The sequence below is a fragment of the Natrix helvetica genome, assembly GCF_964273705.1.
Source record: "Natrix helvetica genome assembly, chromosome: 1".
NCBI classification, from domain to species: Eukaryota; Metazoa; Chordata; class Lepidosauria; order Squamata; family Natricidae; genus Natrix; species Natrix helvetica.
In genome coordinates this window covers 349,731,991-349,804,079 of record NC_138548.1, presented here as the reverse complement: position 1 = coordinate 349,804,079, position 72,089 = coordinate 349,731,991, and the positions used below count along the sequence as shown (strand labels likewise).

At 45.2% G+C, this 72,089-nt stretch overlaps 2 protein-coding genes and 1 long non-coding RNA gene across 3 annotated transcripts in view; 2 read left to right on the top strand and 1 right to left on the bottom strand.

Annotated features, from left to right (window-relative positions):
* The window catches only part of LST1 (leukocyte specific transcript 1), a 16,307-nt gene extending 16,153 nt beyond the window's left edge, over positions 1-154 (top strand). The window contains exon 5 of the mRNA XM_081934886.1: positions 1-154. This exon is cut by the window's left edge and continues 2,555 nt beyond it. The gene's annotated coding sequence lies outside the window, so the exon portion shown is untranslated.
* Positions 155-1,924: 1,770 nt separating this feature from the next.
* On the top strand, positions 1,925-3,667 carry LOC309384199. Its single transcript, XR_014173977.1, has 3 exons — positions 1,925-2,396; positions 2,676-2,751; positions 2,924-3,667. It is a non-coding gene; the product is annotated as an uncharacterized lncRNA (long non-coding RNA).
* A 14,939-nt stretch (positions 3,668-18,606) lies between these two features.
* On the bottom strand, positions 18,607-69,936 carry LOC309402001 (regulator of G-protein signaling 3-like; the record flags this gene model as incomplete). Its single annotated transcript, XM_081971439.1, has 8 exons — positions 18,607-19,429; positions 22,210-22,376; positions 27,236-27,297; positions 31,309-31,374; positions 34,613-34,698; positions 44,393-44,809; positions 61,077-61,343; positions 69,775-69,936. The coding sequence occupies 8 exons, from the start codon at positions 69,934-69,936 to the stop codon at positions 19,238-19,240; spliced, it is 1,419 nt and encodes a 472-aa protein (XP_081827565.1). The 3' UTR covers positions 18,607-19,237.
* Positions 69,937-72,089: the final 2,153 nt, after the last annotated feature.

Below are 72,089 nucleotides of genomic sequence, written 5' to 3'. Positions count from 1 at the left end.
CAGGGAGCAGTGGGGGGGGGGGCGAGTGACGTCGCCTCTTCGCCGGACGGCCCTGGGAGGTTTTAGATTAAAGGAGAAGCGTGGCTGAAGGCTGGAGGCACGGATCCCACCTGGTGCTCTTTGTTTACTTTGAAAGAAAGCTACAGATGTGCGTGAGTTGGTGTGCTCTGGCTTTTGAAATGGAAATTAGAGGGGGGAGGTTCCTCTATTACCTCCCCCCCTCGGAATAAGGGGCATTTAAAGGGACTCTCTCGGAGAGAGAGAATAATGACTGATTAGTTACTTGGACAGTGAATGAGAATGGCTTTTTACAATTGCCAGAAATGATTCTAAAGCTGACCTTCACCTTTAAAAAACAGGGAAAGAAAAACTTTTTGTGACTTCTCTCCCTGCGGAAGGGAGGGCCAAGATGGCGCCCGCCCTCCTCCCTTTGTCTACATATGAATGAAACTTATCCTTTGAAACTGCTCCCAAAGAGAAAGTAAAGAAAAGTGGATTGTTTGCTGTACTCTCTCAAAGGGAAGCTGGGACCTCTTTCTGTCCCTCTTCTGAGCTTTGATTATTGGAATCACTTCTTGGATTATCTCTCTATTGGAATTGTGGGTTTTCCCGCTTTTATTTGCCTTTTGAGGCCAGCTCCACTGTGGAATCCCCGGACACCATTTTCTCTGGAAAGGATTTGCATCTCTGAACCTAACCAATGGCTGCAAGAAAACCACCAACTGGCAAGGCGCACTCAGCGCCATCATCTGCTGCCCCCAGCCCCACAACGCAACAGTCTAAGATCACCTCATTGTTGCAGAAAGGAGGGGCTGGAGAGGACACAAAGGAACTATCTGTTACGGAAATGTTTAAAGAACTTATGAAGGGGCAGAATGAAATGAGGAAAGAAATGGCAGAGGTCAAAGAAGAGCTCAGAGACGTTAAAGAACATATTGCTGGGAATAAGCAAAGAATTATGGTGTTGGAGGAGAGAGCGGCGGAGATGGGGGAGGAGCTTAAAACAAAACGCAAGGGAAACGCAGATGTAGAAAATTGTCTGACAAAAATAGAATTTGAAAGAATGTCCTTTTTTCTTAGATTCCAGAACCTGCCAGAGGAAGAAAACAAAGATCTTAAAGAGATTATGAGCACAATTTTAGCAGATTATATTAAGGGAGATAAGAAACAATTATGGTGGGATATGGATCTAGCATATAGAATAAACTCAGCATATGCCAGAAGCCACAACGTTCCCAGAGAGGTACATGTTAAATTTGTCAGGAGATCCACAAGGGATGAGGTGCTTGCAACCCAAAGGGAGAGACCATTGAAATACAAAGAGGAACAGGTCACCATTCTTAAACAGATCCCCAAAAAAATAAGAGAGAGAAGGAGGAAATATTCCCCCTTATCAAAAAAAATTATACAACATGGGGGTCTGGTTTAAGTGGTTGTTACCAGAGAGGATGATGGTCTTCTGGGAGGGAAATAGGATCAGAATTAATACAATTCAAGAGACGGAAGCCTTTATTAAAAAGAATCTTCCCCCCCCCCCAGAGGAGGAATTTAGTGGGAGTAGGGAAAAGGACAGCAAGACGCAAGATAGGTAGGGGGGGCGCTGAGACCCCTCCGGGGGCAGGGAAGAAGAAGCAATATCGAAAAGGCTTAGATCACAAAAATGAATGTATTTGGATAATTGTAATTGTAATTGTTGATACTACAAAAAGTAACAGAGAAAAAATAGTAGAGTACATGTTTGATAATATTGGTTAAATTTGTTCTGATGCTTTCTTTTATATTTTATTTTTAAGATTGTTAAATCTGTGAGTATCTTGGGGGGATTTTCGCCACCAGTGTGGAAGCTGCAAAAAATTTTCTGTACACCCTTTTACCCTTCCCTATATATTTTAAAACCAATAAAAATTTTGCAATAAAAAAAACTCATCTAGTTTAGACTTCTTTCTATGGTTTCTGGTTTCCTGGTTCCTACAGTGACCAACTTAATGCTTTAGAAAGCTTCACAAACAAGACATGGAAGCAGTATTGAGAAATATGCAGTCAGCCTCTAATCTTAAAATATTAGATAGTCCATTGCAGTTCATAGGTGTGGATAGCATTATCTTTCTAAATTTGCCCAAGCGCCTTTCTAAAACCATTGAAATGGAAAACTGCTGTTCCAGCCTTCTGACCTTTGATATCAAAATGTTGACCTGGTAAAGGCCTGTATCACAGGAAACATCACTGATAAGATGATTGTGGAATTTTCGAACAAAGATTGAAAAGTAAACTTGACTGCTTATGAGTAAGGTGGATCTTAATTTATGGAATCAGGGGGAAAGGATTTTCACTCAAGTAGTAGAATAGTTTGGACCAGTTTTACTTCCAATTTCCCCCTAAACATTGATAAAATTAAAGTAAGTAAAGTAAAGTAAAGTAAACTTTTATTTATAAACCGCACCCTTTCCTAAACAGGACTCGGGGCGGTGTACAGACATATTAAAAACCATATAGATACAAAATATAAATGTGCATAAATATATAAACATATAAACGGAGGAGGTAGAATGTGCTGTACCAAATTTAAATTAAAATACAAATATAATTAAGATTTCCCTTAAAAATTACACAGTAAGATGTTTGCCAGGAGGTTAAAGATGGGACTATACATCAGTCAAGCCAGCTAATTGGAACAGGAGATGACTTCTATCATCTACCAAAGGTTAAGTTTATTAAAGTGCCAATAAAATGTGCTTGGAATACCATTTCCAGGTAAAAATGTTTTAAAACTATCCACCCTCCAATAGATACCTCTGAAAAACAGTAAAAAAAGAAGTAACCTGAAATCTTTCTAAAGGTCCAAAGTGCCTTATTCCTTGGGGACTAGGACTTTTTGGCTCCTACCCTTGGCTGTGCCTCTTTCTCCCCCAGGGTTCCTTCTCAGGGGATTCACCTCTAGCTTTTCTCCTTGGCTGACATGCCCCCACCTATTCACCCTGGACAATGGGCCACAGCCCCTCTGTCCCACATGCTTCAGTGCGGCCCATTCACCGAAGCAGGGTTCATCCTGGGTTTTGCACCTCCCGGGATAGTTAGCTGCCAACCAATCAGCTAGCTGCCAATGCCGGCAGCCAGAAGCCAGAGTGCCATCAATCGCAGTGGTGGTAGGATTTGTGGGAGGGGACTGCAGCCAAATGGCTTTAAGTGGGGGAAGTGTCAGCTAAGGAGAAAAGCTAGAGGCGAATCCCCCCCCCCTCGAGGAGGAACCCTGGTGGAGAAGAAGGCGCAGCCAAGGGTAGAAGCCAAAAAGTCCCATTCCGATTTCTTGAAGGTTTTCCTAAGAAGGTATGTATTTATAAAAATTGGAGTGACGGTTAAACAGAGCTGATGGGAACCACTGTAACCTACACCCATGTTTACACTGGAAGAGGTTGTACTGCAATTCAACAGGCAAGCTGTCCTTAATGGTATCAAATGGTATCTTCTTAGAAAAAAGTAAAATATAAGTTTTGATGAAAAGAAAGAAGTGCAAAACTCATTATTTACGCATCTCTGTAGCAAAGAGTTAAAAAAAAGATTTCTGTTGTTAGTCGCGAAGTTGTGTCTGACTCATCGCAACCCCATGGACAACGTTCCTCCAGGCCTTCCTGACCTCTACCATCCTCTGGAATCCATTTAAGCTCAGGCCAACTGCTTTGGTGACATCATCCATCCACCTCATTCTCTGTCGTCCCCTTCTTCTCTTGCCCTCCATCTTTCCCAGCATTAGGCTCTTCTCCAGTGAGTCCTTTCTTCTCATTAGGTGGCCAAAGTATTTGAGTTTCCTCTTCAGGATCTGGCCTTCTAAAGAGCAGTCAGGGTTGATCGTCACTTTTAAACCTTTAAAAAATATCAAAAATGATTACAACACTATTCAAAGCAACTTACCAGCAGCAACAAAGGAAGTGAAAACTTTCATTGGTTTTAGAAAGTTATTCTCCCATTTCTTCCTCAAACAGCGAAGACAATGAAAAAATAGGAAATGGTCACAGTTCCTCTTGTGTTTCTCTGTACGGTTTTAAAATGCAGAAGAAGAAGAAAATCGGCATTTCCCCCTCATTGTGTCCTTCCTACCTACCTCCTCTCTTACACAGACAGGCATGGTTGCGTTGCACACACATGTGTTCTGAAGATAAAGCCAGGTCTTCTTCACCAGCTGCTCCACACAAGCCTGCAGCAATAGGAGGCTGAAACAGTTTCCCCAAAGGTGCTTTTTAAAGAGGCATCTGGGCTTCCTTTGTTTTTCCTTGAAGATGTTTCACTTCTCATCCAGGATGCTTCTTCAGTTGAACTGAACTCTAATGGAAAGAACTGAAGAAGTTGCTTAGATGAGAAGCGAAACGTCTTCAAGGAAAAATAAAAGAAGTCCATTTGCCTCTTGAAAAAAGTACCTTTGGGACAACCATGACCTGGGTGACTAAGAATCTCCATAGATATTTAGTGGCTTAATCCACAATGTCCACATATTAGCTATGGATACTTGGAAGATGCAGTTCATATACCGGTAATTCTTTGAGCTGACCTTCTCTTTGCGTCTAGGGATCGTGGTCACACATTGTGCTGAGTCATGACTTTTTAAAATTCTACCCTTTGTTTAATTTTTGTTCATAAAATTTATGGGCTGCCAATCTTACCTCAAGGTAACCTCTGGCAGCTTACAATCATCATGATAAAGATCAGTGGGTGAAATTTGCATATTAAAATCTAAATCATGATTCACAAACATAGGAGAGCTAGGTTCACACAACAGGCTAAGCCAAGATCAAGGGAAGCCATACTCCTTTGTGTGCATTGATCATCTCAAGAAGAATGCAGAGTATGCCATCTGATGCTACCTACCGGTAGGTAGTTGAACTGCAACAGACATGGAGCCCAGGTGTGATGGAGCTTGAAAATATCAATTGAGCATCAAATTGCATAATTGTCTGGAGGAACAGTTATTGTATGTATGTATGTATGTATGTATGTATGTATGTATGTATGTATGTATGTATGTATGCATGCATGTGTCAGGCCTGCAGCCATCTTTTCTTTTGGATCTTTGGCCTGCCACACTTTCTATTATTCTATTATGCATTTTCTATTGTGGGAAAATGGGAGCGGGAATTGTACAGAGTTAGATGCTATGTAGCCATAACAAAATTCTTTCTCGAAAGCCAAGGTCATCCTTCGTCTTTGCACCTCTGCACCTGACCGGAACTGGATGGGTGGAATTGCCAGCATGGCAGTGGGAGATTGGACCATGTGGTGGACTTGTGGATATGGGGGCAAGATCTTGAACTTTCAACTGGGTGGGGAAAACCGGGAAGCTTTCAGATTCGGGTTTTCCCAGATGTGCCAAAGTGGCTCTCTTAACAAATTGGAACTTTGAGCAATACTTTGCCTCGGACTCTGATTTACTTTTGGATGCTATTTGGAACACTGATAGTATGTATGTATTGTCGGGAATTGCATAGCCGGTGTCCAAATGAAGGCAGAGACGTTGACAGGAAATTATAGTTTTATATAAATAAATATATATTTACATCGATATATACAAGCAATTTCATTGTATTTAAGTACAATGACAATAAAGATTATACTTATACAGTAAACTATAAGGCAAACAGGAGCATCAAGAGGTAATTCACAGGGCAGACAGGGCAGACAGGAAAAAAAAAGGGAAATTCCCCTCCACGCCCATAGCAACCAATCGCAGCGCAAGGTTGCCTCACGCACCAGCCAGGGCTTTCGAACCAATCAACCACAACTCAGTGTTCTGGCTCACTGCCAAACCCCACTGCTCCAGCTGCTAAATTCAAATATCTTAACATATATTGACTAAAATTTGAGTCATCAGTGGTCATGATCAATCAGGAGGCGCTGCAATCCTTTCATTACCAAAAGCTGCACCCTAAGAGTGCAGCAAAGGGGATAGACGCACACCTCCGTCATGTCCAGTTTTATTGCGAGGTTAAAAAATAAATATGCCATCGATTGCTATTCAGTCTATGCAAACTTTTCATTGAGCTGCGGACATAAGAAGGCCCTCCTTTTGGCACAGAATGGTGCTCAGATCAGATCGCCTGGGATAGAAAATAGTTTGGTTTGTCCAGCTCTTAAAAATAAGGGAAGGGGAAAAAAAAACCCCTCTGTCAGGTTCAAAGTAATGCATCCATCACAAATTGGACTCTGAGGCATTCCGTTCTCTCAAAGAACAAACTCATGTAGATACACCATATTGGCACTAACTGGTGAAAAGCCAGTTCTAAAATTCCTGGTCTTTTCACCCCAATGTAAGTTTCAGTTTTCCCAAGTTCCCAAAACAAACGGTCACATTGTTCTATCAGGATGGGAGCTGGTTGCTTGGCAACATCTCTCTTCCTCCCCTCTCTGTCAGCCAGATATTGGAATGTGATTGACTCATCAGTCAGGAATGATGTTTTGACTGAAGGCTTCATCCCCCTTCAGCTCCAAACTGTGTCAAACAGTGAATTCATGTCAGAATGCCCAAGGATACAAACAATCCCACACCCCAATCAAATTCACACTTGACACCCTGCTCTACAATTATTCTCTCTTAGGAAGTTCAGTTGCACTGAAAGAACATGGGTGTCAGGCCTGCAGCCATGTTCCTTTTGGATCCTTGGCCTGCCACACTTCTATTATTCTACTATGCTGTTTCATAGTGGGGAATTGGGAGGGGGATAGTACAGAGCAGAATGTTGTGTATCCAAAATAAAATTCCTTTCTCGAAAGCCACGGTCATCCTTTGTCTTGGCACCTCTGCACCTGACTGGAACTGGATGGGTGGAACTGCCAGCATGGCAGTGGGAGATTTGACCATGTGATGGACTTGTGGATATGGGGACAAGATCTTGAACTTTCAACTAGGTGGGGAAAACTGGGAAGCTTTCAGATTCAGGTTTTCCCAGATGTGCCAACAGGCTCTCTTAACAAATTGGAACTTTGAGCAATACTTTGCCTTGGACTCTGATTTAATTTGGGATGCTATTTGGAACCCTGACAACGGGAGCTTAAGAGCAAACAACATGTTACAGGCAGTTCTCAACGTACGGCCACAATTGAGCCCACAATTTACAGTAGATGTTAAGATAAATTTGTTTGCCCCATTTTACAACTTTTCTTGCTACCGTTGTTAAGTGAATCACTGATGTTGTTAAATTAGTAACAGGGTTGTTCAGTGACTCTGGCATCCCCACAGACTTTGCTTGTCAGGCGGTTGCAAATGGGATCACATGACCCCAGGACAGGTCGTAAATGTGAGTCAGTTGCCAAGCATCTGTCAATCACGTGACCATGGGGATGCTGCAACGGCCGTAAGTGTGAAAAATGGTCATGCCCCCTTTTTTTTAGTGCCATTGTAACTTTGAATGGTTACTAAATGAACCGTTGTAAGTTGAGGACTACCTGTACTGTATACAGGAACTGAAAACCACAGCCGCTGGAGCAATGTCTGAATAGTTTTGTTGCTGTCCATGGTCCTGGAGGATCTCCCAATATCTCAATTTCTTATGATCCTTTGTGTATCTATGACAGAAGGAACCAGCTGTTCCAGAAGGGCAGAATTAACTTCTTCAAAGAGTATTTGAAAGTTTTTTTAATGCAGGTATGCTCATTTCTAACAACCGTAACTTTGATGTGACACTTTCTCAGGTCTTTATATGGACCTGCATGTATAATATATAACTCTCAGGAAATAAACAAACTCTGCTTAATTTCCACACAAAGGCCATGTTCCCGCAATAGGAGTCTCAACTTGAATCAAGCCAGAGTGATTAGTATAGGTTTCCATGCATTGTATGATTCCAGAAAATGCATTTAATTAGATAAACCTTAATGAACCATAGAACTATATAGAGCAGTGTTTCTCAACCTTGGCAACTTGAAGAAGTCCGGACTTCAACTCCCAGAATTCCCCAGCCAGCGGGGGAATTCTGGGAATTGAAGTCCGGACATCTTCAGGTTGCCAAGGTTGAGAAACACTGATATAGAGGAAAGCTGTCAAATAACATAGAGTGAAATACAAAAACAAATACAGTAGCAAAGTTACTGTCCAAATAGGCTATTAGGAACATCATGCCAACATGAGTGAGTAGGATGGATTAATAAACATGTTGTTGTTGTTGTTGTTGTTGTTGTTGTTGTTGTTAGTTGCAAAGTCACGTCCGACCCATGGCGATCCCATGGACAACGTTCCTCCAGGCCTCCCTGTCCTCTACCATCCTCTGGAGTCCATTTAAGCTCACGCCGACTGCTTCGGTGACTCCATCCAGCCACCTCATTCTCTGCTGTTCCCTTCTAATAGACATATTTCATCCTGCACATTTTTAATTGAGGGTTTCCATTTGGAGAAGGAAGATTTGCGATAAGATGATTTTTTTTAAAAGAGAAAGTGTTCTTTTCTTTTTCTTTTAACCTTACTCTGATGCCAAATAGTTCTCCAAAATTGTAGACTCCAGAACTCCATAGAGATTCTGCCCACCCCAGATTCCCACTCTATTATTTTCTTTGTAAGACTATTCTTGCCCTGTGTAAGTTTTAATCAGCTTGGGGTAAAAGACCTTTTGCAATTATGACTATGAGTTCAGCAGACTTTGAGAGATATAATAAGCCAAGCAAGGAAGTTAGAACTTACTCAAAGAAAGGAAAACACTAAAACATTTGCATCCAAAAATGACTATCATTATGCAAATTATACATTTTTGATGCCAAAAGTAGAGGGAGAAACGTCTCTACTCAAAAAATAAAATAAAATAACTGTAATTGTTTAAATTATATACATATTTAAAGCTGACTAATCAAAACCATTTGGACTCAGCGAGAAGTTTGTAGACATTTCTATCGGCTATGAAATAACTAGGTTTGTATTAATTTATGGGAATGGGGAAAGGGTTATATCCCTGGATGAAGTTGACTGCATTAGACCCCAGGGAATCTCCAATGCTGTTATGCCCATCATTTCAAGATCTATGAAGGACACTCTTGAATTGATAGAAATCTCCATCCTTTAGCCAGTAGCTGTTTTCATAGTTACTGCTAAATAATTGTTTTGCTTAGTTTGTTGGGCAAGTTATATTGAGTCTCACAGACAGCTCAATTGCTATCCTAAGCTCTATTGTGGCACGGCTTGGTACGACATCTGGAAAAGGACCACGGTCAAGCCGAAGGGCTACAATTATGATGCGTGATTACAGCTTTGAGTTTGATTAGCTCACCTTAATCACAGTCCACGGTGCCATTCAAATCTAAACTAAGGGTTACTTTATAATTCTTAAGCTTCCAGGAAAGTGACATGGGATACAAGAATAGCTGCAATGTGGTGCTGCTTCTCCACCACCACCATCTCCCTTGCCCATACTTTGTTCTTTGTCCCAAGGAGTATATGAAATACACAAAAGATATTTACCCTTCTCACTGAACATCATGGGCTTCTGTTTTTGTGTGGAAGGAAGGAAGGAAGGAAGGAAGGAAGGAAGGAAGGAAGGGAGGGAGGGAGGAACGAAGGAACGAAGGAAGGCAGCCAACCAGCCGGAAGCACTGCAAATGTTGCTGAGATATTTCCCAAAGAGAAGGGAATTGATCCATATATATATATGGGTCAAGATTCCATGTTGAATACTCTTTAGCATTAGGATCCCCCAACACACTCACGAACCAGTTGTGGCTTATTGGACTGGTTTCCCTGATACCCAACAATAGGACTAGCAATATATAGCAATATTGATATTTAGAATAGAATACAGCTGGAAGGGACCTTGGAGGTCTTCTAGTCCAGTCCCGTACTCTAGCAGGAAAACCTATACCATTTCAGACAAGTGGCTATCCAGTCTCTTCTTTAAAACCTCCCACGATTTCTGAAGGCAAGCTGTTCCACTGGTTAATTGTCCTCACTAAGTTTCTCCTTAATTCCAGGTTGCTTCTCTCCTTGATTAGTTTCCAACCATATTTAGCAATAGCAATAGCACCTAGCCTTATACACCACTTCACAGTGCTTTACAGCCTTCTCTAAGCAGTTTACAGAAATCAGCCTTTTGCCCCCCACAATCCAGGTCCTCATTTTACTGACTTTGAAAGGATGGAAGACTGAGTCAACCTTGAGCTGGTGAGAATCAAACTCCTGGCAGTGGGCAGACTTAGCCTGCAATACTGCATTTTAAACACTGCGCCACCATGGCTCTAAATCATATCAAACTTTATTTATTGATTCTCATCTGCAGAAAAAACCTAGCCAAAACTAATATTGCACTGAGATGAACTTAAGCCACAGTTTTGAACAACATGTGTGAATCAAAGGTTTGCCCCCGTTTCATAGTAGAAACTATCCAGCTCCCCACACAGAGCAACTCTCTTGTTTATGATTTATGGGTGATGCATGTTCAAACTAACACAGCTTGGGATGTTGTGTGAATGCAGCCAGCATGGTGCGATATAAACGCTGAAACTGAAAGAACCAAGTTCAGATATCTCCTTATACAGGTAGTCCTCAACTTACGACCACAATTGAGCCAAGGTTTATGTCACTAAGTGAGAAATTTGTTAAGTGAATTTTGCCCCATTTTGCGATTTTTTTCCTTGCCGCATTTGTTAAGCGAATCACTGCAGTTGTTAAATTAGTAACACGGTTGTTAAGTGAATCAGATTTCCCCATTGACTTGGCTTGTTAGAAGGTCACAACAAAGGAGATCACATGACCCCGAGACACTGCAACCGTCATAAATGTGAGTCAGTTGTTTAGCATCTGAATGTAAACCCCGTGACCATGGGAATGCTGCAGTGGTCAAAAGCAGAGGTGGGTTGCATACAGTTCGGCCCGGTTCGGCCTAACTGGTAGTAGAATTCAGGCCTGGGTCACAGAACCAGCAGCAACCCAGGCCTGCCACACTCCCGAACCAGTTTCCTCGCAGCCGCTGGGCCGCCGCCATTTTGGTTTTTAGTGACTCCGTGTGTGCAGTTCATTTGACCCACCCCTGGTCAAAAGTATGAAAAATGGTTGTGTGGCTGTTGTAAGTTCGAATGGTCACCAAGTCAACCGTTTGCATGGGTCACACTTAGCCTAAACGGAGTTGCAAGTGGTCCTCACTTAATGGCAATTGGGACTGGCAACTTGATCCCTGGAACATCTTCCGATGACAGTGGACTTCCAACCTCACTTCTGCTGCAGTCCTTAAGTGAGATTTCACAGGAGAGCAACTTGTGATCTGCTGCTGGCTTTTCCATTGTCTCGGCTTGTTGGAAGCCAGCTGTGAAATCTCACAAATGACAGTCACGTGACCACAGGGTGCTTGCGATTGTTGCGAAGGGCCTGAATCTGGAGCACACGACTGTAGAGAGACTGCCGTGGTTATTAAGTGGAAGGACAGGTCAGAAAGGTACTTTTATAACTTCAAACGGTCGCTAAACAGGGCAATAGCCGAGCGAGGATCACCTCTAATGTTGGCTTTAAGTGAAGTGCCAGTTAAAGGAATGTCAAGATTGGGATCTATAATCTCCTAGTTGGGTCAGTGGAAACATCTGATCTGCAATCAAAAATTGGGGGAGAAGGTTTCTATATAACCCAGCATATCGTTTTTTAAAAAAATAAATTCTCCCAAGTGTGCAGGCTAAATTGTTCCTTGAGTGATTTCCCTCTAGTCACTTGTTTAGTTTTTTTGCTGCAGGCCCTGGCATCACATCCCAATATGCAAGTAGGCCTCCATTTATGACTAAAAGTGAGTCGGCAATTTGGCCGTATGTCATGACAGTCATAAAGCAGATCAGCATGTAACCCGACTCGATATTACCATCTTTTTGTTCTGACTTAGGCTTCTCCAGCAGCAAAACAGTTTGGACCAAACTGTTACTTCCAATTTCCTCCTAAACATTGATGAGATTAAAGGGATGTCTTCTATCATCTACCAAAGGTTGAGTTTATTAAAGTGACAATAAAATGTGCTTAGAATACTATTTCCAGGTAAAAAATGTTATAAAACAGTCCACCATAGATGCTTCTGAAAACAGTAGAAAAGAGGTAACCGGAAATCTTGCTAAAGCTCCAAAGTGCCTATTCCTTGGGGTCTAGGACTTTTCGACTCCTACCCTTGGCCGCAAGAAGACAAAGTTCTCGTCCCGATAAATCCCTTTTATTTAACTTACAGTGAATTCCTCTCCTGCAAACACCCCTCCCCTTTTGCTCCTCTTTTATTCCCTATGGGAGGGGCCATTCATCTTCCACCTGTGGCCTTACTCCCAAGTTGACCCTTGTTCCTTAGCTGTTCTCTTCATCTGGCAACTGTGCATGCACACACTGGGAACAGGCTCCAGCTGTTCGTCTGCCTCGCTGAGCTCCAACTCCGAAGGCAGTTGGTAACTGGCCCTGGCCCCATCTCTACCTCTGATGCAGAGCCTTCCCCAGACTCCAGGACTGGCCAATGTTCCTCCCCAACCTCCTCACTGTCTGAATCCGCTGCCAGTTCTGCTGACGAGCCACAGCACTTTTGTCAGGGTTCAATGCCAGAGTTCCCGAGCCAACATGACTGGAGGAGGAATTCTGGGAGTTGAAGTCCACAAGTCTTAAAGCTGTCAAGTTTGAACACCCCTGGGGTCTTTTTTTCTAAAGGGTTAGGGGTGCAAGGGTCCTGTAACTTGACAGCTTTAAGACTTGCATGCTTCAAATGCCAGAGTTTCTGAGCCAACATTTTGGTTGCTAAGCAAGAGCGTTGTTAAGTGAGTTTCACCACATTTTACAAGTTGGCCATGCCCACCCTGTCACATGACTGCCAAGCCACTCCCACCAGGTCACATGGCTGGCAAGCCACTCCCACAAAGCAGGCCATGACTACAAAAGAGGTTTTAAAAATTTTTGAAACCCACCACTGACTTTTGTGCAGCAGTCATTAAGTGAATGGGGGCAGTTGTTAAACAAATATTGGGGTTGTTAAGTGAACAGCAAAAACATCATAAATCAGTCACGTGACCACATTTTGAGCACTCGGCAACCAGCAGCTATTTGCAGCTTCCTGTGGGCCAATTGCCAAGGGCCCAAAATGTGGTCACATGACTGCAGGATTTGAGGGGAGATGTGATTGAAGTTTCAAATCCAAGTTGTCCTATTGGGGGGCATCCATCATAACCTCAAACAGTCACTAAATGATTGGTCGTAAGTCGAGGATCATCTGTATGTCCATTTAAAAACAAATGCCTCCACATTTAATTGTACAGGTAACTGCTGTGAAATGAAACACTCAGTGAAGTAACCTGTGAGCAGAAATGCTGAGGAATTATCCTAGCTAAACATGTAGATAGCAACATCACTTAGCCATAACACTTAGGACATATATACCACTTCATAGTACTTTACAGCCCTAGGTGGTTTACAGAGTCAGCATATGGCCCCCAAGAATCTGGATCTTCATTTTACCAACCTCGGAAAAATGGAAGGCTCAGTCAACCTTGAGCCGGTCAGAATCAAACTGCCGGCAGTGGGCAGAATTAGATGCAGTGCTGCATTCTAACAACAGTGAATGGACACATCAAGCTGCACGTCCAAGCACATATATAATTCACCCTACAGGACAGTGGTGGGATTCAATTTTTTTTACTAACGGTTCTGTGGGCGTGGGTTGGTGGGGGTGGCATGGCTTGATGGGCGTGACAGGGGAAGGTTATTGCAAAATCTCCATTCCCTCCCGATCATCTGGGACTCGGGAGGCAGAGAATAGATGGGGGCAGGGCCAGTCAAAGGTGGTATTTACCGGTTCTCCAAACTACTCAAAATTTCCGCTACCGGTTCTCCAGAACTAGTCAGAACCTGCTGAATAACACCTCTGGTCCAAGCACAAACATAATTTACTCTACAGGAAGAAACCATTGGTCAACCATCACCTGATTGGTGGGAGAGTTACTGATGCCAAATCTGCAATAGTCAATTATAACAGAATTCTCTTATCATCATTATCTCTGCTTGGCTTGTTGCCGTTGCGGCTTCTGGAGATTTTTTAAGACGGAGGCAGTGTTAAAAAAAATATTTCAACACATAGACATAAGTCTCCAATCTGTGCCACAACAAAATCCAACAGCCCCTGGGAATGACTGGGGCTGTTGCTCCATGTATCTGTCAGGCAGGCTGGTGATAGGCCACATGGTGTCATCTGTGATAGCAAGCAAAATAAGAGGACACTCTATCACCCCCTACTGGTTTTCTGAGTAATGACACTCCCATTGAAGTGTAGCAACTTTAACAAGTACAGCAGCAAGTGACATTTTTCAAAGCCTACCACTCTGGCAAAAAGATAAACCTTAGCAGAGTTTACTTTTGTAACTGAGTTCATTGCAAACCTGGGTGTAGACCATGTAGGACCGTACGCAAACATAGATTGGGCTGGAACAGCCCTTATTCCGCTGGATCATGAGGTGGCACTGGAAAACCAGGCCTTTCTTGCAGTGACGTGCGGTGAGGTTTATGACTGGTGAGGCACTGACACAGTGCTGGGTTTCAAATATTTTTAGACTTGTGGACTTCAACTCCCAGAATTCCACAGCCAGGCATGCTCAGTTCCAATTTAAAGCGACAGCATTTGTTTTTCTCCTTTGCTCCTTCTTTCTTTTTCTTTTTCTTCTCCTTCCCCTCTTTCCTCCCTCTCTCCCTTCCTCCCCCTCTCTCAAACACACACACACACACACACACACACACACACACACAGAAGTTGGATTGGACTATCTCTCCTACCCCTTCCCTCTCTCACTCACTCTCAAACAAACCCCCACATACACAAAAGTTGGATTGGATATCTTTTCCAGTGGCTTGAAAGCAGCTCCTCTGCCATCCCCACTCCATTCCCCTGCTGCCTTTCCCAAACACCTCCACCATTGCAAATGCAGCCTGCTGTCTGGGTGGGAAATGCCTGGAACACAATAAAGCCCACCCACCATCTCCTGCTGGCAGGCTGGGGTGAGAGGAGAGGCAGAGAAGCCGGAGGGGAGCCGAGCCGAGCCTTCCAAAAGAAAGAGGCTGGGGGGAAGTGTGTGTACTACAGCATGGCTCTTTGCCTGGCTTCCTGCCTCCTCCTGTGGTCTCCTCAGTGCTCACTTGTGCTCTCCCTCCCCAAGTGTAGTTTGATTGCAGGTGGAGCCACGTTGCCTTTTCAAACTTGTAATCAGTGAAGCTGGGCTAGATTTTTATATAGTTTTATCCAGCTGTGTGTGTGAGAGAGAGAAATGAATGGGGGCCTGGGGAGGAAGTCACTACACTTGGGGAGGGAGAGCACCAGTGAGGTTAAGCAGAGTCATCCACGGTGAGGCAGCAACTAGCTCAGCTTTTTCCTTTTACTTTTTTTTTTTCATGATGAGAGTGGTGAGGCTGTGCCTCACTTGCCTCACCTGACTGCACGTCACTGCTTTCTTGTGGTGTCCAATGATTATTTAAGAGGCCGCAGCTTCATCTAGCTTCCTGACTGATGTACCCCACATGGTGTTTTCCCTCCAGCCATCTCTGAGCTCGTTTGATTAAACTAGCAACTTGGACTTAAAGCCAAAGTGAATATTACCATTGAGTTGGAGGATATTTTTAAAGGTCTGTAATGGTGCCTGAGACACACAGTGGCTCAGCGGCTAAGACGCTGAGCTTGTCGATCAAAAAGGTCAGCAGTTAGGCGGTTCGAATCCCTAGCGCCACCTAACGGAGTGAGCTCCTGTGATTTGTCCCAGGTTCTGCCAACCTAGCCATTCGAAAGCATGTAAAAAATGCAAGTAGAAAAATAGGAATCACATTTGGTGGAAAAGTAATAGCATTCCGTGCACCTTCGGCATTTAGTCATGCCAGCCACATGACCATGGAGACGTCTTTGGACAACATTGGCTCTTCGGCTTTGAAACAGAGATGAGCACCGCCCCCTAGAGTCGGGAATGACTAACACACATGCGCGAGGGGAATCTTTACCTTTAATGGTGCATGAGGAAGACCTTGGGAGATGGGTTGGGAGGAAGAGATGCTGCCTAGATAATGGGTCAGATAAGAGAGGGCATAACCAGCCACTTCATAATGGACAGAGAAAGAGGCTTAGAAGGGGCCCTCCTAAGGAGAGGGTGGGAAATGTGTATTTTCAGATTTGCCAGATTTTGTTAACGTAGCTTTGTAATAAATAGCTCATCCTGTTGTTTCTAGTATGGCCTTTCTGGGGAGGCTGACGAAGTCATTTAATCCAATTCTCTACCAATGGAAGAGGTTCATCATTGCTTGCTTATCCTGCTCTAGCTTGCTCAGTAGATTACTAAATTTAGACGACCTACTAAATTTGGCCCACCCCAGACTCTAACCTTCTTGCCAATTACTGTGCCTGAGCACAGTGGGTGGGAACGGAATCCAGTTAAAAAAAATAAATTTAGTCCTCAGCAGTTCCGCCACATTAGATGCTACTGGAAGGCAGGACTTTTGGAGAAGATTCAGCGGTTGCTGCAGTATGAAGAGAGACGCAAATGTTTTCTTCTGCTTAGCTAAAATGGCGGAACACTAGTCATTTTTATCGCACAGGCAAAAACGAGGCATGAATTGTGAACCAGCAAGTGTAGCTCATCTTGGAAAGAGAAGAAGATGGCCTGACTTGAGGAACCTCAAAAAAGGGAATAACAATCTGTTGGAGTATTCATGACTGGGAGAGACACGGTAACAAGGTCAGCCAATGAATAGGCATAGCAACTAAGTCAGCCAATGGGAGCTTAAAACAGATCTGAGTCTGTGCTGAGAATCGAAACTGAAACTACTCTGTCTGCTCTGAACTCTGAAATGATACTAACCGTATTCTCCTGCTTGTGTTCTGCTTGTCACTTCTCCCACGCTGAAAGAATCTACTATTGGCATGGTACATTTATTCATCTGTTATTATATGTATGTACAGAAGTTAATGAATCCAGCTGAATCAGTCATCTGTGTGTGCTTTCTGGGTTTGATTTTTCTGCAACAAACTCTGACACAACCTTCGATCTTCTTTAAGATAGGTTAAGCTCACATACTGGAAGGCTTCCATCCTTTTTCTTCCGTTTGGTGCTTTTTGAGGCCCAAATGCATACAAAAAGACTGACCACGGAGTCCCTAGACCAGTGAACCTTTTCGGCATCGAGTGCCCGAACTGGAATGTGTGCATGTGTGCCAGAGCACTGGAAACGGGAAGACCAGCCGGCTGGTGTGCATGGACATGCCGTCTGGCCTGTCTTCTGGTTTCTGGAGAGCACATGCGTGCCGCCCGGCTGGTCTTTGACACGCAGGAGTGCCGGAAATCCGAAGACCAGTTGGCTTTCTTCCAGTGAAGACCAGCTGGACGGCACGCATATGTGTGCCAGAAACCAGAAGAGCAGCTGGTGATGGAGCGCGTGCCCACAGAGAGGGGGCTCTGTGTGCCACCTCTGACACGCGTCCCATAGGTTCGCCATTGCGGCCTTAGTCCACTGTGAGAGGTTGTGTAAAGGCTGGGGAAGCAGTGGAAGATTTCAACGGGGGAGTCAGTTGAAACCTTATCTCATCATCGGGAACTCAACCCAGGTGAGGAAAAGTGTGTGTGTGTGGGGGGGGAAGCATCTTCAGAGAGACTGATAATAAACGAGGGCGGAAAATTCCTAAAGTTCTGTATTTAACGCCAAACAACAAAGAATTTTTTTTTAATTTTTTGGTCTTGCCCAGCTATGGGAGACTTGACAGCTACAGAGTCGTGCTTCCAGCTTCTATTCACCTGAAAATCTGAAAAGAATCACGAATTGCACTCCTAGGACATGTCCTGCCGTTCCTTCTCGAAGAACGGTTGGTTGTCAATGAAAGGCACCCCACCAAATTCCACATGGGCACAGTATGAACTTGGGGAGGGAACGGAGGCACGGTTTCCTTAGGAAGATGTTACCGGCAATGTGCGAAAAGCTGGCATTGCATAGAATGCCGAGGAAATCTACAGCATGCGGGTGCCCAGCTCCATTTGTGCGAGCCGTGTGCACGCACACTTGCCGCTCACTTAAATGGAGTGCAAATGTGTTGGCTCTTTTGACAGCCCAGGTACAAACCCCTCAAAGTCAGGGGTGGGCTTCAAAAATTTCAGCAACGTCTTCTCTGCCCGGTTGCTGGGTGGGCGTGGCCATGGTGGGCGTGGCCTAGTTGGCCTCCTGCACCATGGCATGGGCGGGGTGGGGGCATTTTCGCCTCCCCCGGGCTTTAGAGGCCTTCTGGGAGACCTGTTTTTCCCCTTCCCTGAATTTCCGCGCGGGCCCTGCGCTTACCTCGCGGGCCCTGCGCTTACCTCGCGGGTCGCGTGGAACTCCTGGGAGGGGAGGGGAGAGGTGGGGGTGGGATTTGGAGGTTCTCCGAACTGGCCATAATGTTAGCTACGGGTTCTCCTGAACCCGGGTGAACCTGTAGAAGCCCAACCCTGCTCACAGCCCATTAGTGGGCTGCGGCCTACAGTTTGGGGACCTTGCCCTAGGCCAGGGGTGTCCAAACTTGGGAACTTTAAGACTTGTGGACTTGTGGACTTCAACTCCCAGAATTCCCCAGCCAGCCATGCTGGCTGGGGAATTCTGGGAGTTGAAGTCCACAAGTCTTAAAATTCCCAAGTTTGGACACCCCTGCCCTAGGCCGTCTATAAAATGCCTAATTTCACACATTGAGGGTAACAAACACACGGAGGTCCCCACTTCAATCCCAAATTATTTCTATAACAATGGGGTGTGGAAAACACTCCTCTCTAAGACCTTGGAGAAATTCTGCCCGTCAGAGGAGACCGAGCTGACTTATAAATACACGAGGCAACCAACCATTTCATTTTCCAACTATGCCAGCAGCAGGGCAGGCCTCGCCCAGCTTTTTAGGCCCTGACAAACAGTTCCTTTTGTTTGCTTTGAACGGAACAGGCACAATTCCGCCTGTCCTTCTAGAATTCTAATATTTTTACTGAAGTGTCCCCCCCCCAAAAAAAAGCCACTTGTACTAGCACTGATGATGTTACCTAGTTTGGATAATGAAAGGTCTGAAAGAAAACAAGCTCAAGAGAGGACCAAGGGCCCCTTGAAGCCACTTGTCCATGCCACATGAGCAAGAGTCCATTGTCTCTTTTATCCACCATAATGTTTATGAATGGGGCACGTTCGCCGTCTCAGTGGAGTAGGACAAAGGGCACTCCATCTGTCCCAAACGTCCTCGGCTTGTCCGTATCCTGAACAGCACAGCCGTCTCCAGGGGTCTCCTTTGCTAGGGGGGGGGGGCAGTTTACAAAGGGCCGTTCGGCTGCTCTTTATCAGGCTGTACCAGATCTTGATAGACGAAAGAACGAAGGAATCGGGGATAAGAATCTTTCTCCATCAGCCCGAAGATCCTCTTCTGGGCTTGGTCAAAGCAAGACCGGGTGGGGAGCAAAATGTTCCGATTGGTGACATCTCTGGTCTGGGAATCAAGATTCACCTGCAATTAAATGCACACCATTATCCACACGATACGAAAGTGGCGGCAACTGTGATTTGTTTAAACACGAATGAAAGGTATTTGCAGGAGCAGGGGAAAAAAAAATCCCCTCAGGGGCTGGAAACTAAGATGTTCTGAGTTCAAAACTTAATACAATAATACAATAATACAATAGTAGAGTTGGAAGGGAGCTTGGAGGTCTTCTAGTCCAACCCCCTGCCTAGGCAGGAAACCCTATACCGTTCCAGACAAATGGCTATCCAACGTCTTCTTAAAGACTTCCAGTGTTGGGGCATTCACAACTTCTGGAGGCATTTTCTGTTCCACTGATTAATTGTTCTCCCTGTCAGGAAGTTTCTCCTCAGTTCTAAGTTGCTTCTCTCCTTGATTAGTTTCCACCCATTGCTTCTTGTTCTACCCTCAGGTGCCTTGGAGAATAGTTTGACTTAGAAACCTACAGATAGAGATCAATCAATGCTGATCTAGAACAAGTGTTGACTCAGATAGCATGCTAGTGGATCTCCCTCCCTTTAATTGCGTCTGGCTGAAGAAATTCAATTTTATTTTATTTTTTTAATTTCATTTTATTAATTCTACTCTACTCTACTCATTTTATTTTATTTTATTATTAATTCTCTTCTATTCTAATCTACTCTACTCATTTTACTTCATTTTATTTTATCTAATTATTAATTCTATTCTATTCTACTGTACTATTTATTTTATTTTTTATTATTTTATTATTTTATTTAGAATAGAATAGAATAGAATAGAATAGAATGGAATAGCAGAGTTGGAAGGGACCTTGGAGGTCTTCTAGTCCAACCCCCCTGCCTAGGCAGGAAACCCAACACCACTTCAGATAAATGGATATCCAACATCTTCTTAAAGACTTATATTAAAGATTTATTTTATTATTTTATTTTTATTATTTTATCATTTTATTATTTTCCACAATTCTAAACCTTAAAAATATACAACATTTTTGTTGGAAACCACTGTTTACCTCCAGTTTCTGCCCAAAAACAAAAAACAAAAAAAAAAGCCTCAGTGTGAAAAACGGGTTCGCTTAATGACCACAACATTCGCTTAACGACTGTGGTGTTTGTTTCAGGATTGCCAAGTTCCCTTAATGACCACTGTAAAAAAAAGGTTGTCAAATGAGGCGCGATCATGTGGTGTGACCTCACTTATCAACTGCCTTGACTTAGGACCAAAATGGAAGTCATAAGCCCGAGAAAAGCAGTTAGATGTCCTGCCACTTTCAGTGACGTATAGCCCTAAGATTAGCTGAGCTGGAGGAGGAGCAGGTGCAATGACAGGGCTTTGTATTGGCCTCCACAACCCCGTCTGAGTATTAACGTCATTCTTTGACTTCCTCTTTGCTAATCTCTTGAAAACAACAGTAGAGCCCAGGGACTCTCAGTATGATTCAGAAAAACAACTGGGGAAATGCATTCACCTCCTCCATCATACCTGTCAGCCTTTCAAGTAATGCACCCATAGAAAATAGAACTTTGAGGCAGGCAAGTTCCTCAAAGAACAGTTTATCGGAAACATCATATTGGCACAACTGGTGAAAGCCGATTCTGAGTTTTCCTGAGGCTTTCACCCGATTAAGAGTAAAAGTTTCCCCCAAGTCATGGGTCACGCTGTCCAATCTGGGTGCTGGCTGGTTGCTTGGTGACCTGCTCCTCCTCTGACAAGCCATCTGTCAGAATGTCCTTGGTTCCCACAGGAAAACTTTATTGTTCAGGCTACAGAACTCCAGCTAATTATTTCCCCTCTCCCACCGTTGTCTGGCAACCTTGAAGCCTCCAAGCTGGCTTCAGCCAGGTTCACATCAGGGTTGACAATACCACTGTAAAGCACATAATAGTTTTGAATCTTTCATCTCCCTTCCTATCTAGCTTTCCAAAGGACGCACACGGATCTTGATAAAGCACTACAAAAAAGCAAGGTCAATAAGATCGGCCACCAGCATGCCTATATGAGATTTTTTCTGTGTGGCTTGGTACAGACACATCTGTTTGTCTGGATTAGTACAAAAAAACTTGGCAAGAAAGGAATAAGAACAAAGACCTGTTCAAATGATGAAATACAAAGATTTGAGATGCCTATATACGCGGCAATACTTATGCAGGCATGCAGAGAAGAGCAACAAAGATGATTCGTGGAGGCTAAAACATATGAAGAAAGTTGCAGGAACTGGGTATGTCTAGTCATTGGATAGCCATTTGTCTGGAACGGTATAGGGTTTCCTGCCTAGGCAGGGGGTTGGACTAGAAGACCTCCAAGGTCCCTTCCAACTCTACTATTGTATTGTATTGTATTGTATAGTCTAGTGATAAGAAGGACCAGGGGAGACATGATAGCAGTCTTCAATATGTAAGGGGCTGCCACAGAGAAGACAGAGACAACCTATTTTCCAAGGCACCAGAAGCAAGACGAAGAAGCAATGGATGGGAACTAACTAAGGAGAGAAGCAACCTAGAACTCAGGTTCTAGGTTTGCCTTCAGAAGTCATGTGTGCTCCATCACTGAAGGCTTTTAAGAAGAGACTGGACAGCCACTTCTCTGGAATGGGATAGGGACTCCTGCTTGAGCAGGGGGTTGGACTAGAAGACCTCCAAGGTCCCTTTCAATTCTGTTGTTCTGTTATGAACTCTGTTGCAACATAAATGCAAAACATGGAATAATGGTTTTCTCTAACAAATACAAATCCATCCCATTTCACAAATGAGTCTACAAACTCAAAGGAAACTTTAATATTCCCCTACCTCTTTTGGAGCTTGGATGGTGATATATTGGTCAAAAATCTTTTTTGCACTCTCCTGGAGCTTGACACACCCTCGGAGTTTACGATAATCTTCACAGGCCATCCAGAAGTCCAGGTTCTCTTCGCTGAATTCTGATTTCAAGAAAGCATGGAAGGCAGCTCGACCATCTATAATGCGGAGATGAACAGACCAAGGCAATCCATTAAAATCTTCCCCTCCTTTTTTTTTTTTTTTTACATAAAATAGTTAGAAATTCTATTAATTCCACTTTAAATAAATTCTGCATTTTACCACATGGATTTCCCCCCTGCCCCTACTTCAGGTTACCAAGTGATAGTGGATGTTTTATGATAAGATAAGATGTTGGTGGTAATGGTTGGAAACTAATCAAGGAGAGAAGCAACTTAGAACTGAGGAGAAACTTCCTGACAGTTAGAACAATTAATCAGTGGAACAGAAGTTGCTTCCAGAAGTTGTGAATGCCCCAACACTGGAAGTCTTTAAGAAGATGTTGGATAGCCATTTGTCTGAAATGGTGTAGGGTTTCCTGCCTAAGCAGGGGGTTGGACTAGAAGACCTCCAAGGTCCCTTCCAACTCTGTTATTCTATTCTATTCTATTCTATTCTATTCTATTCTATTCTATTCTATTCTATTCTATTCTATTCTATTCTATTCTATTCTATTCTATTCTAATCTAATCTAATCTAATCTAATCTAATCTAATCTAATCTAATCTAATCCAATCTAGGTAGTCCTTAATTTACCAGTTTGTTTAGTGATGGTTCAAAGTTACAATGGAACTGAAAAAAAGTGACTTATGACCGTTTTTCATGCTTACAACCCTTGCGACATTCCCATGGTCATGTGATTCAGATCATGGCAACCGACTCATATTTATGATGGTTGCAGTGTCATCCCCTTCTGCGACCTTCTGACAAGTAAAGCCAATGGGGAAGCCAAATTCACTTAACAACCGCGTTACTGGCTTAACAACTGCAGCAATTCACTTAACAACTGTGGCAAGAAAGGTCGTAAAATGGGGCAAAACTCGCTTAATAACTCTCTCACTTGCCAACAAAAAGTTTGGCCGCAATTGTTGTTGTAAGTCGAGGACTACCTGAAGACTTTTTTTTTAAAAAAAAAATATCCCTCTTGCCATGAAGACACAAAACTTTTATGAAGTGAGTGGAGACATTCCGGAAGCATCAAATCCACACGAAATCCCCCTCTGAATTTTGGGAAGCTTAGTACAGTGCAGTCTAGGGATAGGCATAAGGTAAAGGTAAAGTTTCCCCTTGCACATATGTGCTAGTCATTTCTGATTCTAGGGGGCGGTGCTCATTTCCGTTTCAAAGCCGAAGAGCCAGCGCTGTCCAAAGACATCTCCGTGGTCATGTGGCTGGTATGACTAAATGCCGAAAGCGCACGGAATGCTGTTACCTTCCCACCAAAGGTCGTTTCTATTTTTTTAAATTGCATTTTTAATGTGCTTTTGAACTGCTAGGTTGGCAGAAGCTGGGACAAGTAACGGGAGCTCCCTCCATTATGCCGTGCTAGGGATTCGAACCGCTGAACTGTCGACCTTTCTGATCGGCAAGCTCAGCATCTTAGCCACTGAGCCACCACATCCCTAGGGATAGGAATAGCAGATTGCTATCTAAATACCTGATTCCCTGTAGTTGTTGAAAATTATGCATTAGTCTGTGGATAATGAGTGCTTAAAAATCTGATCTGCAGATGCTGCCTTTGAATAGCTATTTAACACAGAGAGAATGATATTTAATAATGATCCTCTTTATATAGATTTTTATGCTCTATTTTTTCCGGTAATGGTTATGATTCTTTGGTTTGAGAATACTTGTGCGGTTGGGGGCTTTATATTATAACACTAAACCACCAGAAGGAAAAAATAAAATAAAATAAGAACATGCGTATGAGGATAGCTATTAGCTATAACAGCTTTTGTTAACCTGACTCCCGCTAGTCCTCGACTTAGGACCATAATTGAGCCCAACATTTCTGTTGCTTATCGGGACAGCTGTTAAAGTGAATTTTGCCCCGTTGTATGGCTCTCCTTGCTACGGTTGTTAAGTGAACTGATGGAGCTGTTAAGTGAATAACATGGTTGTTAAGTGAATCTGGCTTCACTTGTTGACGTTGCAGAAGGTCGCAAAAGGAGATCACGTGACCGGAGGGGGGGAGGACACTGCAACTGTTGTAAATAGGATGAGTCAGTTGCCAAGGGTCCGATGGTTGTAAAAAGGCGGGGGGGGGGGGAAGGTCATGAGATGCTTTTTTCCGGTGTTGTTGTAACTTTGAACGGTCACTGAATGAACTGTTGCAAGTCAAGGACAGCATGTAGTTGTGTTTGACTACAATGATCTCCAAATCACTGTGGGATGGGAACGATGGGAGGTATAGTTCAATTCAGAGAAGGAAGGTTTTCTTCTAGCTCTGCTATGTATTAATGCCAACGAGGGAGCATTCTCAGCGATTCCTAGATCGTAGCCAAAACGTGTCCCGTTCAAGAAAGTCATAACAGTGTATTATATGATCCAGAGCCATAAATGAATAGAATAGAGTAACAGAGTTGGAAGGGAACTTGGAGGTCTTCTAATCCAACCCTCTGCTTAGGCAGGAAACCCTATATGTGATGGCTAACCCTTTTCTCCTTTTTCGCCCACACCCATAACTCAATGCTTCCCGCCCCCCTGTGCATGTGTGCACGACACCCCATGTTCCCCTACCGCTGTGTATGCACGTGACACCCCCTGCGCTCCCCCACGCATGCGTGCAACAATTTCCTCCCCCCGGGCCCTGTTTTGGGCCTAGCAGGCCTCCCTGAAGCCTCCTGGGATCAAAAACAGGGCATAGGGGGTGCACCGCATGCCCTGTGCTCCATCCCACCCCCTGCGCATGCACATGTGACCCAGTGGTGGGATTCAAATAATTTAAGAACCGGTTCTCTGCCCTAATGACCAGCTGGGAAGGCACAGTTCAGTGGTCATGTGACCATCTGGGCGTGACCAACTCAATGTCACTCATGTCAATGGGCGCTTCACCTTAGCTGTTACAACGTAATAAGGGTTAAGCAGAGAGGCAGTTTTTGTAAGCAGGACAATAAAGATTAGGTTAGAAACAACACCGGAATGTTTCCTTCCTGCCTTCCTTATAGGATTAGCCCTGTAAAGTGGGAAAAAACAAAGTAAGATTTCTTCCAACAACCGGTTCTCCAAACTGCTTAGAAAGTTAACAACCGGTTCTCCCAAATAGGTGTGAACTGGCTGAATTCCACCACTGATGTGACCGTCCCCCCACGCATGCGCGCACATCTCCCGCATGCACGGCAGAGACCCGAAAATCAGCTGGCTGGGAGACATGTGCTGTGGAGCGGAGCTGGGCAACTGCTTGCATGCTGGCAGAGAGGACTCCATGTGCCACCTGTGGCACATGGCCATAGGTCCGCCATCATGGCCCTGTACCAGCCTTCCAAAAGAAAGAGGCTGGGGGAAAGTGTGTGTGCTACAGCATGGCTCTTTGCCTGGCTTCCGTGGATGACTCTGCTTAACTGTTAAAAAAAGCCTCTAAAAAGCGCCCTCTACTATGAGGCAGGAGAACTGCCTGCCTCACTCATGTCAGGATTTTTTAGGCTTTTAACCCTTGCTTAACTCTGCTCGAATGATCATAAAACGCTTAAAGTCAGACTACAGGAGGCATGCAGTTCTCTTGCCTCATAGTAGAGGGCGCTTTTTTAGAGGCTTTTTTAAACAGTTAAGCAGAGTCATCCACGGTAAGGCAGCAACTAGCTCAGCTTTTTCCTTTTACATTTTTTTTCTTTTCATGATGAGAGCAGTGAGGCTGTGCCTCACCTGACTGCACGTCACTGCGCGATACCATTTCAGACAAATGGCTTTCTAGTCTCTTCTTAAAAACTTCCAGTGTTGGAGTATTCACAACTTCTGGAGACAAGTTGTTCTGCTGGTTAATTGTTCTCACTGTCAGGAAACAATTAAATGATTTCATTCCCCACTTCCAGGCCCACCATGATGATCTGCAGATCCCTGAGAATTAAAGCTCACATCACATCTGGACCTGAAAACAAATACTGTATTTTTCGGAGTATAAGACACACCATAGCATAAGACGCACCAAGATTTTGAAGAGGTAAATTAAAAAATACATTTTTTTTTGCACTCTGCAAATCTCCCAAAAACAGGCCCGTTTTTTGTCAAAAAAAAAAAACAAAACAAAAAAAGGGCAGGCATAGTCTTTAGGCGGCTTGTAGAGTGCACCTGGGGGTTTGGTGGGGGGGGCAAAAACAAGCAAAAAACAGCCCGTTTTTCATTCATTTTTGCCCTCCCCAGCCCCCAGGAGCACTCTGGAAGGCTCTTAAAGGCTATGCACGGCCATTTTTGCAAAGGGGGCAGGGTTTCGGGAGGCCAAAAATGCTGTATTCAGTGTATAAGAGGGAAAAAAGTGCGTCTCATACTCCGAAAAACACGGTAATTTCTAAAGCGACGTTATCAATTGGCCATCAGTCCTGTTCCTAGGAATACGGAAGTCTCTGAACCTTGATCTAAAGAAGATGCCAGGTGGATAATATCCTGTCAAATAATCCAGTTCATCAGAATTCAGCCACTCCACTCTGCTCTGCTGTATGCTGGACTGTTCCTTCTACTAATTTGGACTCCTCTCCATGTCCCACAGGATTTCTGGGAAAGCTGGATTCTGAGGAAAACAGGATTAAACTCATTTGGCAAGGGCCCGGCAATTGTTATGAGCATGCCTGCTATTTACATATTTGCCTACGCTCTCTACCAGTTGGAATTCTGGGAATCAGTGTTAATGTTATTATTAGGAAGCGGGCTGCGCTGGTGTCAAGAATCCATCTGAAATAAACAAAGCTTCTCGGGACGGCTAACCCTCTCATTTTCAAACACCAGCCTGTGAAAAAGACACCGGGAAATCTATAAAAAAACTGTGGGTCAAACAATCCCTTCCAAAGGTCCACTTGTGTAAACTTACATGGGTGTAGTAGCAGTTTTTCCAAAGATTCTGCCCATTCTTGGGCTTCCTCGGGAGTTGGCCTGAAAAGAGAATAAACATGAGTGACTGGAAAACAGATGTGACGAGATGAGAGATCTCTGCGCAAAGAACGTTAGCAAGAGTTATCCTACTGCAGGCAGTCCTCAAGTTCATTTAGGGACCGTTCAAAGTGACGTCATTGCCAGAAAAAGTGACTTGTGACCATTTTTCACACTTACGGCCGTGATCAAACTCCATGCTTCATGCTAGCAAGCTCTTTCAACATCGCTCTGGAAATGATATAGTGCCATGATGGGAAACCTATGGCACAGGTGCCAGAGGAGACATGCAGAGCCCTCTCTGCGTGCCGTCGCCAGCTGTTTTTCTGGTTTCTGGGACACGCATGGGCACCATCGCCAGCTGGTCTTCAGGTTTCCGGTCCTCCGGTGTGCACACATGCACGCATTCCAGTTTGGTCACTCAGTGCCAAAAAGGTTTGCCATCACTGATGTAAGGTTTCTTGCTTGAGTAGGGGTTGGACTAGGAGACCTCCAAGGTCCCTTCCAACTATTCTGTTCTGTTTTGTTCTGTTGCTCTGTTCTGTTCTATCCTACCCCACCTTACCCTACCCTACCCTACCCTACTTCCATTCCATTCTAATCTTTTACTCCACCTTTTTCCTATCGTTGGTCAGCTGATAGATAAGCAGAGTTTTTGATTTAACTTTCTGTGGCTGAAAGACTTTATGCTTCGGTCACAGTAACTTAAGCATCCACTCCATAGGTCTTCTTAGGGCCCTATCGGGTTCTTCTACAGCCAAACATTCAGGTTATTTTGGACATCAAGAGAGGCGATCCATGGTTCAGGGGCTACCCATACGTTCTCTTTTTTGGTAGACTTTATGACCACCAAATCATGACCCAGAAAACCTATTGCAAATTTTGAGAAGCAGTTGAACAATTTCTGGTCAGTTCTCCCCAAACAGGAAAATCAGGAAGAATGCCATTACTGTCCCCTCTAATAATGCCATGCATTTTCTGCCCTGTCTCTAGCCCTATACAGCCCTTAGCAATAAAGGTTTAAGGTTTATTTGGATTTATTTGGATTTCTGCCCTGTCTCTAGCCCAGCGATGGCGAACCTTTTTTGGCTCGCGTGCCATAAGTGGGGGGAGTGCAGGGGGGTAGTGTGCGGGCGTGCCGCACCCATAATGCAATGTGCAACCTCCTCAGTGCCCATGCTCCCCCCATTTTTTGCATGTTTTTTTTGCCCTCCCCAGGCTCCAGAGGCTTTATAGGAGCCTGGGGAGGGTGAAAAAGCCCCCCTTCCCCCCCAGAAGCCCTCCGGAGGCTTGAGGGACCTTCAGGACGCTTCCCTGAAGCCTCCGGTTTGCTCGGAGGGTCGTTTTGAGTGCTCCAAAGGTTTGAGAGACCTTCAGGAGGCTCCCTGAAGCCTCCGGAGCAGTCAAATGAACCTCTGAGCAAACCGAAAGTCCATTCCCAAACTTCCAGTTTGCCCGTAGGGCCGATTCTTTGCGCTCCAGGGGCTTCAGGGAAGCTCATGAAACCTCCAGGGGGGCGGGGGAGGCTCTTTTCGCCCTCCCCAGGCTCCTATAAAGGTTCTGGAGCCTGGGGAGGGTGAAAAATGGCTTTAAAAAAGGGTGAACTCAGCTGACAGGGCAGCGCCTTGCGTGCCCTGACAAATGGCTCCGCGTGCCACCTGTGGCACACGTGCCATAGGTTCGCCATCACTGCTCTAGCCCTATACAGCCCTTAGCAATAAAGAGAAATTATTTGCAGGCCTCTGGATACAATAGTATTCCAATATCTCAAGGGCTGCCACAAAGAAGAGGGGGTCAAGCTATTCTTAAGGCACCTGAGGGTAGAACAAGAAGCAATGGGTGGAAACTAATCAAGAGAGAAGCAACTTAGAACTGAGGAGAAACTTCCTGACAGTTAGAACAATTAATCAGTGGAACAGAAATTGCCTCCAGAAGTTGTGAATGCCCCAACACTGGAAGTCTTTAAGAAGATGTTGGATAGCCATTTGTCTGAAACAGTATAGGGTTTCCTGCCTAGGCAGGGGGTTGGACCAGAAGACCTCCAAGGTCCCTTCCAACTCTGCTATTATTATTATTAGTTGATAACCCGGCATTGCCCGGATATTTATTTATAGGGGGGAAATGTCTGGAGCAAACATAATTTCTAATGTTGGATTTTTCCTCTTACCAGAGGGAGCCCCCTTGTGGAGTGCTGTGAAGCCATCACCATGGCAAGTCCACTGCGCTGTACATTAGAAGCCATTTTGTGGCAGTACAGTAGAAGCCATTTTAAGGCACAATGGTCTGCATCTTAACAGAACACACAACCTGAGGGGTGTTAAGGTGTCTTACCCGCCCACAGTATTTTTTTTCCAGAGAGTATGTCATCTGTGCACCAAGTTTGGTTGAAATTGCTCAAGGCGTTCCAGAGTTATACTGGAACACATACACACACAGCCATTTTTATATATTTAGATTATCAGGTTGCTGGTTCCTTTTGCCTTTGCTATGTGCTGGCTGAATGAGGATCTGTTTTTTTTCTTTGCAGCCCTCGGACTCACTGTGGATCTGGTCCTGCGAGGCTTCCATCTGCTCACCTGTGGCCGTGAATGATGGGGAGTTTTATTCCCACAATCTGGATGCTTGTGAAGTGGAGAAGGCTGACGTATCTCAGACTCTCCTCTAAAATGAGATCCATTCAGGAGACCATCTGTAGCCTCTAAAAGCTTCTTTCAACATGCTGGACATTCAAACCAGGTAATAAAATTACAGTAAGTGTAGGCCCATTAGAATCATAATGTTGCCAGCTCATAACCTATCTAGCTTTGTAGGGCACTCTCTTTCTCTCTCCATCTATTTGTTTATCGTCACAAGGGCCTTCAACTTGCTGCCCTGAGGCTCTATGAGCTCTTGGCTTCCTTTCAACAACAGCACTCCGCAAGGAATCTAGCTCTGGACAAAAAGCAATTTTCTCCCAGCCTCTCCGGTTCCTGGATATAAATAAATAAAGGGAGACAGATGGAGGCAAAGCCTCTTTCGTGGGATGTCTCTTCTAAAAATCAGATTCCTCTGATAAAAAACAAAACATGAACATTTGGTTTGCTCTCCTATCAATAGACAGTAGTATATTTCCAAAATACATATAACTAAGCTAGTTAGAATAGAATAAAATAACAGAGTTGGAAGGAACCTTAAAGGTCTTCCGCTCCAACCCCCTGCTTAGGCAGGAAACTCTACACCACTTTAGACAAATGGCTATTCAACATCTTCTTAAAGACTTCCAGTGTTGGGGCATTCACAACTTCTGGAGGCAAGTTGTTCACTGATTAATTGTTCCAACTGTCAGGCAATTTCTCCTTAGTTCTAGATCAATAATGGCGAACCTTTGCGCCATGGCATGGCTACGTGTGCCTACCGCCATAATTTAATGCCCTCCCATGACATGCCCCATTGCGCATGCATGCATGACCCCCACACACTACACCACGCATCTGCGCACTGCTTTCTTGAATCCTGGGGAGGCCGAAAATGGCCTCCCCCACCCCTCCAGAGGCCAGAAACGGCCCATTTTCCGGAAGGTCCGTTTTCACCCTCCCCAGGCTCAAGGGGCTTTCTAGGAGCATGGGGAGGGCAAAAACGGCCTCTCCAACCCTCCCGGAGGCCGGAAGTTCATTTTCAGAAATGTGAAAAGTTTCCGACATAGTTATCTTTATACAGTGTTTTCCCAAAAATAAGACAGGGTCTTATTTTCTTTTGACTCCCCCAAAATAAGCGCCTGGCCTTATTTTCGGGGAGGTCTTATTATTTTTGAGGTTCAGGAGGCAGCGAGCGTGGTCACCTCACAGCTGCTGCTGTGTTGCAATATTTTCAGGGGAGGGCTTATTTTAGTGCATGCGCTCAAAAACCCAATTTGGCTTATTATCCGGGGAGGGCTTATTTTCAGGGAAACAGGGCAATGTTTATTGCAGCTTGTTCCCAACCACGATCCCTCGGTTCCCATTCCCAGTTGGGAAATCTGGTTTAAAGTGAGGTTACCTTAGCGACTGGAGGTCCTGATTTCCTGAGCTCCACAACCTTAGGAAATTCTTTTTGTTCTTTTTTCTAAGAAACAGAAATGAAATATGGGAAATCATGGATATAGTCAAGGCATTAATTAATTCAGGCACGAAAACTAAATGATGGGGGAAGCCAAGGGTGATGGGTATGAATGCATGACCAGCTTGGAAAAAGGGCCTTCAAGGTTGGCTTTAGCCGATGTCCCAATCTATCCCCAGCCCCAAACCCCATTGAAAGAGACCCAAAGGAGCTTTTCAAAAGGCAACTGGACTTCCTTGCATTTTTCCCTCTTGCAAATGTTTTGTTTCTCATCCAAGAAGCTTCTTCACTTCTTGGAATGAGAAGTGAAACCATTTTCAAGGGCAAAAAAACCCCCCCAAGAAAGTCCAGTTGCCTTTTGAAAAGCACCGTTGGGAAAATCACAATCTAGATCAGGTGTCAGACTGCGCACAGTGTGACAACTATTTTGAGAGCAAAATACAGCACACAGAGGTTTTGTATTTGAAACAGTGGTTTATATACAAGACTTATATATACATACATGTATTAGGCAAATGCCAGGCAAGCAATCAATCTTCCACTCTACACAGTGAACCACAATAGAGATAGAACACGAGGAGAGAGATACACAAAGAGAGAGATACATGAGGAGGGAGAGACGCCCTTACATGGCCTCCCTTATATATACAGCTTCTTAAAGTGGCAGCAACCCTGCTGACTCATCCTCATGTCGGTCTACAGCCTTACAGCAGCTGGTCAGCTATTAAATCATCATTACCCTGACATCAGGGATGGGAAATCTTGGTCTCTTTATGACTTGTGAACTTCAATTCCCAGAATTCTTGAGCCAGCCATGCTCTGGGAGATGAAGTCCACAATGGTTAAATTCCACAAGTCATAAAGGGACCATAGTTCCCAACCTCTGGCTTAGAGGATTCAGAATTTCCATCCTTGTGGTCGTCAGCCATTCAGTCGGATCGTCAGCCATTCAGTCATATCCGACCCTCCATAGACATTAAAAAAGAGTTGCACGTTTGCGTATCAATCCCCAGTTGTTCCTGTGACATATAACAAGGATTAGCCACAGAAGATTAGATGATGAGAATGGCTGTAAGGTTTTATTATGCTAGCAGATATTGACTTAGTAATTTAACTACTTCCTCTTTCTTAGAAGCCATAAAGACGATAACTTGAATTACATTCATTTGTCTGAGTGTTTGATTTATGTAACATTTATCTAAGGGCAAGTGCAGGGCTTCTATGTATCAAAACTGCTTTGGTTTTGTTTTCCTAAAGCAACTTAAGATATGTAGAGTTTTGGACTTCCGGTTCCGGCGGCTACGGCTCCCGCTCCCGCTCTCCCGGTGGGCTTCCCCCGCTTCTGGGGGGGCACAGGACGCCCCGGAGAGGCGTCCTGCCGAGGGAGTGGCTCGCGGAGGGCCCTGGCATCGGCGGCGGCTGGTGGGGGGTTCTCCGCTTTGCTCCAGGCACCGGGGAGCAGTCTCGGAGGGTGCGTTTGCGTCTCGCTCCATGCCGATCGGGCAACGCAAAATTGAAGGAAGCAGCGGCGGTGTGGTGAGGTGCTTCCTTTCTTCATTCCCCTTCTTTTGAACTGATGGACTGACAGGTCAGACTGGAAAAGCCCAAACACACACATCTAATATAGCTCCACATTGTTGCGATTGCTCTTTTAACGCATTGGCAGCAGTGAAAGGTTAATGAAAAAAAATTCCACACACAGAGCTGTAGATGCATTGTCTGCAGGTATACAGGTGTAGGTAAAGGTTCCCCTCGCACATATGTGCTAGTCGTTCCCGACTCTAGAGGGCGGTGCTCATCTCCGTTTCAAAGCCGAAGAGCCGGCGCTGTCCAAAGATGTCTCCGTGGTGATGTGGCCAGCATGACTAAACGCAGAAGACTCATGGAACGCTGTTACCTTCCCACCAAAGGTGGTTCCTATTTTTTTACTTGCATTTTTACATGCTTTCGAACTGCTAGGTTGGCAGAAACTGGGGACAAGTAACGGGAGCTCACTCCATTATGTGGAACTAGGGATTCGAACCACCGAACTGCCGATCTTTGTAATCGAAAAGCTCAGTATCTTAGCCACTGAGCCACCATGTCCCTATATACAGGTATACGCATGCATAATTTTCTATTTTTAAAAAGCGGAATGGGAGGAATTAGGCTTTTCTTAGCGATGGGGAACGGTGGTCCTATGGTGGAGTAAGCCCTCATTCTGTTGCAATCTCAAATAAAGTACTGTGTGGTGAAATGATTCATCTGAGATATCTTCTATGCCAGGAGGATTAATATTAGATATTCCAGGGCTGTTAGGAGATAGAGAGATAAACACTCATTTATCAAACTGAAGGAAAATCTGCACCGAGGCCATTTACAGCAGTAAGAAATGAGATATATTTACATTATCTTTCTGCCCTCCCCTCCCAGAAAAAAAAAATATTCAAACTACTTTATCTACGTAGATCAACCTTTCCTAAACTGCTGAATTCCAGGTTGTTTGATCCATAATTCCCTTCAACCACATTAATGGGCATTTCTGGCATAATCTGGTTGGAGTAGAGAATGTGGTTTTGCTTTTCACCCAGGTTTACAATTAGGTTATAGCTTGGCCAGAACGGATTTTCGTTTTACAGATGCAGAATTTGCAACTTGGAGGCTCAGAGATAAGCGGTGTAGCGGTTATCTACAGATATTCACCAGGCTAGGAACTGGGACACTGGGAGTTCTAGATCTACCTTAGGCCCAAAGCCATTTGGGTGACCTTGGGCCAGTCCCTCTCCCTTAGCCCTAGGGAAAACTAATGTTGAAATTTTGTCAAGAAAATTGCAGGGATTTTTCAAGATAGTAGTGAGAAGTGAAAAAATTTGAGGGTGCATGTGGAGAGGGAGGGAGAGAGGCAGAGGTAGTATTCAGCCGGTTCAGACCAGTTCGCCCGAACCGGTAGTAGAGACTCTATGCCGTCCTATTTAGGCATGTTTTCAAGTCGTGCGCATGCGTTCAAGCCGTAGGCGCGATCAAAGCGCATGCACGAAAAGCTGAGTGCGCATGTGCTCCCATTCGTGAACTGGTAAGGAACATAAGTGAATACCACCCTGGGAGGGAGGGAGGGAAAGAGAGAGAGAGGGAGAGAGAGAGAGAAAGAGAGAAAGAAAGGAAGGAAGGAAGAAAGAGAACATGCCCAGAAAGAAGACATAGTTTTAAAGGCTATTTTGAGATTTATAGCTTGAAATCCAGCAATTAATGCTCCAGTGATACTCACCGGGGATGTTTTTGCTTCTGCTGTGCGTTGTGATGGCTGCCATCGCAGTCTGACCCTATGTCCGATTCCACACTGGAGGCTAGTGACTGAAACACACACAAAAAAAACCAAGATTTGAGCCTAAAGGGCATCTCACAGCCAACTCCCAAGGCTACGGGATCTTGGCTGCAGATATCCGGATGACCAATAGGTGGGAACAGAGATTGAGTTTCCATATCTTGCTGCTGCCCTCTAGTGACTATTCAGAGGCCTACAATCCAAATCGGCTAGTCTAAAATGCCAACTGCGGAGCTCCAAAGGCACCTGCTGAAGTCAGTGTCTGATTTATCAAGACCCAAGCCGAGGACATTTGTAAGTGGACACCATCTTTAGGCTTTTCCAAGTCTTTAGAGGAAGACGGCTCTTTGCAATAAATCAGGGAAAGCAAAATACTTTCACCCACCCACCCCCTTCCTTGTCTTCCTTTTATGTCGCGTCGTTTTTAAATAGTTAGTCTAATGGGCAGGATCTGTCTCTATTTATCTTTACTTATCTAGCTGAAGTGCAGGACATGCTTGCTTTAAATAAATAAACCCTTAAGAGAGATAGCCATAGTACTACTCAATTAATAATAAACCAAGCGGGCTGTCACAAGCAAACTTCAGGCTTTGTTCAGATCTTCCAGACCTTGAAAACACACAAAAGTGGGTTCAGAACAATAGCTGTCCAAGTGCAGAGCTAGATGAAGGACAGAGAAACTCCCATGCCTCCCTCCAACCCCATAGAGACTCATTGAAATGAAATGCTTTCAATAATACCAATTGAAAACTCTCTCCAATCAGCAGTATTTCTCAACCTTGGCCCCTTGAAGATGGGTAGACTTCAATGCCCAGAATTCCTCAGCCAGCCACAAGCTCCTCAAAAGCTATTTGCCACCTGATTTCAGAGCTGCGGCGGGTGGCACCCAAACCACCTTGAGGTCACATGATCACATTTTGGACTCTTGGCAACTAGTTCAGCTTTACAGCCATTTGAGGTGCTCCGCAGCCGCATGGCCATGATTTTCAATGGTGGGTTTTTTTTTTGCCGGTTTCCAGCATTTACTTCTGATTTCCAACAAAAAAAAACGCATATTGGGTAAAACGGAGTCATGTAACAACCGCAGCATTTTTGACCGTCACGAAAAAATGCCATAAAATCTGGTCACACGGTGACTCGCTGAATGACCACGACAACTGAGAACCGTGATTACTGGCTCAATTACAATTGTAAGTTGAGGATTACCTACCTATACTGGGAAATCGAATCATATTTGCTCATCTACCCTGTTTCCCCCCAAAAAAGACCTCCCTGGATAATAAGCTGTTGTGGCCCAGCAGGAGCCGTTGGAGCTGCCACCAGACTCTGACAGCGAGGGTCCCTATGAGTCAGCTCTGGAGGATGTGGATGACCCTGGACAGGGTTCTGACTCCGGGCAGGGATCAGAGAGGCTGGTCGGCCACCAGGAGGCGCCTGAGGCATGGAGCAGTGGTGAAAGCCAAAGGGAGGGTGCTCCTGATGTCATGCCTTGGAGCAGTGGGGAGGAGACAAGGGACAGTGAGTCAGACATCAGCAGTGAGTTGTTAGATGCTCGTTACCGGCGCGCTAATAGACGTCAGGAGCAATTGCGCAGTTACAGGAGGTAATTGCTCTCAGCTGCTGATAATTAGACTCCTCTCCAGACTATAAAAGGACTGCTTGTGCACACGCCCTTTTGCAGAAGTCAACGCATGAACTAATGTGGGAGAACAGTTTTGTGAGCGTGGCAGGGTGGATTGCTGCCAGTGCTATCAGTGCCGAGTTGTTATGAAGGCTTATTTGTGTTGGATTGCTGCCAAGGACCTGTCTGTCTGTAAATAAATTTGGTAACTTATCTGTGGCTCAGAGCGTGTGTGTGTGTGTTGGTGGGGGGGTCAGAACAATAAGCCCAATCATGCTTTTGAGCTCATGCGCTAAAATATGCCCTCCTCCAAAAATAAGCCCTCCGTGAAAATATTGAAACACCGCAGCAGCCATGAGGTGACCACGCTCGCCGCCTCCTACAGCTCAAAAATAATAAGCCCTCCCTGAAAATAAGGCCAAGCGCTTATTTGGGGGGGGGTGTCAAAAGAAAATAAGATCCTGTCTTATTTTCGGGGAAACACAGTACTAAAAACATACAAAGAAGTAGGCATTCATATCTTGCTAATCTCCATATGAAGAATCCTTTTGGATGAGATTCTTTTTCAAACGTTCGGAATAAGAGCTCTTTCAGCAGATGACCCAAATATATGTATATGTTCAGAATTTGCATTTAGTGCTCATTTGTGATAATTCACACATAGTCGGCTTCCCCCTGAGAATCACGTGGGTTATAAGCAGGGGGAGGGGGGTCTGCTCCAGGTTTGCCCAGTTCAGGCAATCCTCTAGCGAAGATTCTGGGCAGTTCAGTGAACCCCCAAATCCCATTCCTGGCTGGGCCCTTCTCTCCCACCCCTCCCCTCCCAGGAGTCTCCATGCGCCCTGTTTTGGATGCCAGGTAAGCGCAGGGCCCGCGCAGAGGCTCAGGGAGGACGAAAAGTGCCCCCCCTCTGGAGGCTCTAGAAGGCATGAAATGGCCCCGTTTCCAGCCTTCAGGGAGCTCCAGAGCATGTGAGTGGTTGTTTTTGCACTACCGGAGGGTGAAAATATCACACACACACACACACATCCCACTGTGGTACAGGAAGCTGACTAGGCCACGCCCACCATGGCCACGCCCACCCAGCAACCGGGCAGAGAACTCATCTCTAAAATTTTTGAAGCCTACCCTGGTTATAAGCTTGAGTCCTCCCTATGTTTCATTCCAGATCAGAGGTGGGCAACTGCAGACAGCCTCTGAACATGATTTTTGATCAAATTTGCTGAAAACTGCATCACGGCATTCCCGCCACTGTCAGGTGAGAAACATGAGCCGTAGCTTGTAAACAGCTTAGGGAATGAAAAGCACAGAAAAATCTTTTCCCCTTGCCCCAAAATCTCCTCTGAGAATTAACTGGTCCCTACCCACTTTTTTCATGCATACAATGCATGGTCCCAAAGGTGCTTCTTCAAGAGGCAACTGGATTTCCTTGTTTTTCTCTGAAGACTTTTGCATTTCTCACCCAAAAAGCTTCAGCTCTGAAAGTGACCCCTCCCTCTCATCCACCGAAAATGGACGCTCAGGTAAGACCAACGTTCTTTTTCCGGTGGATTCGAGGGAGGGGGTCACATGAGAGGAAACTGAGAGGCATGAGAGGTCATGGGATTGGGAGGATTTATAGAGCGGTGAGGGATACGACATCGTCTATCTCTAGTCAACAACACAGTCCTTTCAACAGTTCCAAGAAGACTCCACACCCATTTGAACTACTCAGGTGATTCTGAGGACACAGATAAACCTCCAGGTGGCCTCAGCGTCTCTCTAAAAGGATGCAAATGACCAACAGTCTGCAAGGAATATAAATTCCTCCGTTCCCCATCATCCAGTCACAGCTGAAGAAGCTTCTTGGATGAGAAGGGAAACGTCTTCAAAGAAAACCAAGTCCAGTTGCCTTTGGAACAACCATGACCTGGTTGACTAAAAATCTCTATAGCCATAAAGGTAAAGGTTCCCCTCGCACATATGTGCTAGTCATTCCCGACTCTAGGGGGTGGTGCTCATCTCTGTTTCAAAGCCGAAGAGCCAGCGCTGTCTGAAGACGTTCTCCGTGGTCATGTGGCTGACATGACTAAACACCGAAGGCGCATGAAACGCTGTTACCTTCCCACCAAAGGTGGTCCCTATTTTTCTACTTGCATTTTTTACATGCTTTCGAACTGCTAGGTTGGCAGAAGCTGGGACAAGTAACGGGAGCTCACTCCGTTACACGGTGTTAGGGATTTGAATCATCGAACTGCCAACCTTTCTGACCGACAAGCTCTGCATCTTAGCCAATGAGTCATCACGTCTTATATCTAGATCTTGATCGAGATCTAGCCATACAATACATTAATTTTCAGAAAATCACACCAATCAAGGAATCTCAGTCCTGCTTGGGGGGGGGGGAGGGGGCATATAAATTTGTGCCAATCCATTCATGTTACAAATGTTAATCACTGCAATCTTAGAATAACAGAGTTGGAGGTTTTCTAGTCCAACCCCCTGCTTAGGCAGGAAACCCCACACCACTTCTTCTGCTCTCCCGCACTCTTTTAGAGAAACTCGGCTTTCTAAATCTTGCAGAGAATCCCACCTTGGATCGAGATTTTGGATATCAAGATTAAAAGCAATATTGCAACACTTTCCTTTTGAATAAGAAATCATGACCCACAGGCCAACTTAAAGAAAAAGATTAGCAGCGTTCCAATATTGGAGGGGCTGCCATAAAGAGGAGAGGGGTCAAACTATTTTCCAAAGCATCTAAAGCAAAACAAGAAGCAATGCACGGAAACTAACCAAAGAGAGAAGCAACCTGAAGTAATTTCCTGATAGTGAGAACAATTAACCAACAGAATGACTTGCCTTTACAAAGTATAGGTGCTGCATCACTGGGGTTTTTTAAAAAGAGACTGGATAGTCATATGTCTGAAATGGTATAGGGTATAGGGTATTGAGCAGGGGGTGGGACTAGAAGACCTCCAAGGTCCCTCCAAGTTTGTATTTTTAAATTTTACGATTTGGTTTTAAGGTTTAATGTTTTTAATTCTTATAAATTTGTACAGGGGATATTTAATGCAATCTTAGTTATGTATATTATCGAGTGTATGGTTTTTTAAATTTGTACCTGTACACCGCCCCGAGTCCCTTCGGGGAGAGGGGGCGGTCTAGAAGTTGAATAAATAAATAAATAAATTCCAATTCTTTTATTCTGTTATTATCCAGCTGGGAACTTACTTTATAGGAAAAAAATAGCTCAACCTTTTCCTTAGACTGGTCAGTGGTCCAGATAGTTAAGGAACCAATTTAGACTGCGTTCATTCTCAGATATGAGTTGTGTTATAAGTGACTTAGGTCTTCTCTGAGTAAGACTGAAGCATCCCGACTTTTATTCTTGCAGTTATGGGAAAATAGCATTCGAACTTTGTACCTCTGGCAACACGGTACCAGAGGTGGCATTCAGCCAGTTCTGACAGGTTCTAGAGAACCGGTAGCGGAAATTTTGAGTAGTTCAGTGAACCGGCAAATAGGCTGGCCGCGCCCCTGCTGATTCCTAGCTGATCTTCTTTTACTGCCCTGAACAGGAGAACAGAGCTGGAAAGCAGATTAGTGGGGTGGGAAGGGAATGGGGATTTTGCAGTAACCTTCCCTCAGGAGTGAGGAGGGAATGGAGAATTTGCAGTATTCTTCTCCTGCCACGCCCACAGAACCAGTAGTAAATTTTTTGAATCCCACCACTGCAAGGTCTCTCTCTCTCTCTCTCTCTCTCTCTCTCTCTCTCTCTCTCTCTCTCTCTCTCTCTCTCTCTCTCTCTCTCTCTCTCTCTCTCACACACACACACACACACACACACACATACACACACACACACACACACACACACAGAGAGAGAGAGAGAGGCTTGAGCTAGCAAAAGTGATAGAAAGGGACTGTGTTGCTTCACAAAGGACTGCTTAATTTTCAATGTTAATCTATCCATTTCTGCACAATCTAGTATCTTCTCAATTAACTCTTCGTCTCACGGTGTTTCTTCATTTTTCCAATAGTGTGTGAATATAATCTTCACTGCTCTTAAGGCATGTAATATTAAAGACATACTTTTCTTATCAGGTTTTTCTGATATTATGCTGGAGAAGACTTCTGCGAGTCTCTTGGACTGCAAGGGGATCAAACCGGTCAGTCCTGGAGGAGATCAATCCTGACTGCTCTTTAGAAGGACAGATCCTGAAGAGGAAACTCAAATATTTTGGCCATACAACAAATGCCACTACAAAATGGGGCCAAGAACCATAGAGTCCCAGGAGCAGAATTGCTCTTCCACTTATGCGATTTCCCCCCTGGCTTGAAAATGATGGCTTTCAATTAGAGGGTTTTCATTTGGGACCTGAAAGTTCAAAGCTCTGCATGATAGGAAATTATGCAAGTTGAAATCCATTTTTTCTCTCTCTCTGCTCTGGGACCACACCTGTTTTTCCTTTAGAGGATGTGTTTTTTTTCCATCGGCATCTCCTGGGGTAAGTGTTTTCAGGAAGGCAAAACCTAAGTCTCATTCCTTTTGTAGTGCATTAATATTGCCTGCATGTACAAAGGCAGGGCTAAAAACCTACTGCCATGGCTACCATCTTCTTGCCTTTTTGGATCCCCAGAAGAAAAGAATAACACAGAAATCAGGGTAGACTTGGGAGTAAAGTCACAGGTGGAAGGTGAGTGGCCCCTCCCATAGGAAATAAAAGAGGAGCTAAAGGGAAGTGGGCTTTTGCAGGAAACAATTCATTCGTTTGGTCATTAGATTCATTTCAGGAGTGTGAAGATCTGTCCGTGAATCTCAGAGACTCTGTGCCCAGTCTTTCCTTGCACAGCACCTCATTTGGAAAATATTTACATGGCAGCTTTCCAAGGTAGATAAGGTCTCTAGTCATAAATATTCCTTTGAAAGACTGTTTGCCAGGCCTTGGCTGAACGTGAATGAGAGGAATTCACATTTGTTTAATAAAAGGAGTTTTGTTGGGACCAGGATTCTGCCTCGTGCTTTTTGGGGAAGCCTAGGTCAGAACAGTGATGTGGTGCATATGGCTCGCACAAAAAAGGCACATTTGCCTGAAAGTACCCTGTGAAGTTGCTAATTGCCACCTTCAACAGCTTTAGGAATGCTCTCTGCAACCTCAAATTACCTTTGTCTCTTTTCCAGGTCCTTGGTACTCTCTGAGATTGGTTGTTTTCTTGATGACATTTCATTACCCAACTAGGTAACAGCACCTGTGCAAGCCTGGGACCCCTCATCTCGACCCTAATTCTCCTTTATTGGTACCACATACAGGCATCGAACGAAAGCACACAAATGGGAAGGCTAGCACTGATGATGTTACCTAATGTGCGTAATGAAATATCAGCAAGAAAATAACCAAATTGAGGGAGCACCAAGGACATTTCAACTCTGAATTACAAATTCCAAAGGTGTTTTTTTCCCCCAAGAGGCAACTGGACTTCCTGGGTTGATTTTTTTTTGAATAGAATAACAGAGTTGGAAGGGACCTTGAAGGTCTTCTAGTCCAACCCCTTGCCTAGGCAGGAAACCCTATACCATTTCAGACAGATGGCTATCCAACATCTTCTTAAAGACTTCCAGTGTTGGGGCATTCACAACTTCTGGAGGCAAGCTGTTCCACTGATTCATTGTTCTGTCAGGAAGTTTCTCCTCAGTTCTAAGTTGCTTCTCTCCTTGATTAGTTTCCACCCATTGTTTCTTGTTCTACCCTCAGGTGCCTTGGAGAATAGTTTGACTCCCTCTTCTTTGTGGCAACCCCTGAGATATTGGAACAATGCTATCATGTCTCCCCTAGTCCTTCTTTTCATTCAACTAGACATACCCAGTTCCTGCAACCATTCTTTATATGTTTTAGCCTCCATGTTTTAGCTTTTTCTTTGAAGACGTTTCGCTTCTCATCCAAGAAGCTTCTTCAGCTCAGAGCCAGAAAGTCCAGTTGCCTCTTGGGGGGGGGGGAAGCACCTTTGGGGCAACCATGACCTGGATGACTGAGAATCTCCATTGACCTGAGCTACAAATATTCTCCTCAACTGACACCCATGCAGCAACTTTTCTTTGCTATGAATGCTTGAGGGATGCGGCCATTTTGGCTGATGAAGATGCTGCTGGAGGGGAACCACTTTGTCCTGCAGCATTTCGGCTTCTTGTTTATTTGTTTATTTTGAACTAAAACGTTGCTTTGAAAGAAAACCAGATGGGGGAAGGGAGGCTGGAGAATGGCAAGAGAGGGTGTCCCCCCAGTTTTTCTGAGTAATTCACTCGCCTCTGTGGGGAAAACCTCAGAGCTCTGAATCCCAGGCCCTCAACCATAACCTTTCCTTGATCATTCATTATGACCTATTTAATCTTAACAAGATACATTTTTTTACAGCATGAAATTCCAGAGATTAAAACCAGTGGGAATAAAGACACTCGGATGTTTAGACAAGCAAACCCAAATATATATATATATATATATATGGATAGGCAAATAAAAATAGATTCGGGCTTGCATTTTTGGGGGGTGGAAGAGGAGAAAGAAAGCATTAGTAAGATGTCCCAAAGGTGCTTTTTTTTTTTTCCAGGAGGCGATTGGACTTTCTTTTTTTCTTTGAAGACATTTCTCTTCTCATCCAAGAAGCTTCTTCAGCTCTGACAGAATAGTGGGGAATGGAAGGATTTGTGTTCCTTGCAGACAGCTAGTCATCCTGTCAGAACTGAAGAAGCTTCTTGGATGAGAAGCGAAACGTCTTCAAAGAGGAAAAAACAAGAATGTCCAGTTGCCTCCTTAAAAAAGCAGATTTGGGATGGCCAGGATTGTGAAACACTGTTCTAGGCAGATCGAAAGGAGCTTCCCTCCTTCTCATAGAATGAGACAAATGACCTGCTTCAGACATTGCACTCCTGAAAGGGCACCTGTGGGACAACCATGTCCTGGATGACTGAGAATCTCTACGGACTTTTAGCTACACAATGTGGGATGGACACCCCTTGGAATGGTGTGGGAGTAGGAGTGGATTTCCAGAGAACATAATTGCAGACTACATGAACCATTTGCACCACTCAGGTGACCCTGAGGACACAGATAAACCTCCTAGTGCTTAAATGACCCTCTAAAACAGGGGTCGGCAACCTTAAACACTCAAAGAGCCACAAAAGTCCTAAACGGAAGCCCCTCCATTCAATTCTGGAGCCGACCGGAAGTCTGGTTCCGCCATCATAGAGTCTCCTCCTAGCATGACATCCTTTTTCCTGTGCTGACTGGAAGTCTGGTTTCCCCCCACCACCACCATAGATTCCCCTCCTAGTGCGGCATCCTTTTTCCTCTCCCTGTCCTAACTGAAAGCCCTATCAATTGTGGTGTGACTGGCGACAGGGAGGCGCAGCAGAGGGACGAAAGAGCCACATGCATCTTCAGGGCCACGGGTTGCTGACCCTTGCTCTAAAAGGATGCAATGTCAGGCCTGCAGCCATCTTTTCTCTTGGATCTTTGGCCTGCCACATTTTCTATTATTCTACTATGCATTTTCTATTGTGAGAAAATGGGAGGGGGGATTGTACGGAGTTAGATGCCATGTAGCCATAACAAAATTCTTTCTAGAAAGCCAAGGTCATCCTTTGTCTTTGCACCTCTGCACCTGACTGGAACTGGATGCCAGCATGGCAGTGGGAGATTGGACCATGTGATGGACTTGTGGGTGTGGGGGCAAGATCTTAAACTTTCAAGTAGGTGGGTAAACCGGGAAGCTTTCAGATTCAGGTTTTCCCAGATGTGCCAAAGTGGCTCTCTTAATAAATTGGAACTTTGAGCAATACTTTGCCTTGGACTCTGATTTACTTTTGGATGCTATTTGGTACCCTGACATGCAAATGACCAGCTCTCTGCAAGGAAGATAAATCCTTCCATTCCCCACCATCCTGTCAGAGCTGAAGAAGCTTCCTGGATGAGAAGCAAAAGATCTTCAAAGAAAAAAACAAGAAAGTACAGTTGCCTCCTGAAAAAAAAGCACCTTGGGGACAACCATGACCTGGATGACTGAGAATCTCTACACACGATTAGTAAGAGGGTTAGTAAAAAAAAGCATTAAAACATTCCACTGACTTTGTTTGACCCTCCAAAGAAATTCCTCAGGTGTTGCTTTGCTGCTGCCACTTTCTCGCAGAGTTGTCGCTCTTTCCTCAAAGATTTGGGGGATGGCAAGCTCCACCCACTTCCTGTTTTGTCCTCTTCCTCAGTTCCCCTTGGGCATGGTACCCCTTGTTGATCTAATCGTCCCTCGCTTCGGGAGCGCCAGAACCCTCCCGGGTCTTGGAGCGGGAGCTGAACACAGTCAACCACTTCGGTGTCATCTAAACGAATGCTTGGGGTGCAAGGCTTCTCCTGCTTTTCACAGTCGTTCCTTGACACCGGATCCTCACAGCTCTGATGTTGCTTCCGAAGGGTGCTCCGGTGCCATGGCAGGAAGTCACAATCTAGGAGACAACCTTCCGAGCCGCACTTCTGGAGGGGACTCAACATCTAGGCGGAGGAGAACAACATGTTAGTACAGTACATATTCCTTGGAGGTACTTGAATGTCCACAAAGATAGAATAACAGAGTTGGAAGGGATATTGGAGACGGGGGTGAGCTGCTACAGGTTCACCTGGGTTCGGGCGAAACCGTAGCTAATGTTTTGGACAGTTCGGAGAACTTTAAAATCCCACCCCTGCCTGGCCACGCCTACCCCACCCCTCCCAGGATTCCCCACACGGCCCGTTTGGATGTGAGGTAAATGCAGGGCCTACGCAGAGGCTTGAAGAGGGGAAAAATGGGCCTCCTGGAAGTTCCAGAAGGTTCTGGAGGCCTCCGGAGCCCAGAAGAAGCAGTTTTCACCTTCCTAAAGGCTCCAGGAAAGCCACCGGAGCCTGTGGAAGATGAATAGCCCCCTACCGCACCCCACCATGGTACAAGGGGCGGACTAGGTCTCGCCACCATGGTCACACCAACCCAGCAACTGGGCAGAGAACAGGTTGCTCAAATTTTTGAAGCCCACCCCTGCTTCTGGTACACACACACACACACACACACCATTCCAGCAGAAAACTCTGTCTGCAAAAAGGAGTACGCACTTCCCATGGGTGTTCAAGATGACCCACTGGGGGGACGTGGGGAAAACATTAGAATGTTTACTTCTATGTATCGGGGATGAAAAAATAAACAAGAAATCTGTGAGGTTGCTAAGAGCTGACACAGATTATACAGAATGCGCAAAATGTAATGCTGTATGGGGGTTTGCTGTAGATTAAAAATAAGTAAGAATTTAAACTAGATTAGTATTTAAAGCTCAAAATATACGAAAGGTGATATGTGGGGGGGTGTCTCTTTTATAATGTAAATACTTTAATGTAGTACTAGACATATATAATAATTTATGAACAGAATAACAGAGTTGGCAGGGACCCTGGAGCTGTTCTAGTCCAATCCCCAGCTCAAGCAGGAAGCCCTATATACCCGTAGTGGGGAACCTATGGCACATGTGTCCCAGGTAGCATCACTGTTCCCTCTAAGGTGCGCGGCTGCGCAACTGCGCAGGTGGCAAGAAAACACCGCGCAGCAGTTTCCAACTGCCGCACAGTGATTTCTACTGTCACAGGCGCCGGAGACTGGGGAGGTCCTTTGCAGACGGCTAGAACTGGCCGCCTACAAAGGACCTCCCCGGACTTGTTTTGGTGAGCGCGGGGCGACTGACGCTAGTTCAGGAAAGCAAGCCCGGGGAGGTCCTTTGTGGGCGGCCAATCCTAGCTGCTTGCGCCCAGCGCTGCAGCTAAAGTAAAGCCCCTGCCGCTACCGGAATATCTGCCACCGCGTCCTCCTCCTCTAACAGCACCACCACATTTGCTGCCCGACGCTGCGGCAGGTGAAGCCGCCAAAGCTCCCGCCAATGCCCCCGCCCATTGCAGCGGCGCCTCCCCCTCTGTTCAGAACACCTGAGCTGAGCTCCGCGTTACCCCTGCTGCCCCCTCCTCCTCTGCTGTGCTTTTGAGGAGCCATGAGGCCACGGGAGCCAGTAGAAAGGCGGCGGGAGCAGGGGAAAAAGACCTCATGGCTTCTCAAAAGCACGGCGGAGGAGGAGGGGGCAGCAGGGGTAACGCGGTGCCCAGCTCAGGTGCTCCGAGTGGAGGGGGGCGCCAGCGGGAGCTTTGGCGGCTTCACTCCAAATATGGTGGTGCTGTTGGAGGAGGAGGAGGGGACAGCTGTTATTCTGGTGGCGGCAAGGGCTCATCGTCGGCATCTTCAGCGGCAGCCCTGCCCCCTGTGAAAAAAACTGATCCACGCAGATGACGTCGCCGCAACATCACTGGAGGAGGAATTCTGGGAGTTGAAGTCCACAAGTCTTCAAGCTGTCAGGTTTGAAGACCCTGGGTTTTTTTTTCTAAAGGGTTAGGGGTGCAAGGGTCTTGTAACTTGACAGCTTGAAGACTTGCATGCTTCAAATGCCAGAGTTCCTGACCCAACATTTTGGTTGCTAAGCAGGAGCGTTGTTAAGTGATACTATATAACACTTTGAATTAAGCGGGTACCTTGAAGAAACATAACTTTGAGTTTCAAATAATACTGATTTTGTTGTTGTCTTAGGTGACACCTGTGAAAAAAATTCAGGTGCTGCTCAGGCATAAAAATGTGCCGCTCAAACACTATACTTTTCTGCTCACACTGAAAAAAAATTAGAGGGAACATTGGGTAGCATGCAGAGCCCTCTCTGTGGATACATGAGCTGTCGCCCAGCTCAGCTCCACCGTGCATGCGTGCGCACCTCCCACCAGGCAGCTGATTTTTGGGTCTCTGCCTCACATGCAGGAGATGTGCATGCATGCATAAGGGTGTGTGCAGGGGCCTCCCTGCACCCCATTTTTGTTCCCAGGAGGCTTCAGGGAGGTTGTGCATAGGCGCGAGGAGAGCACTGGGATCAGGGTGAGCGCTGGGGAGGGTGGTCATGCGTCCATGCACAGGGCTGCATTGCATTTTGAGTGTGGGCACTCATACGAGCGTGATTGTGGCACACAAGGAGAAAAAGGTTAACCATCACTGCCTCTTTCCATTTTGAACAAAGGATTGTCCAGTCCCTTCTTAAAAGCCTCCAGTGTCGAGGCACCCTCCACTGGTTAATTATTCTCCCTGTCTGGAAATTTCTCCTCAGTTCTAGGTTGCTTCTCTCTTTGATTAGTTTCCAGCCATTGCTTCTTGTCCTGCCCTCAGGTGCCTTGGAGAATAGTTTGACTCCCTCTTCTTTGTGGCAACCCTTGAGATGTTGGAAGACTGCTCTCATGTCACTCCAGTCCTGGTGGAAATGTTCCTCTTGAGACTGTTACATTGGCTCATGATTCACTAAATAAGAATCCAGAGCAGCCATTCCTCACATAAGTGCCAGGGTTATGGAACTCCCTGTTTGATTACTTGTGGCTGGCACTGAGCCTCAGAAGCTTCCAGTGCTTGCTAATGACATATCTGTTTACCCAGATACTTGGTATTGGCATTGTGGCTTGTTTTTATCTAGCCGTGTCCCTGCTTGCACTTAACCATGGCACAAACACTCCCTGTTTGTAATATCCCTGTTCTGCCTTTGGAGGTTGTGCCTTCGTCTTTTGATTGACTCATGAAGGAGAAAGACTCCATTCCTCGCGCAGGTGCTGAAGTGGCATTTCTCTCCTTATTCCAACACTTTGCACAGGCAGCCTCAAGGGATATTGAATGGGCCCAAGCTTCGTCTATCATTATTTTGAAGGGAAGTCAAGTGACTGCTAATAACTGAGAACAGAAATAACAGAGGCACGAAAAGGACTGGCAACAGGGAGTATTGGGTATCAATGATATAAAAGCCGCTTTAGGGTGTTTTTTTTTAATTGAATGATTCATTTTCAACTTCTACCCTCCAAGTTTCAACTTCTACCCTCCAAGTTTCAACTTCTATCCTCTAAACCAGGGGTGTCCAAACTTGGCAACTTTAAGACTTGTGGACTTCAACTCCCAGAATTCCCCAGCCAGCCATTAAATCCACAAGTCTTAAAGTTGCCAAGTTTGAAGACCTCTGCATTGAGAATATAAACTGGCTGGAGAATTCTGGGAGTTGAAGTCCACAAGTCTTAAAGTTGCCAAGTTTGAAGACCTCTGCACTAAGAATATAAACTGGCTGGGGAATTCTGCGAGTTGAAGTCCACAAGTCTTAAAGTTGCCAAGTTTGGACACCCCTGCTCTAAACAATGCTATAGGGCACTGCACACCAGAACAACTAGACACAAGGACAGTTTCCCCCCCCCCCCCCCCGAATGCCATCACTCTGCTAAACAACTAATTCCCACAACACTGTCAAATTATTTACTAAGACTGTATTGGTATTATTCTTCTCTTCCTTCCTAGTATCTATCTCTCCACACTTATGACTATAACCACGCTGCTTATATCTTTCAATTTATATTGTTTTTAATTTGTTTCCTAGTATGATTTGATAGCTTATTAATAACCTTCACTATCTTTTTATTCTTGATGAATGTATTCTATTTTATTTTTCTTTGTGTACAGAGAGCATATGCACCAAAGACAAATTCCTTGTGTGTCCAATCACACTTGGCCGAGAAAGAATTCTATTCTGTTCTGTTCTGTTCTGTTCTGTTCTGTTCTGTTCTGTTCTATTCTTCTATTCTATTCTATTCTATTCTATTCTATTCTATTCTATTCTATTCTATTCTATTCTATTCTATTCTATTCTATTCTATTCATTCTCCCTGCTTTTAAATCTTAATTAAAGGTATTTAGAGTTGTTAAAAAGATGAAAAATATTTTTCGGAACAAATATATCAGCAAGAGGTCCTTGCTGCTGTTTGAGCTTGTTTATTTTCTCACAGATGTTTCATGACCCATCTGGGCCAGCCCCAATGACATTACCTAGCTGGGTCATGGAACTTCTGCAAGAAAACACCCAAGCTCAGAGAACACCAAGGACCCCTCATTTCAACCCTGAGCTACAAATACTCTCCTTTAAATATATCGATGCCATTTTGCTTAAACCGACGGAGGAAAACCACAACCCCCGAACAAGCAGCTGTTCTATTCTGCAAGGTTTGATAACAAATAATAGGCCACTGGTCTTCTGAACCTCTAGATCACTTAGGTCAGCAGCTAACAGACCGTGTAGTCCAGGGATATCAAACTCAAGGCCTGGAGGCTTGATCCAGCCCGCAGGGTGCTTAGATCTCACTCTGGAAACAGCGAAGAACCGGCCCACGGTGTCTCTGGCAGCGAAAACAGAGCTTGTGCGGGTTACGTGCAGCTCTCCCGAGCTCCATTTTCACTGGCAGAGGGTTGCAGGAGGCCGTCGAAGCTGAAAATGGAGCTTGGGAGCCCGTTTTCGCTGGCAGAGCACTTGGGCCACCACAGGAACCACTCCGACACAAGTGATGTCGAACTGGCCATGCCCACATTGGCTACACCCACTCCCCCCCGCCCCCCGAGATCAAACACAACCCTGATGTAGCCCTCAATGAAATTGAGTTTGATACCCTTGGCGTAGTCAGTCTTGCCTAGCTACCTGCGGGACCTAGCTACCTGCGGGATCGCATCCTGCCCCATACATCCCTACGACCAATTCGCTCACACAGAGAGGGACTTCTCCAGGTGCCATCCACCAAACAGTGTCGGGGGGGCGGCGCCTAGGAGCAGAGCCTTCTCTGTGACGGGCCCAGCCCTGTGGAATGACCTCCCCCCTGATATCAGGACTACCTCTGACCTCCGCTCCTTCCGTGCAAAGCTCAAGACCCACCTCTTCCAATTAGCTGGCCTGGCTCAACCATAGTTTTACCTTACCGCTCCTGACGGGTTTCTTAAATTTTGTAATTTAATTGAGGGTGTTTTAATTTGTCAATTTTAAATTCTATTTTATATATTTGTTACCTCCTCCATGTATATGTGTACGTACGTGTATGTGTTGATTTTTATTTGTATATGTATTGTTCATTTGTATATTTTATGTGTTTTTATTGTACGCCGCCCCGAGTCCTTTAGGAGAGGGTGCGGCTAACAAATAAAAATTTATTATTATTATTATTATTATTATTGCCTGACCTTGAAAAAGCTAAACAAGATCAGATCTGGTTGGTACTTCGATGGGACACTACCAGTCATTTCTAGAGCTGGAGGCTACACACAGGAAAACCAAAAAACAATCCACCAAACGCAGCAGCAAGGCACTTCCATGCAATCACCCAAAAAAACTATGCCGACTATAAGTCAAGCACAACTTGAAGGTGCTACCTTTCCTCTATTCCAACAGCCAGTATGCTTTCTTTTGAAAATATTGCTTTCCCCCTTCCTATTTCATAGAAACATTGAAGACTGATGCCAGAAAAAAAAACCTGGTGGTCCATGGAGGTTTTTCTTTTCTTTTTTAATTCATTCGTTTATTTGTTATTTTTAATTATTATTAATAAAGGAGAATATTTGTAGCTCAGCGTTGAGATGAAGGATTTCTTGATACGTTCTGAGTTTGGTTGTTTTCTTGCAGACGTTTCATTACCCAACTAGGTAACGTCATCAGTTTTATTTGGGTAATGACACGTCTGCAAGAAAACAACCAAGCTCAGAGATTACCATGGCCCTCTCATTCATTTTTATTTTTATTTTATTTTTTAAATAAACAGATGACAAAAAATTACCCCAAGCATGTTTAAACTCAGTTACTGATGATTGATCTACAACCTGTGCTGGAAGTTGGCTCCGAGCATCCGTTAGTCTTTCTGGGAAGTACGGATAGTCCTCAAATTACAACCAGCATTGAGCCCCAAATTTCTGTTCCTAAGTGAGGCATTTGTTAAGTGAGTTTTGCTGCCACAGTTGTTAAGTGAATCGCTGCAATTGATAAGTCAGCAACCCGGTTGTTAAGTGAACCTGTCTTCCCTTTTGACTTTGTTGGTCAAAAGATTGCAAAAGGTAAATCACCTGACCTTGGGACACAGCAACGGTCATAAATATGAACCAGTGGCCAAGCATCTGGATTTTGATCACGTGATCATGGGGATGCTACAAAGGTCGTAACTGTGAAAAATGGTCATAACCAAAGGTGGGATTCAGTTGGTTTGGGCAAGTTTGGGCGAACGGGTTATAAAATTGCTGGCTGTCCCCACCGCTTCTTGCCCCTTCCAGAAGTCCTCACACGGCCCATTTTGCTCCCAGAAGGCTGCAGGGGGGCCTACTAGGCCCAAAACAGGGCACGGGGGGGAGGGGAGGGGTGGGCGCAGCTCCCCCCTTGTGGCCTGTTTTTTCAAACTATTCTCCAAGGCACCTGAGGGTAGAACAAGAAGCAATGGGTGGAAACTAATCAAGGAGAGAAGCAACTAGAACTGAGGAGAAACTTCCTGACCGTTAGAACAATTAATCAGTGGAACAACTTGCCTCCAGAAGTTGTGAATGCCCCAACACTGGAAGTCTTTAAGAAGATGTTGGATAGCTATTTGTCTGAAACGGTATAGGGTTTCCTGCCTAGGCAGGGGGTTGGACTAGAAGACCTCCAAGGTCCCTTCCAACTCTACTATTGTATTGTATTGTATTGTATTGTATTGTATTGTATTGTATTGTATTGTATTGTATTGTTCCCAGGAGAGTGCAGGCGGCCTGTAACACCACCTGGCCATGCCCACCCAGTTGGTCATTAGGGCAGAGAAGCAGTATTATGCTTGATGAAGACTCTTTCGGGGAGGGGAGAGTGAATCAGCTCTTCCATCAATATTTTTGCTCCGGACTGACATATAAATCAAAAACGAATTTTGCTTCCTCAGTACCTCTCTTGCATAAGATAATGAAATCATATACAGTCATTTCAAAAGCAGTCTCACTCAATACCCTAGGCGGTCTTATTGACTGACCAGAAATAAAATGGCAAGGCATCCTCATTGGCTATTAATCGTTATTAATCAAACTGGTCTTGAGTTCAGGCCATATGCTGGGGCACATGGGTGAAGCTTAAACGATGTAGAAAAGATGCGGAGACTCTAGAAAGAGTTCAGAGAAGAGCAAACAAGATGATTAGGGGACTGGAGGCTAAAACATATAAAGAACGGTTGCAGGAACTGAGTATGTCTAGTTTAATGAAAAGAAAGGACTAGGGGAGACATGATATCAGTCTTCCAATAGGGGCTGCCAGAAGGAAGAGGGAGTCAAACTATTCTCCAAGGCACTGGGGGTAGAACAAGAAGCAATGGGTGGAAACTAATCAAGGAGAGAAGCAACCTAGAACTAGGGAGAAATTTTCTGACAGTTAGAACAATGAACCAGTGGAACAATTGCCTCCAAAAATTGTGAGTGCTCCAACAGTGGAAGTTTTTAAGAGGATGTTGGTTCGCTATTTGTCTGAAGTGGTGTAGGGTTTCCTGCCTAAGCAGGGGGTTGGACTAGAAGACCTCCAAGGTCCCTTCCAACTCTGTTATTCTAAACTATATAGGTTGACCGAAAAACTGAACATCTGATGTTGAAACTACATTTCTCATTGGGTTGGTTGATCAGTGTTGCTAGATAGATTAACGTTTAATGCAGAAATATAGAAATTATGTAGAATGTAGAAATCCTATGGAAATTAATCCTATGGGTGACCATTATGGGAACATTGTAAGCTAGGTGGTTCTTTGGTTTGGTTCGGCAGATTCCTTACATTGTGGGGTGTTTTTATTTTAAAAAAGGAACCCCCTCAATTGAATGGGAATGTGGTTCTATGGAGATGGGCCATCAAATTATTCCTAGTAATATGCCAAGAACACAACTTGATAGCAAAAAAGAAGCAGTCTTGCGTGAGGGAGCGTAGAGTTAAAAATCCAAAAATGGAAATAAGACAAGAGGAAAAAGAAGGGACAAGGATCCTCAAGGAAAGAATGTAAGAGCGCACATTTAAATATAAATCTGTGAAAGTTTCCTCCGAGACATTTGTCTCCACAAAATACAAGTAGCCCTCGACTTACAACAGTTCATTTAGTGACCGTTCGAAATTACTAATGACCATTTTTCACACTTATGACCGCAGCGGTATCCACACAGCCACATGAAAAAAAAACCCAATAAGGACTGTTTTTCACTTATGACCGTGGCGGTCATATCCGCACGTTCATAGGATCAAAATTCAAACGCTTGGCAACGGGTTCATATTTACGACGGTGCTGGTGTCCCAGGAGGTCATGCGATCCCCTCTGGAGACATTCCGACAAGCCATCTGGGGAAGCCAGATTCACTTAACAACGGTGCTACTAACTAAACAGCTGCAGTGATTCACTTATCAACGGTGGCCAAAAAAAGTGTATAACATGGAGGCAAAGCTCATTTGACAATGGTCTCGCTTAGCAACAGAAATCTGGGGCTCGATTGTGGTCATATGTCGAGGACTGCCTATACAGGAAGAGAGTAGGAAAAGGGGCATTGTAAGCGCTTTGTGTACAAAAGTAGAAAGAAATCCTTGCTTTTTTGCTATCTTCTTAAGTGTGGTCCCAGTGGGGATTTAACTAAACAGTGTCATCCACACACAAGAGAGGCATGAACAGAGTTAGGGAGGGGGGATAAGTTCAGCTTGTGGACTCTTTTACAAAATAACACAAAACCACACCCTCTCCAAGGAAGGGGGGAGAAGCAGAGTTCCTGGGAAAGGGTCAGTGCTGGCTTCAAGCCTGAAGAGAGGCACTTCACACTGCACGATGTTACTCTGGTTCTGTACGTGGTTGGGATTCCTAAACCCAAATACTGGTAATCCTCAAGTTACGACCACAATTGAGCACAAAGTTTATGTCACTAAGTGAGACACGTTAAGTGAATTTGCCCCATTTTTGCAACTTCTCTTGCCGTAAGCTCTTAAGCGCATCACTGCATTTGAATAGAATAGAATAGAATAAGAGTTGGAAGGGACCTTGGAGGTCTTCTAGTCCAACCCCCCTGCCTAGGCAGGAAACCCTATACTGTTCCAGACAAATGGCTATGCAGCATCTTCTTAAAGACTTCCAGTGTTGGGGCATTCACAACTTCTGGAGGCATTTTCTGTTCCACTGATTAATTGTTCTAACTGTCAGGAAGTTTCTCCTCAGTTCTAAGTTGCTTCTCTCCTTGATTAGTTTCCACCCATTGCTTCTTGTTCTACCCTCAGGTGCCTTGGAGAATAGTTTGACTCCCTCTTCTTTGTGGCCACCCCTGAGATATTGGAACACTGCTATCATGTCTCCCCTAGTCCTTCTTTCTATTAAACTAGACATACCCAGTTCCTGCAACTGTTCTTCATATGTTTTAGCCTCCAGTCTCCTAATCATCTTTGTTGCTCTTCTCTGCACTCTCTCCAGAGTCTCCACATCTTTAGCTAACTTAATTTGTTAAGTTAGTAACACAGTTGTGAAGTAAATCTGGCTTCATTTGACTTTGCTTGTCAGAAGGTCACAAAAACTGACCACGTGACATCGGGACACTGCAACCGTCATAAATATGAACCGCTTGCCAAGTATCTGAATTTTGATCACGTGACCACGGGGGTGTTGCAACGGCTGTAAGTGTGAAAACTGGTCATAAGTCCCTTTTTTTGGGTGCTGTTGTAACTTTGAACGGTCACTAAATGAACAGTTGTAAGCTGAGGACTACTTGTACGTGCAGAAAAAAGGGAGCTGGGTGGCACTCTGTAGAAACTCTAACGCTAAGCCTAACCCAGGAGTGTCCAAACTTGGGAACTTTAAGACTTGTGGACTTCAACTCCCAGAATTCCCAGCTGGCTAGGGAATTCTGGGGGTTGAAGTCCACAAGTCTTAAAGTTCCCAAGTTTGGACACCCCTGGCCTAACCATTATTTTATCGGCTGGCTGCAGACTTTGTGCAAAGCCTGAGGATGGATGGTTAGAAAGCTGGGACCACTGGACTTGTTCAAGCTACAGTCTCCACCCTGCGTGTGTGTGTCTCTTCTGGAAGAATCATACAAATTTCTGGCCTGCAAGGCGTCATCCATTTGCTCTTATGATGGGAATCACTCCAAAGCAGCAACTCCTTCCAGAAGCTAATTCAAAAATTATTTGGCGGAGTCTTGGCATTTGAAGTGGAAAAACATTTCGAGCAGAATTATATTGCACTCATTATCAGTATTTTTCTTCTTTTTCTATTGCACTCTGATACCCAATCTAATAGATGTGTGCGGTGGTGCTGGGAATGATGGGGAAAGTAATAAATAACTGTGTGACTCAAAATCAAAAAGGGGGAAACATGATTAGTAGTCTTCCAATATCTCAGGGACTTCCACAAAGAAGAGAGGGTCAGGCTATTCTCCAAAGCACCTGAGGGTACGACAAGAAGCAACTGGTGGAAACTAATCAAGGAGAGAAGCAACCTAGAACTGAGGAGAAATTTGCTGACAGAACAATGAATCAGTGGAACAGCTTGCCTCCAGAAGTTGTGAATGCCCCAACACTGGAAGTTTTTAAGAAGATGTTGGATAACCATTTGTCTGAAGTGGTGTAGGGCTTCCTGTTTAAGCAGGGGTTTGGACTAGAAGACCTCCATGGTCCCTTCCAACTTTGTTATTCTATTCTATTCTATTCTATTCTATTCTATTCTATTCTTTCTACTCTACTCTACTCTACTCTACTCTACTCTACTCTACTCTACTCTACTCCTATTCCTATTCCTATTCCTATTCCTATTCCTATTCCTATTCTATTCTGCCTCACAAGGAAGAGAATATATTTATCTAAATCTAGTCCGGGAATGCAGTAAGCTGGCTGAGAGAGGAAGAACATTCTTGGACCTGCTAGCTTGTCTCCTTGTCAATTATTATGGAATTCTTCTTATCTATAATAACCTAAGACAAGGCTGTGTTATGCAAGCACGTTCTTTATCAGCCTTATACCTACACTCCAAGGGTGTGATATGTCAAGGCCCACAAGGAGTTATGTCACAAGAGCTTCTAGAAGTTGAAGGCATGCCTCTCCAGGGGGCACTTGGTGGAGGAGAGCTGGGGTTGACCCTTGTCAACTGTCAAAACTAACACAATATTGTACAAAGACCTATTTTTGTTTTTTTGGCGCTCTGTGCAAATCCATCGTTTTTCCTTGCCGGTTCATCAATAAAGGAGAATATTTGAAGTTCGGGGTTGAAACAAGATGTCCTCTCTCGGTGTTCTCTGAGCTTGGTGGCTTTCTTGCAGGGGTTTCATTACCCAAGATTAGGCAACATTATCAGTGCTAATAGTGTCCTTGCCTAATATGGGTAACGAAAAGTCTGCAAGAAAACAACCAAGATCAGCGAGCACCAAGGACCCCCTCACTGTGGTTTATTCAAGGAATCGTAGTTAAGCTCATTTGTGCTTAGTGCAATGTCTGAACCAGGTCATGTCGTCTCCTTCAGTGAAAATGAGGGACTAGCAATAGCAATTAGACTTACATACATACGGCATCATAGTGCTTCTATAGCCCTCCCTAAGCGGTTTACAGAGTCAGCATATTTCCCCCCAACAATCTGGGTCCTCGTTTTATCCACCTCAGAAGGATGGAAGGCTGAGTCAACCTTGAACTGGTGAGATTCGAACTGCTGAACTGCAGCTAGCAGTCAGCTGAAATAGTCTTCAGTACCGCACTCTAACTAATGGAAGGGAATGGAAGGATTTATACTCCTTACAGACAGCTGGTCATTTGTATTTTTAATTTAAACCTTTAAATAGTCTTAATGACTCTCTAAAAGGATGCAAACGACCAGCTTGTCTGCAAGGAGGATAAATCCTTCCTTTTCTCACCATCCAGTCAGAGCTGAAGAAGCTTCTTGGATGAGAAGCGAAACGTCTTCAAAGAAAAACCAGAAAGTCCAGTTGCCTCTTGAAAAAAGCACCTTTGGGACAACCGTGACCTGGATGGCTTGAGAATCTTCATAGACTCTCAATCGTGGCCATTCACAGGTGTGTGGAATTCAATTCCCAGTACTCCCCAGCCAGCATGGCTACTGATGGGAATTCTGGGAACTTAAATTCCACATATCTGGAAGTTGCCAAGCCAGGGAGACAATGGCTAGGGACTGAATGAGAAAAGCGACCGGCCTCAGATTCATGAGTTCCATGTTTGAATGGAGATCTGGATTCTAATCCCTAAGCCCCATCCACAACCACATCATGTCCGTTGTCAATGACACACATTTTGTGGATACGAGTTTAGTATCGGTGGTTAAAACATCTAGCATGACTCTCCAAAAATCTACAGGATTATGAATGCCCCACATTGAGTATCTGTAAGTTGACCTGGCCCAGTGGTGGGTTGCAGGTGGTATGCCCTGGTACAGGTGTACCGGAGCCAGCCCGGAGCACCGGACACCAGATAGGCTAAAGATACAGAAGGATCTTGACAAACTTGAACATTGGGCACTATCTAATAAAATGAAATTCAATTGTGAAAAGAGTAAGGTTCTACATTTAGGCAACAAAAACGAAATGCACAGGTACAGTATAGGCGGTACCTTGCTCAGTAGTAGTAACTGTGAAAGGGATCTTGGAGTCCTAGTGGACAACCATTTAAATATGAGCCAGCAGTGTGCAGCAGCTGCCAAAAAAGCCAACACAGTCCTAGGCTACATAAACAGAGGGATAGAATCAAGATCACGTGAAGTGTTAATACCACTTTATAATGCCTTGGTAAGGCCACACTTGGAATACTGCATCCACTTTTGGTCGCCACGATGTAGAAAAGATTTGGAGACTCTAGAAAGAGTGCAGAGAAGAGCAACAAAGATGATTAGGGGACTGGAGACTAAAACATATGAAGAACGGTTGCAGGAACTGGGTATGTTTAGCTTAAGAGAAAGAAGGACTAGGGGAGACATGATAGCAGTCTTCCAATATCTCAGGGATTGCCACAAAGAAGAGGGAGTCAAACTATTCTTCAAGGCATCTGAGGGCAGGACAAGAAGCAATGGGTGGAAACTAATCAAGGAGAGAAGCAACTCAGAACCGAGGAGAAATTTGCTGACAGTTAGAACAATTAATCGGAGGAACAACTTGCCTCCAGAAGTTGTGAATGCCCCAACACTGGAAGTCTTTAAGAAGATGTTGGATAGCTATTTGTTTGAAACGGTATAGAGTTTCCTGCCTAGGCAGGGGGTTGGACTAGAAGACCTCCAAGGTCTCTTCCAACTTTGCTATTTTATGTATACCTTTTCCGGTATGGTGCTCCGGAGTGCCCGCCTGAGCTCCTTACCGGTATTTAAAGGCTTCTGCACTTCCACAGAGGCGCATGGCATGTACAGCGCCTTACGATGCTCCGCGGAACAGCTGGTGTGTTGCGGAGCGTCGCAGAGGCACTAAGACACACTGTGCGCATCCATGAAGACCCTGCCGGCCCCGTTCCAACCGTTAGAATGGGATTCGTAACCCACCACTGACCGGGCCCCTGCGAAATACAGCTTGGCTAGCTTGTTTGGGTCACTTAACGAACTCTTTCTTTGTGGTGCACTTGTTCTCTGCTGTTTTTTTCCCCCTCTAATTATGCACACCATGAGGAGGAAATGGAACAGGCTGGAAAGGAATTTAAATGGAATGTATTTAGTTATTGTTCTGGGCCACCCACTACCGTTTGGAGGGCAGCTCTTGACATGCCACAGTCTTGGGTCCACAAAACGAAACAAAAGCATGCCCCACCTTTAACCGGCGCATCTAAACAGAAACTACCAAGGGTTTCAGCTGTTATGCCACCTTTCCCTCCAGAAATCAAACAAGCGAGAAACTCCTGGAAGCTGGAAAATGCTTTCTAGGCCTCCTGTTTTGTTTTGTTTTGTTTTAAATATCAAAGCAGGGAACACAATTGTACTATGAAAATTTCACCAGGAGGCACAGAAGTTAGGAACCCCTGTCTGAGCTTATCCTGTCAGCTGGCAGGGAAAGAAGAGTTAAATTGGCCAAACTCTGTTTGCACCCCAAGGGAGAGCCAAAGGTCAAGGATGTGTTTCTGGCTTATGTCTCTGTGGAGATGTAAATCGAGTGCGCTTGCAGAAAATAGGGAAGGGGAAAAAAAAGACTTGGCTCTTAAGCCCTTCCAAGCCTTCTCTTTCTTTCTCAAAATACACTTCGTGCCAAAAACCCCATCGCTTTTCCTTGTCATCCCTAGCACTGCCAGCAGATGCTAAGCCATCCATGTGGAGAGCTTCCCCCAGCCTCCCCTCCATCCTCCGTCCATCCATCTATCCCCCAAAATCAGAGGAATGCCCAGCTTGTAAACAACGGCAGGCCAGGGGCCAGGAGATCTGCTGCTGGGAATCTCCAGCAAAACTGCAGGCAAGGACAATATGAGCTAACCAGCCTCCTAAACTGGGAAAATTCCCAAAGGGGACCTCTAAGTTTTGTTTTGTTTTTTTTTCCCCTCCTTGTGTGCAGAAGAGATCTCAAGCCTCAAGGGGGAAGGGAAAGGTCTTTTTGGCTCTGGGGAGGCTATAATTCACCGGCTCTCTCTCTGTGTGTGTCTCTCTCTGCCTTTGAGAGGAGGAGGGGAAAAAAGCCAAATAATAATAAACTTAATAATAATAAACTTAAATTTATTAGCCGCTCCCTTTCCAGACAGGACTATACCGTATAGTGACGCGCAGAGAGGAATTGAAATAAAACTAAGCCAAGGAAAGCCAGAAAAATGGGAACGACCGAGACAGTAAAGAAATGAGGGGAGCCTGCTCCCGCGGGAAGGGGTGTGTGTGTCAATATGAGATTAGGGAGGATAGGAGTTGTAGTCCAACGTATCTAAACACCAGCAAGCGCCCCCGCCCCGTGAGAACATGCATGTGCACGCACTAATGTTGTGTATCTGTGTGGGGGGGTGGGGGTCATTTGCGGACCCGCTGTCCTAAAAGACAAATTGGGGAGGGGGCGTTGTTTCGGGACACTTTCAGGGGGCCTAATTGGAGCGCCAAAGTCCGCGGGGTGGTTGCTTCAGGTGTCACTCAAGCGCTTTGCTGACCCGATCGGAAAGCGGCAGGAAAGGGGGCGGGTGGGAAATCAGCCGATTAAAAAGCTCGAAGAAAGTAGCTCCGGAGCCCCCAAAACGGGGGAGAGGGGGGGAGAGAAAGGGAGAAAGAGATGGAGGGAGGGAGAGAGAGAGAGAAGAGAGGGGGAGAGAGAGAAAGAGGGAGAGAGGGAGGGAGAGAGAAGGAAGGAAGGGTGGGGAGAGAAAGAAAGAGGGAGGGAGGAAGGAGGGAGAGAGAGAGAAGGAGGGAGAGTGAGAAAGGGAGGGAGGGAGAAAAGGAGGGAGGGAGATAAAGAAAGAGAAGGAAGAAGAGGGATAGAGAGAGAAAAGGAGGGGGAGAGAGAGGAAGGGAGGGAGAAAGGGAGGGAGGGAGAGAAAGAGAAAGGGGAAGGAGGGAGGGAGAGAGAGAGAAAAGGAGGGAGGGAGAGAGAGGGGGAGGAAGGAGGGAGAGAGAGAAGGTGGGAGAGAGAGAAAGGGAGGGAGGGAGATAAAGAAAGAGAAGAAGAGGGACAGAGAGAGAAAAGGAGGGGGAGAGAGAGAAAGAGAGAGGGAGAGAGAAAGGGAAGGAGGGAGAGGGAGAGAAAAGGAGGGAGGGGGAGAGAGGGGGGAAAGGAAGGAGGGAGAGAGAGAAGGAGGGAGGGAGAGAGAAAGAGGGAAGGAGGGAGGGAGAGAAAGAGAGAGAGAGAGAAGGAAGGAAAGAAAGAAATGAAGGAGGGAAGGAAGGAAGGAAGGAAGGAAGGAAGGAAGGAAGGAAGGAAGGAAGGAAGGAAGGAAGGAAGGAAGGAAAGGACAACACGGGGCAGCGCTGCCCTTCGGCCCTAGCTCACCTTCCCTGGCCGGTTCTCGCGGGCTGCCAGCGACACTCGCGCCCCGCTGCCTCCCAGCAGGAGCGCCCGAGCGCGGCTCCTCCGGCGCAACCCGTCCTCCACTAGCAGCAGCAGCCGCAGCTCCCGAGGCAAACGGTCCCTCCTCCCTCGAAGGGAGCGGCAGAAAGCCCCGCGGGCTGCGCGCAAAGCGTGGGCGGCTGCGGGTGGCCCGGTCCTTGGAGAGTGAGAGAGGAAGAGAGTGAGAGAAAGAGAGAGAGATCCGAGAGGCTTAGGAGGCGAGCACAGGATCCTTCGATTAAACTTGGACTTTGCGCGGGGAGGGGGGGGAGGAATGGGGGTGGTGGGTGGGGAGAAGAAGGGGAGACCCAGGGAGGGGAGTTCAGTCGAGGAGCACCTCACCCTTTCCTCTTACCTGTGCCCCCTTCCAAGGATTAGATAACCCAATAAGGACTTTTTTTTTTAAGTACAGGTAGTTCTTAACTTACAACAGCTCGTTTAGTGGCCTTTCGACATGACGACAGCACTGAACAAGAACAAAAGCGACACAACCATTTTTCACGTTTTCGACTTTGCAGCGTTCCCAGGGCCACATAATCCAAATTCGGAAAGTTGGCAATTGACTCGTATTTAGGACAGTTGCAGTGTCCCAGGCTCACTGTCTCACATTTATGACGGTTGCAGTGTCCCAGGGTCACCTTTTGCTACCTTCTGGCGAGCAAAGTCAATGGGGGAGCCCAGATTCACTTTCTTTTTTCAAAGTATTTTGATTATACAGTTTTCTACGTTTTGCATCACAGTAAAACGTCGTTGCAAAGCTGTAACTGTGCTATAAAAAGGGGAAGCCAGATTCACTTAACGGCCGCCTTACTGACTGAACCACTGTGGCAAGAGAGGTTGCAAAACGGGGCTAAATTCGTTCAACGACTGCCTCATGGTTAGCCACAGAAATTTGAAGCTCAGTTGTGGTCGTAAGTCGAGGAGCACCCGTACCTAAAAAAATCTCTAAAATGACCCAATAAATGGATGCCCGTAACAGATCTTTCAGAGCAGTCAATCAAAACAGCTAACGGGTCATTTCTGAATTTGCAGGGTCAACACACATGCATTGACCATGACATTCACTGCGCAGGAAGAAAAAACATGGTGGGTGGGAGTTTTAAAGGATTCTACTGCTCCCCCATCTTTAAGCACTGTAAAAAAAAAAACTTCCCGCTATTTTAAAGCCACTGACATGCATGCTATCTGCGTATGCATGCTAACTAATATTGTATTTATTTTATTTAACCTATCTTTTGAGATTAAACTAAGCCATGAAGCTACCATATTTTTTGGAATATAAGGCCCATGTATTTTTCGACGCACATGAGTATAAGGTGCACCAAGATTTTGAAGAGGCAAATTTTTAAAAAAAAGTTTTTGCACTCTGCATACCTCCCAAAAACGGCCTGTTTTTTGTCAAAAATAGGGCATGTATACCCTTTAGGAGGCTTGTAGAGTGCTCCTGGGGGTGGGGGTGGGGGCAAAAACCGGCTCGTTTTTTGCTCCTTTTTGCCCTCCCCAGCCCCCAGGAGTACTCTGGAAGGCTCCTAAAGGCTATGCACAGCCATGTTTGCAAAGGGGGTGAGGTTTCGGGAGGCCAAAAATGCTGTATTCAGTGTATAAGACATACCCAGAATTTCACCCTCTTTTTTTGAGGGAAAAAGCTACGTCTTATACGCTGAAAAATACGGTATTTCTAACACTCCTGACTCTATGTATATGGCCCAACTACATTAAAAATAGTAATAATAGAGGTAATCCTCAACTTCCAACTGTTTAGTGACCGCTCGAAGTTACAACAGCACTGACAAAATTGACAGAAGTATTTTTCACACTTAACGACCATTGCAGCATCCCCATGGTCGCTTGATCAAAATTCAAACAATTGGCCACTGGTTCATATTTATGACGGTGGCAACGTCCCAGGATCACGCAATCCCTTTTTGTGACCTTCTGACAAGCAAAGTTAATGGGGAAGGCAGATTTCAGTTAACATCTGTGTTACTAGCTTAATAACTGCAGTGATTCACTTAACAACGGTGGCAAGAAAGGTCGTAAAATGGGGCAACATTCACGGTCTCGCTTAGCAACAGAAATTTCGGGCTCGCCTGTGATTGTAAGTTGAGGACTACCCGCGAAAACCGAGGACAGTTAAGTAGCAGTTAAAAGTTACCTGAAAGGGATACAATCAGTATCTACCATGATACTTTTACAATTGCAATAAAAACAATGAGGTGTGGATATGAAAATCTGGATCGACCTACCGTCTCTCTTTACTGATAAACGGAGAAACAATGCCAACATGTTTGCAATCCAATGCTTGTTGACAAAACACAGGCAGTCCTTGACTTACCACCACAATGGAACCCCAAGTAAGGGAGACGTCTGTTAAGTGAATTGTACCCCATTTTACGACTTTTCTGGACACAGTTTGTTAAGCGAATCACTGCACTTGTTGAGTTAATAGATTTTGCTTGTCGGAAGGTCTGCCAATGGGGGCTCATGTGACAACCCCCCCATCCCCAGGACACTGCGATCGTCATAAACATGAATCAGTTGTCAAGCATCTGAATTTTGATCAGGTAACCATGGGGATGCTACGGTGGTCGTAAGTGTGAAAAATAGCAATAGCACTTAGACTGATATACCGCTTCACAGTATTTCATAGCAGTTTTACAGAGTCGGCATATCCCCCCCCCCCAACAATCTGGGTCCTCATTTTACCCACCTCAGAGGGATGGAAGGCTGAGTCAACCTTGAGTTGGTCAGGATCGAACTCCTGGCGGTGGGCAAAGTCAGCCTGCAATACTGACTTCTAACCACTGCGCCACCACAATAGCCCTTTGAAAATAGGCATAGCAATAGCCCTTGGACTTATATACTGCTTTACGGTGCTTCACAGCCCTCTCTAAGCGGTTTATAGAGTCAGCATATGGGCCCCCAGCCATCTGGTCAAAAGTCACTTTTTTTCAGTGGCATTGTAATTTTGAACGGTCACTAAATGAATGGTTGTAAGTCGAGGACTACCTGCAATAACATGTGCAGTTTTAGTGGTGCACTTGCCAGACACTAAACCAGTGGTTCTCAACCTGTGGGTCGGGACCCCTTTGGGGGGGTCGAACGACCCTTTCACAGGGGTCGCCTAAGACCATCAGGAAAACACATATTTTCGATGGTTTTAGGAACTGAGACACCAATTTTATGGATGGGGGGTCACCACAACATGAGGAACTGTATTAAAGGGTCGAGGCATGGGGAAGGTTGAGAACCACTGCTCTAAACACTGCCTACAAACCCCAGATATAAAGAAATGGAACAAAATGAGACTGGGCGCAGGAGGCATGCCACGGTGCTGCAGCCAACTGTGTACCCTCCTTATGAAATGTCCCTGGCACGCAAGTCTCAGGGGTACCTGGCTGTTCCAGTCCTACCTGTGCTACCTGGGGTGTCCCTTTTCTCCCGTGTGTTTTGAATGTTGGAAAGAGGGAGGGACTGAAGGAAAATAACAGATCTGTTAACGTCCTGCCCCTTGTGCCTTTCTCCAAAACACACACTCACACCCGCTGGGGAAAGGCAGCGAAGCCTAGAAGCTGGAAATTTACCAAGCTGAGTTAAAGATTAGCGCGAGAGCTGCTCGCGTGCAACATTTACCCCGCAGAGGAACGGCTTAAAATGCTGTATATAACAGAATAACAGAGTTGGAAGGAACCTTGGAGGTCTTCTAGTCCACCCCACCCCCGTTCCAGCAGGAAGCTCTGTCTGCAAAGCGGGGTACGCACTTTCCAGGGGTGCATAAGATGACCCACTGGGGACGCGTGAAAACATTCCAATATCTATTTCTATTCATCAGAGATGGAAAAGTAAACAAGAAATCTGTGAGGTTGCTAAGAGCTGACACAGATTATACAGAATACACAAAAGGTAATACTGTATCTATGGGAGTGTGCTTTAGATTAAAAATCAGTAAGAATTTAATATTTAAAGCATAAAATACACAAAGGGAGATATGTTGTGGGTCTCTATTATAATATAAATCATATTAATGTAATACTAGACATATATAATAATTTATAAATAACAGAATAACAGAGTCGGCAGGGACCCTGGAGTTCTTCTAGTCCAATCTCCTGCTCAAGCAGGAAACTGTATATACCATTTTCGACACATGATTATCCAGTCAATACAATACAATACAATAGTAGAGTTGGAAGGGACCTTGGAGGTCTTCTAGTCCAACCCCCTGCCTAGGCAGGATACCCTATACCGTTTCGGACAAATAGCTATCCAACATCTTCTTAAAGACTTCCAGTATTCCTTCTTAAAGTCCCTTCTTAAAAGCTTCCAGTATCTGAACACCCACAACTTCTGAAGGCAAGTTGCTCCACTGGTTGATTGTTCTCACTGTTAGGAAATTTCTCCTTCGTTCTAGGTTGCTTCTCTCCTTGGTTCAGTTTCCGTCCATTGCTTCTTGTCCTGCTTTCTGATCCTTTGGAAAATAAGGTGGCACCCCTCGTTTTTTGTGGCAGCCCCTCAAATAATGGAGCACGGCTATCCTATCACTCCTAGCCCTTCTTTTTCACGTGTTTATTTAAAAGAAATGAACAAGCATGCATTGTGGAAGGCGGACTGAAAATAGTTTTACTGACAAAGGCAGAGGAAAAACATCGTACCGGTTATTCTTAACAATTCCTGACAACCCTCTTTTGAGAGTGAAATCCCTTCTCAGGGCAACTTGCGAAAAACTTCTCATAAAAGCGAGAGATCAGTTGAAGCCACTCACCTTTTAGGAAGCTTGGCATACGGAGCTGGTAGTCGTGAGTTGCGAGGTGCCAGAAGCCTCTCTCTGCCTTCCTTCGGTTCCCTCCAGGAAGAGCAGCAGCAAAATAAAAATGTCAGGACACCGGCACTGTTTCATGCAAATGGTGAGAGAGAGAGAGAGAGAGAGAGAGAGGGAGGGAGGGAGGGAGGGAGGGAGGGAGGGAGGGAGGGAGGGAGAGAGAGAGAGAGAGAGAGAGAGAGAGAGAGAGAGAGAGAGAGAGAGAGAGAGAGAGGCGAACTCCCCAACTGAAGTGAGCAACACCTGACTCAGGATGTGACGTGTGACAGCCTGGGGAGTATCAGATGTGTGGGAGACAGGAGTAGCCCCAGCCCCAGGTCACACCGCGCTTGTCTAAATGGTGTGCAATAAACACAAACGGGGAGGGCGGGAAGGAAAGGTCACACACATTTGCCTTCAAGCCAAAGATGCACAGAGTGGCTCTGTCCGCCACAGAGTTTAAATGCTCAGCTTTTTGCAGTCTCTTTGGTGGCACGAAAGAAAAAGAGGAACGCCACAAAAATTCAGTGTGGAAACCGGTTTGTTATGGGCGGGCTTGATATGCGCAACGTCCAGGCTCCCCACCGCTTCAAACTGTTCGTGTGGGGAAAGGCTGAACACGAAACAGCTCCTCAGGAGCGGCTGTGAATCACGACAGACCGGCTGTGTTATGCTGACGAGAGCCTTGGCTTATCAATGGTTTTAGTTTAGTTTACGATAGTTTGTAGATTAAAAGTTTATACGCCATCCTTGGCTGGAGGAGCACGGCACATAAATTACAGGTACTCCCAGACTTAACAACCATTTGTTTAGTGACTGTTTGAACTTATAACGGTACTGGGGGAAAAAAATGACGTGGTCAGTTTCCACACTTACGACCATCGCAGCATTCCCCACGCTCACGTGATCCAAATTTAGAGGCCTGGCGATTGATTTGTACAGGTGGTCCTCGACTTACGACATTTCATTCAGTGACTGTTTAAAGCTATAGTGGCACTGAAACAATGAGGGATGACCGGGTTTCACACTTACGGCCGTTGCAGCAATCCCTGCGGTCACATGATCAAAATTCAGAGGCTTGGCGATGAATTTATACAGGTGGTCCTCGACTTACGACATTTCATTTAAATAACCGTTCAAGATTACAGCAACATTGAAAACAATGAGCTATGAAGGTGTTTCACACTTACAACCGTTGCAGCAATCCGCACGGTCACATGATCAAGATTTAAATGCTTGGCAATTAACTCATATTTATGATGGTTGTAGTGTCCCGGGGTCATGTGACTTTCTGACAAGCAAAGTCAATGGGGAAGACAGATTCACTTAGCGGCTATGTTAGTAGCTTAACCACTAGAGTGATTCACTTAACAGCCGTGGCAAGGAAGGTCATAAAATGGGGCAAAAGTCCCTTAATGACTGTCACACTTGGCAACAGAAATGTTGGTCTCAATTGTGATTATAAATCGACGACTACCTTATAGTAACGGTTAGGGCCAAAGAGTTCCCGATGAGGAAGATGAAGCTTTTAGTTCTAATCACTCTAACGCTTTGCTGTGAGGCAAAGAATTCAGGAAAGAGCTTATTACAGGGAGTCCTTGACTTACGACCTCAATTGAAACCCAACATTTCTGTTGTTAAGTGAGGCATTTCTTAAGGGAATTTTAAGTTGTTAAAAAAATTTTAAATTAAAATTTTAATTTTAAGTTGTTCAGTGAACCACTGCAGTTGACAAGTTAGTAACCTGGTCGTTAAGTGAATCTGGCTCCCCCCCCCATTTGACTTTGCTTGTCAGAAGGTGATAAAAGGCAATCATATGACCCCCGGGGCATTGCAAACGTCGTAAATATGAATCAGGTGCCAAGCGCCTGAAGTTTGATCACGGGGGATACTGCAAAGGTTGTAAGCGTGGAAAACAATTCTAACTCTTTTTTCCCCCCCAGTGATGTTGTAACTTTGAACGGTCACTAAATGAGCAGTTGTAAGTCGAGGACTGCCTGTATAAGTAGAAGTTGGGAACGCTGTAAAAAAAAATTTGGCCTCCGAAGCTGCAAAGATGCTTTCAAACCCACCCACCCTTCCCCAGGATTGGCAGGCGGTAAAGTAAGAACCAGCCCGTTGCTTGTTCCCCTTTTCTCTAGTGGAATCGATCCCCCCCGTTTAACTGGTTTCGCTGGGTTTCGCAATGCCCCCGGTCAAGGGCAGCAGAATTCAGAGTCACAGGATTGACTAGTTTGTGGCTAAAAACCAGAGGCCACAAACCCAAGGTCAACAAGAATGAGCACCAGTTATGCGCTGAGATGGACAGGTTGACAATGGAAATCAAAGGAGAAACAGAATATTGCTTAATTTGGGATGCATGGTATAATTGGTTAGATAGCAAATGCAAAAATTAGAAAATTAACAATGAAAGAGGATTAACGAATTAGAAATAAGAAATAAGTATAACGATCGACAGAAGAATATTTATTGTAAATAATATTATGGTAAGATGTTGCAAAAATGTAAAATGTAAACTAAAATATCTAGAATGATAATTATATAGAGATTTATGTTAGAAATATGGAAATAACAGTTACGAACATGATACTGTATACGAGGAGACCTAATAGCATGTATAATGTAAAAAAAACGGTGGGTATAACCAGTACATCGCCGTTGCAAAGCGGAAACTGTGATGTAAAATGAAGAAAACTGTATAATAAAAATACTTTTAAAAAAATAGAATAAGCACCAGATAAAAAGGAAGGAGCAGAGCCCCTCTAACCAGCTGCTCAGCCAAGGGATGTAAACAACACCACAACTAGGCCCAAAAGTTTCAAAAACTCTTCCTCCCTTCAGAGTCCCCCAAATTCTCTTGTTTATCACTAGAAGAAAACCTTGTTTTTATTACCAACCAATTAGAAGTAGCACACTCTCGCTAACCGCTTTGAATAGACTTCCCTCAACCTTGTACCTTCTAGGTGGCATGTGCGCGCGCCTCTTGCCGGCTAGCTGATTTTTAGGTCTCTGCCACACATGGGAGGGGGTCGGGGGTCATGTGGGAGACGTGCGCGCATGCACGAGGGGGGTGAGGGGTCGCGAAGCAGTGCAGGTGCCGGTAGGAAACCCCCCCCCTTAGTTTAGGTGGGCCTGATGAGAAATGTTTTCAACGCTGGCGGATTGAAAAGTCATTTTCAGGGTTTTAGCCGGCCATGCATTGTTAGTTACTTTCTCTTCTGCAAGAATTATTCACAGCACACTATTTCCTGCAAGTCCCCTACTACACAGTCATACATTCCAAATGACATTGTCAAATGCAGCCGAGCAATTCATAAGCCCGTTTTTATTCAAGGAAGTTTTGCTAACTTTCCAAGGTAGATTGCACTACAGTTCCAATAGTTCGCTCACAGTCGGCCGAGCGACTTGCGAGAAGTAGAAGTAACTATCATGGGATGACTTTTAATGACTTTTAATCCTACAATAAGCCACGATGTTGTGTCTCCAGGACTGTGGAATGAGGAAGTCAGAGGTTGTGTAATAGGACAAGTGAAGGCTTGCTGATTAAATAACCAATTGACGAAGGCAGATAATAGGATTGTTCCCTTCCCTATCACCAATGGTGGGTTCCAAAAATTTTCGCTACTGGTTCAGTGGGCGTGGCTAGGTGGGGGGCATGTGACTGAGTGGGCATGGCCAAGTTGACGTCACTCACCCCCATGCTCACTCAGACACATGCCCCCCACCTAGCCACGCCCACAGGAAAAGGCAGGAATTTTAAAAGGATTTTCCCCTATCTACCCCCACCCTGCCTTCGCCAGTCACTTCTCTTCCTCCCTCAACACCTCGTTTTTTGTTGCTTACCTTCCACAGCGGCTGGTCCAGAATCCGGAAGGAAAGCTGACCGGAGTTTTTGGAGGCCCCCAGGCCAGCCACCGCTGCTGGGAAGCGGCTGGCAGTCAAAAAAGCCTCCCAGCCAGCACCTCTTTGGTGCCACTTGGACTTGCAAGGCAATGAGATGCGCATGCACGAAGAAAATGGTGGCGACAGCAGCAGCTTTTTCACCAACCAGAGGACTTTTCAGCAGCCTGTGGCCAGCTGTTGCCACTTTGAGAGCCAGTATGCAAAGCGTCAGGGCAAGCAAGCAGAGACTGGATGGGTGGGGTGAGCAACCGGCGACAGGGGGACCGGTTCAGGGGTGTGGCCAGCCAACCATCGCTACCGGTTCGCCGAACTGGGCAAAATTTCTGCCACCGGTTTGGCTGAACTGGTGCGAACCGGCTGAATACCACCTCTGCTTATAACTACAAAGACACTTTTCTATCCATATGGGATGTGTTGGTAAAGATTCTCTAGCAACTGCCTAGCAGGCAGAAATTTGGGTGGCCAAAAAGCTATTCCTGGCCCAGAAAAGGCTTCTTCTCTTGTTGAATTTCTGTTGGTTGACAGTAATGATATTTGTAGTAATCATAAAATGTATATTTATCTATCACTTTCTGCTCACAGATGGTAACAACCGTTCTCAAAGGCCTCGGGTGATGGTTTTCCCCACTTTTAGCTAGAAAGTCAAACCAGTTGGCATATTAAGCCTTGACTTTTTGGGCCATAATAGGTGGTGCGTGCAATGGCTCAGCGGTTAAAGATGTTGAGCCTGTCCTCTGGAAAACTGACAGCCCAGGTTTGAGACCCTCCCCAGCACTGCACATCAGGACGAGCTCCTGTTACTTGCCTCAAACCTCTGCCCACCTAGCTGTTTGAAGGCATGTAAATGCAAGTAGATAAATAGGTACCACTTCGGTGGGAAGGTCTCCCGCCACACTGGCTCCCATGGCTAAGAAATAGAGATGAGCACAATCCCAATGAACAATTAAGTCTCTCCTTAATTCCAGGTTGCTTCTCTCCTTGATTAGTTTCCATCCATTGTTTTCAATTCAATGTAGCTTATTAGACTCATAAACCAGAACCAATGAAAACGCTCACTGAATATACAATTACAAAATTCTAGCATAACATAATAAATAACAACTAAAATCTATGATAAAATCCACTCTGCCGAATTATACACGGTCTAACTGTACTAAAATTACAATCCATAAACTGTGTGGTCCGTCGTCCGTTTAATACTAAAAAAGAAAGGAATAAGCGGCGCAAAGAGTTTGCCACATTTGTTATGTAACAGAACTACGGTGCAGGCGTGGGTTGCTGCAGGCGTTACCGCCGAGTTGGTGTGCAAAAAGTTTTGCGTGCGCTTGCTCGCTTTGTTCACCCGTATGCCAAACGCACACTCTGTACGTGCGCGCATTTGAACCTGAAAAGATCTGCGCATGCACACATTAGAAAAGGGGGGGGGGTGGAATTCTGCAATGAAGATTGTTCTGCATAATGGCAGAACCAACAATCAAGATGGCGCCGCCGCCAATAGAACCAGTTCGGGGGCATGGCAAGCCGAGTTACTACCTACTCGGGCGAACCGGGCCGAACCGGTAGGAACCCACCTCTGCTATGGTGGATTAGACACGTGTTTTTCCCACGAATCCCCAGTGCTGCTGTGCAGAATCTAACCACCTGTGCTCTGGTTATGGACTCTTCATCCTTAAGCATCCGCTGGAGATAAGCAGTGTTGGAAAAACCAGGATACCAAGCAATGATTGGCAGAATATGTGTTTTTTCCCCGAATCTCTGTGTAAGAAGATTTTACTTAAAAAGAAAAAAAGAAAACAACCATGAAGAAAGCAAAGAGAAGAGGAAAATAATTAAAATTTCATATCTATAAGGAACTGTGGCTGGAGGGCTTCCTCTGTTCAGGGACGTGCGGTCAGGGGAGGCAGGGGAGGCAGAGCCTCACCTCTCTTCATGAAATAATAGTATATAATATTATATACTATATATATATATATATATAATATTATAATATTATATACATCCGTCCGGCCACGCCCGGGAGCTCAGGAGGCAGAAATGTTGTCGGCGTTCCCGGATGACGAAGCCACGAAAGCGACTGGGGAACGATGAGAACCTTCCTGCCTCTGCAGTCGCGAGGAGCGCGCAAAGTCCAGCAGAGGCAGAAACTTTCTCGTCGTTCCCCAGTCGCTTTCGAGGACTGCGGAGCGCGAGCCGGCGGAGTACGCTCAGGAAGGCAGGGAATGGGATCACGTGTGCTGGAGGCTGAGGCAGCCTCA